This window comes from Taurulus bubalis, assembly GCF_910589615.1.
Source record: "Taurulus bubalis genome assembly, chromosome: 8".
NCBI classification, from domain to species: domain Eukaryota; kingdom Metazoa; phylum Chordata; class Actinopteri; order Perciformes; family Cottidae; genus Taurulus; species Taurulus bubalis.
The window spans coordinates 20,381,902-20,453,990 of record NC_136596.1 but is presented as its reverse complement, the minus strand read 5'-3'; the positions used below and the strand labels follow the sequence as shown (position 1 = coordinate 20,453,990).

General features: G+C 40.7%; 2 protein-coding genes across 2 annotated transcripts in view; both read right to left on the bottom strand.

Annotated features, from left to right (window-relative positions):
• The window catches only part of LOC306739729 (transmembrane protein 132D), a gene marked incomplete at both ends in the record, with an annotated part of 218,612 nt that extends 214,608 nt beyond the window's left edge, over positions 1 to 4,004 (bottom strand). Inside the window, one exon of the mRNA XM_079221772.1 lies at positions 3,923 to 4,004. Within this exon, the coding sequence (XP_079077898.1) occupies positions 3,923 to 4,004 (82 nt within the window). The remainder of the gene's footprint in view (positions 1 to 3,922) is intronic.
• A 33,703-nt stretch (positions 4,005 to 37,707) lies between these two features.
• aacs (acetoacetyl-CoA synthetase) lies at positions 37,708 to 69,511 on the bottom strand. The gene is made up of 18 exons (XM_079222723.1): positions 69,365 to 69,511; positions 68,494 to 68,597; positions 66,971 to 67,091; positions 65,915 to 66,028; positions 60,922 to 61,019; positions 59,771 to 59,885; positions 59,261 to 59,342; positions 58,970 to 59,123; positions 55,589 to 55,669; positions 54,727 to 54,851; positions 47,746 to 47,810; positions 45,792 to 45,914; positions 41,175 to 41,288; positions 40,223 to 40,348; positions 39,937 to 40,006; positions 39,257 to 39,315; positions 38,615 to 38,817; positions 37,708 to 38,491 (listed from the first exon to the last, which is right to left on the bottom strand). Exons 1-18 carry the CDS (start codon positions 69,501 to 69,503, stop codon positions 38,354 to 38,356), a joined length of 2,031 nt encoding a protein of 676 aa, XP_079078849.1. The 5' UTR covers positions 69,504 to 69,511; the 3' UTR covers positions 37,708 to 38,353.
• Positions 69,512 to 72,089: the final 2,578 nt, after the last annotated feature.

Here is a 72,089-nt window from a genome sequence, read left to right as displayed (position 1 = left end):
GCAATAGAGGGGGTTTCAGATCCAAGAGCACCTTGACAATAGTTTTTGAAACAAGGGAGAAGGTTTCTCTTCTACTTCCCCAAACAGGCAACCTTGCAGTCACACCGTAATATCCAGAACACACAAGACGCTTAAAAATCAATACTGCTAAAAGCTGAAAGTTGTGTGACCGAGGAAAGAGGCAAGGGAGCGATGACTGCCTCATGTTTGCTTCTTCCAGTCCATCCAATTTGTTTCCTTCCGCGTACCTATGACCCTCCGTGCTGCGTCTCTCTCTGCGCTCTATACCTTCTCTGCGTCACCCTGATAAAAAGGCCATGCAAATGTTCGCATGTGTGTCTGTGAGGCCCGAAAGAAAAGGCTCTACTCTGACAGAGTATGATTTTTCTAGCGTCATTGTGTTGAGGCACCGCACACACTCGCATCACGCTCCTTCTTGCCCCGCCCGTTCCCTCTTGCATTCACGGGAAGATGTTAAAAGTTCACACTTTCCATCTCTGAAATGTCCCCTGTCTGATTTTAAATCTTCTTTGTTGCTTATTTTTCCAGAGAATAAGCTCCCTCTGCGTGTGTGTGTGTGTGTGTGTGTGTGTGTGTGTGTGTGTGTGTACGTGTGTGTGTACGTGTGTGTGTGTGTGTGTGTGTGTGTGTGTGTGTGTGTGTGTGTGTGTGTGTGTGTGTGTGTGTGTGTGCGTGCCTGAGTGAGTCAGTGAACCAGTGAATGAAACCAACAATGTGACACAAAGAGCTGAGAGGGCAGTGTATAAAGGACAGGGTGGGAGACGACCAGTGTGTGTGTGTGTGTGCGTGTGTGTGTGTGTGTGTGTGTGTGTGTGTGTGTGTGTGTGTGTGTGTGTGTGTGTGTGTCTCTCTCTGGGCGATTTTACATCAGTAATTATTAATGCTCTCTATTGCATGAGTAATGGTGCATAGTGCTGACATCCTGCTACAGGTTAGCAGTGTAGTGCAAAAACGCGCTCAAGCACACAGACACACACAGTTTGAACGGTGCCATTTTTTTTCCCAGCGTTTGACACATAAAGTACGAGCTGCTGAACGATGAGGTAATCTATGAGAAATTAAACAAATGAAGCTTGTGCAACGACAGTGAAACTGTTGAGATGTCATATAGATCTTAAATACTAAGTGGAGCATTTTACAGGTTAAAAAATAAATAGTTCTCATAGTGGACAAACTATGTAAATCATATATATATGAAATAAGATAAGCTTAGTTTTAATAGCCAGCTATACACAAGTAGCAGTAAGCACCAACATGCTAATATAATAACTCATATAAAATGATGAATTATGCATGTGAACATGCATGCAAGGAGCGCACAGATATGCATTTATAAGGAAGTATCACCGCTGATTGATGATAAGGCACATAAAAGTGTGATATGATTAAATCAGTGGATTAGTCACATAGTAGCCCTAAAACATCCACAACGCTTGCAGCGAAAGTTTATAAACTGGGTGATACATTAAAAATATATATATATTTATGTGTTGACTTTTTGTTTAATTTGCATTAGTGTGTGTAAGAATTCCCAGGACACCCCACCCACAACAGACCTCCTGCTGAGAATAAAGAGCCAAGTCATGAACCCCCCATGGTGACGACTCAGCCTCTGAACCTTCTGAAGACCAAACTAATCGTTTGCCATCTTTCTGATGCTCTGCGTCTGAACAAACCAACAACGACAACCTGGAGACAACGTGCATGATGAAATACCAGAGTGATGCAATTACAATGAAATGAAGCGACATGAAATAGAAACGTCACTCAAGGAATAACGAGACAATCATATGTATATATATTTATATATTGGGACTACTGGGGAGATACTGTGGAGACAACACTTTGATTAGAGGTGCAGACATGTATGTATGTATGAACAAAAGTTGCCAGAAACAATACATCACATTGTAACTGAGCAAAATATGTTTTAAATGGTGGTGGGAGATAGAGAGAGAGAGAGAGAGAGAGAGAGAGAGAGAGAGAGAGAGAGAGAGAGAGAAAGAGAGAGAGAGAGAGAGAAAGAGCAAGGTTGGTGTTTTGCTATTTTAAACTGCCTTAGGTGGCCATCAAAGCATTAGAGCCAGAGCTCCCTAATGCTCACTGAAAACTGTTAAACCGGCCAATTCGGAATGGACCTTTCCCTATGAGAGAGAGAGAGAGAGAGAGAGAGAGAGAGAGAGAGAGAGAGAGAGAGAGAGAGAGGGTCAGGCTGATAAAAAAAACAAGAAAAACTATTGGCCACCCTAACTATCAAGGGAGCAACTAAACAGCAATCAAAGAACAATATGCACCGTCTGACAAAAAGGTAGAGACAAAGGAACAATCTGTCCTTTGTATTTCATCCCATGCGAAGAAGAGGAGAACAGCGGGAGTGAGGAGGAGAGCGAGAGAGGAAGGGTTTTGGTTCATTTCATCTAATGGGTACTCAGCCGGTTTGCCGGGCACAGCTGTTCGGTCTCCTGTCTGTGCGCCATGCGCCGCGGCCACTGCTACGCGCTCCGCAGCGCGCGCAACGCAGCGACTTTCTAACTGCTCGGTGGGCCGTGAGTGACCGGAGCTGATTAAAAACACGCACGCATGCAAAAGCACGCGCACAGGACACTAGACTCATGGGAGTGCGACGCTAATGCTGAAGGACTGCGTGTGGAAAACGGAGGCGTACTCAGAGGGCTCCAAATCCAAGATAGCTGTCAGCCTCCTTCGTTTTTTTTTTTGCTTCTTCTTCTTCTTCGTTTTTTTTTTATCTCCAGGGAATAAGTGGGTGGTGGTGTTGCCCGACCTGAATTCAGAATATATCAGCCGCGTTTTAGTGTTCTTGAGCAATACAGTGAATCGCATGCGCAGAGTGGAACACAATAATGCTGTGGCAGTTCAATTGTTTAGTTTTTTCCCCCAAAAGTCACGCGACACAAGTCATTCAAGCCCTTTAAAGACTTATTTAACGAATCGTGCATGTTATTGGTGGAATCTGTTTCTCTGTATAATGCCTACAATTTTGGAGACGAATACATTATCGAATCGTAATTTCACTTCTATCACTTCGCATTTGGTGATGCTGAATTCCTGAGCACATTTTGATAAGAGATGCGCGAGGACAGCCGATTTTCCTTCGATTAAAAAAAAGGACCTCGTCATATAAAAACGTTCAGACTCTCTTACACTCGTCTCTAAACCGGATCTCGCGTGCGTCAAGTCAGTCTGAACAAGCACAAGTTGTATTGTTATATCCAAGTGACAAACGCTGCCGCGAGGTCCGGTATGTCCTCTCGGAGAACTCAGACGGGCCGGTGAGCCGCCGGCCAGCCGGGGTTCCGTGTGGCTGAGATGGCACCGCTTAGTATGCGTCTGTCATTTGACGCTGCGACTCAGTCAATTACGCATTGTTCCACACACTCGCACTGATACAGGAGGTGTAACGATGAATAACTGCTAATCGATCGTCATTTTGGCCAAAAACGAAACTTATCTCAATGTCCGGAGTGTCTCCAGGTTGGCGGACATAACGTCACCACATGGCAAATACACATCATTTCGGAAAGGCAGCATGACTTCTAGTGTAACACTCTTTTAGTTATGAGTTGTCCCGTTGATCCACGGGATGATGGAGAGGTAAACTGGAGGTTTTTTTTGTTGGGGTTCCCTTCTTCGACCTCCCTGTCTAACATCACTCATCTCCAAAGCGCGCATTGACGCACCATGAAAGCCAAGGAAAAATAAACATTACATTAAATATGATCGTGCCTTTGGGACTACAATAAAAGTTGACACAAAAAAGGAAAACGAAAGTGAAACACACCGCAAGTGCCGGTGGCATTCCTGATTTCCAGCCCCCCAAAAATGAAAACGCCGATGTTTCAAACTGACAACAAGTTTTCCCGGCTGCATGTGCACCTCTTACCTTTCCACAGGAACAGAAGAAGCACCGTCTTCCAGAGGCGACATCCCACCCGCGCGCCTCCCCTTCTCCAGACAGTCTGCATCCCTCGTGTCGGTTAAAACAAAAAGAAGGGGAAAAAACTCCGCAACTGTTCACAAAACGGACAAAGGGGGATGTTTGAATCAGTTATCTCTTTCCCCCGGAGAGACCACTACCGCATCGGTGCCATCAATAATCTCTATTTGACCAAACATGCGCTCCGCGCAGATGAGGTTTGGAATAAACTATAAATCCTCCTGGACTCAGTCATAAAACAGAAACCCCCGATGGGCAATTCCGGTGCAGGCTGGTTTCTTTTTAATCCTCCTCTCAAAAAAAAAAAAAAAGTCTGCGGTGTGTCTCCTCCAAGACAGAGCCGATGAATGATCCCGTTTCCCCCGTAGAGAGCTGTTTCCTCCGGTGCGCTCCTCCACGTTATTTATCCAAACGGGACAGTTCAATGTCTCTCCCTTTGTCACACTTTTCGCTCTTCCAAAGTTTAAACCGACCAGCAGAGTTGACGAAGAACTCCCCCAACGACTGAAAAAGTCCACTCAAAAGGAGGGTTTGAAACAACTAAACCTAAAAAAAACTCTTGTCACTTAAGGCTCAAGTATTAAATACAATCCAAACACCGCAGCTCCGTCCGCTCTCTTTCTCCTTCCTCCCTCTATCTCTCCTCCGACTATCCTCCTCCTGCTCTGCATGTGTGTGCGACGGGTTCAACTTGAGAGGCTGTATACACTCGTCCGCGGGATGGAGGGAAGAGAGGAGCGAAGAGGAGGTCTGACGCTTCCACCAGCCGGCAGAGGAGGAAGAGGAGGACCAGTGGGGGCTGAGGAGGGTGGGGGGCGTGGGCGGGATCTGGGGATTTGAGTGACAGTTAAGCAGCCAATGGAGGGTGTGGGAATGCATTTGGGTTTTCTTTCATCATTTAAGATTTGTTAAAACAGTTCATTATTTATCATTTCATCATATTATTTATGTATTAATTAATTCAATGTTGTGGGGGGGAAAGACTCCATACCCCTACCAGAAGGAATATTAAAATATGTGTTGTTTTCTGTTTGTGTTTTTCAAAATAAAACATTGAAAAACAAACAAAAACACACAGAGACACGCACACACACAAATACAATAAAGAAAAAAGACAATATAAGACAATAATTGAAAGCATAATTCGGTTGGTAGAAAACATATTAAAGGGATGTTCCCGTATACACGGCAGCTTTTAAAGCCAAAACGACTCCAGCATAAGTTTAAAACCAGAAGACATCCCATATTAGAAGAGGCCCATTTCTCTGTGTGCTTTTTGTGTGCGCTGGTGTCAGTTGCGTGTGCGCGCGCTCGCATCCACGTGTTGTTTATCCTTTCATAGCCTCTCTCTGCATTATTCATATGACACACGCTACACCTGTTCTCTCTGTAATCGATAGACGCCACCATCGCAGGAGCTCTCGTGTTGGTGCGCGCGCACAAACACACCACATCCGCTTCCAGTGGCGTGTAACAACTTGTACTGCAAAATGTGATACACCAGCTCCCTTGTAATAAAACTCATTCACTTTCTATTGATAGGACGTGTGTGCGTGCGTGTGCGTGGGTGGATGGGGGGTGAACAAGCCAGAAGAGAGAGAACATGAAGGTCTTCTTTGAGTCCGAGGCGATGTTTCATAAGGCAGCGTACCTGGTTCCCTTTGTCAGCTAAATGTGTAAAAGCTAAAGAGATGACATTGTGACTTATTGAATTGCAAATCAGTCCGTCGGCGGAGGGATGGGAGGATTTCCGGAGACGTGAGCCTCGCTGTCTGTCTCCCTCTACAAGAAGCTGTGGAGGAGCGACAGCCCCCCCTAGTGGCACATTTAGAGAAGAGACACTAAGTGATGGCTTTCACAGAACAGCGCCCCTCTTCATCCCTCATCAGTCCTTAACTAGCAGGACATGTGATTGTCACTGAGGAAGGCCGACGCCTTGGTGCGCTCATCTCTGATGCATCCCACGTTATTCTTCCTTCTCTTCACTGTGATCCCATCGTGTGTGAACCTGACTCTGCATGCTCTTTTTTTCCCACCTGTCCTGTTTCCTTGTTCACTCACGTTCCCCAAACAATTTTTTTGGGCCTCCCGGTAACAAGCCGACTGCTTCGATAACGTCTGGGCCACCATCCCTCCACGTTATGGAGCATAACCAAATCAGTGCGTTTTTAGATATTATTCTAATTTCCACACAATAACTTTTCTTTGTGTTCTTCCTTCAGCCAGCCGAAGCATTCTCTGTGACTTAAGCTTGAAAGATCTTGTTTTTTTAACTAAATGTATCCTTCCCTCGGGCTGCAACCGAAGCAAGGCATTAGTTCAGCAAGCATGGTATAAAAAGTAATATTTGTATAAATACTGTGTCTGTATATCAATGAGGCCCCACTGGCTGTTTGGAGGAAATTTGACATAAAAAGAATTTCGGATAATTCCCCATAGGGACAAAAAACCAAGACTACATCTTTCAAAGTATGGGTGAAAACATGCTGCTGGTACCACTATAGTAAACTTGTTCATCGGGCATCTGTTCTAAACATGTTCATCTTATAGCCCCAAAAATACAATATGCCAACATCCAACTGTTTACCCAGGACAAACAGATATTGGGCAATTTGATTGCCAACTACTATTTTTCTTTTCTACTTTGAGGTTGTTTCACTTGTCATTATTAGAGGAAGGCTGGAGGCAGCAAATATTCATTATATCATAAAAAGGAAGGCATTCATCACAAAGATTGCAATGTCAGTAACTCTTCAAATTCAAAATACAACTAATGGTATGTGATAAATAGAGAATGATGTGCTTTCTAGAACTGGTTCTCCGTGTCTTATGGCTGCTGCTGTACATTAACTGCCACACTGACCCGTCCACCTGTTCTACTTTTGATTCAGTTATGTAATCATTCTGAAGAGGAACTATTCATAAGCACTACTCCTATGTTTCAGCTCAGTGTAAAAGCTGGAGGAAAGCATAAGGGTGGAGGAAAGCAAAGGAAGGTGGGGGAAGCCCAAACTCACTTTGATGCAACTTTTCATGAATCATTCTGCACACGTGCTAAAACACTGATAAAAAATCATAAAAATTTCAATATTTTATTTTAATATTTTATCTGTGTGTGGGTGGACCCATATTTCATCTCCTTAATGAGAACTCAAAGATAGTAATTCATTCAATTATTGCCACAGTCATGCAAAACATGTGTGATTTTTGTTTACTACAAAATCCTCTAGACTGCAAACAAAATATTATGCGCTATTATGAAACTAGAGTTCAGACAGATCTGCAAAGACAGACTGAAGGAACAACCGCTTTTTACTCCTCACCTTGCGACATGCTGACTTCTAGTCGGATGCACATTTCCTCCATGACCACAAACACATCACAACAAGTGGAAGCACCCCTCTCGCTCCCATCACCCCGTCTACTGCGGCGCTGCCCCCACCCTGAGGTGACGGTGGTCCTCGCTGCACCCGGCTCAGCTTCTCTCCCCGTGGCTTCTGCCCCGCAAGTCACATTGCATCTTCTGTCGCAGGCTGAAAACTCATCTTTTAAAAGAAAATACTGCATATCACTCTTGTCCTGCTGAAACACACTCTCTATCAACATGGATATATATGTATATATATTTCTCCTTAACACTTGTCTTAAAGCACAGGAACATTCCTTGCAAAATAATCTCAGAATTCAATTTCTTTCCATAAACCTTCGAGATAAGGTGATACGAATCATCAAAGGTTAACCTCCTTGGACCTTGAATTTGTTATAATCAAAGGGGGAAAATCCAGATGTGTTAAAGTATTTATTTGTGGGAGGAAGAAAAGCACAATTTTTCAAGCTCATTGGCCCAGAAATCTTTTCTAAAATACAATCCCAACTTGTCTACCATCTACAAGAAAACTTTGAGAACTTCTACCAAAGGAGCCAAGCCCAGTCAAGCTTCATTTTACACATGTCATTCGGTGTTCCACCAGAAGCACATCTGCAAAGCTTAGTCCAGCCCAAAAGGTCCAGGCCAAAGTGTATCACATTTTCAATTTCACAGTATTGTTTCACAAAAGGGCATGGCCACGTTACGTTTCCCAGCTGTCAGTGTAGCAGAAGTCTTATCCCTCTAATTCTTCAGTTAAAAGCATTTGAGATAGACAATATTCTCTCAGTTTTCACAGATTTTAATTGGTCTCCCTGGTCAACAGCATTTTAGGAGTTTTGGGCTGATTTCTATGCTTTTTATTAGCATAGGAAAGCAAGTATTCGGTGCTTGAGCCCCAACACCCATCAACAACCGTGAGGGTGTGACTATGTTGGCCAATATAAAAATATTGGTATGAAGCAGAAGAACGTTGGTTTCTCCATACGTGATGAGTAATGTTGAAAGTCTGCTGAATCTATTTGGAGATGGGTCAATTGAACCCAATTGTTCTACTTAAAACATTCAACTTGTAGTACAATTATCAAGACAGGAACGTTGCCAACGCCTAATACAAAACAAAAGGATTTACTCAGGGTGTAAGCAGGGTCTGTAAACTAATGGGAATTACATATGAAGCTTTTTTTTCAGCTGAAATGTCATGCCCAAAATAATTGCACTGGATCTTTAAGATGCCGGACATTGCAGTCTACTGCCATAAGCTGCCAAGTGGACTGTTTGATAGTGCTGCAAATGCTTACCGAGGGATTTTCTAAAACTCAGCAGTTTCCCCTACATCATCATACACATTTTCTATGGAAACAAAAACTGAAAGGTATTAATCATCACACATGTTATCTTTAGAGTCTGACAGATACAAATATGAAACATGAACAATGTATGAATGGAGGAATGAATGAATGTTTAACACTGGTTTAGCCCCAGCCATGTTGGTGTTACTGGTTTATTTGTTGATGAAAGAACACAGGAAAGAAAGAAAAAACTTCCAGGATGTATTTTCTCTTTTTAACTGTGCATATTATCGCTTTTTTTCCTACTATAAAATAGCACTTTGTGCTAACAGTATCTCTGCAAAGTTTTTTACATCAACTCATGGGAGTACGAGGACTTTGAGAGTGAGGAAGAGCTCCTGATGAAGAATTCTGCCCCCGGTTTTGGGGGCGCTGGGGCTCATCATGCTTTAAACATACATTAACATTTTGTTATATTGTTGTTCATATGGAAACTGGGTAACTTTGCATAAAAGCATCCACTATTTAACAACTTTGTCAGCCAAGTCCAAACCTTGTTACAGCAGTGCATTCATTAAATGATCCCGTTATGTATGGGTGTGATGAAGGGAAAGCCAAGATCATAATTAGCTCGCCTGTTAATGCCGATAATGGAGTCCAAGTAAGCATCATGAGGTCTAAACCTCCACTTTACTCGGAAAAGGGAATGTGTTGCTTTATGATTATCTCTGACTGAAGGTCAGTACTCAGCTATGCATGTGCCACTCCACCAGAGTGTACATGAAGTACATTTATTTCTAAGCGCTCACAAGTGCAAGGTGAAGTGGTCAGACTGAGAGAAGACACTCAAAGTGTGATCCTTATATACTGATCTTGGGTCGAAATGGTGTTTGTGTATATGAGCGCATGACAGAAAGAGTTTTTTTCTGCCGTAGTTGATACGACTCTCATCCTTGTATGTAGCCAGGAGAGCGATACAGATGGCGCTCTGCTCTCTCAGGGCAAATGACTCTTGTAGAAATTCTGGCGACACCTTGTTCAGACGGTATACTCCACTCGGAGGCTGGAGGAAGATGACCGCCACTGACAAACCTCTCTATGTACTTCTAATTCCCTCTCTCTCTCTCTCTCTCTCTCTCTCTCTCTCTCTCTCTCTCTCTCTCTCTCAATCTCTCTCTCTCTCTCTCTCTCTCTTTGTACTCCATGCTCCCTCTATCTCTCTCTCCCTCTCTCTAGTCAAAAACCAGGGCCATCTCTTTGCTCAGTGGAACAAACTAAATACATTAGAATCCAATTAAGTCTGGTAAAGAGAACTGCTCAGGCTTAGAGTGTGTGTGTGTGTGTGTGTGTGTGTCTGTGTGTGCGTGTTTGTAATCAAGTCTGTGTGTGTTGATCATATGTATGACAGCTTATGTCCAACCAATGTGAGGAAGGATTACTCTGGGGTTTTTATTTCTGTTTTGGGGGAGACAGCTTCTATGAAAACCATACACCGTACATGTACATATTTGTGTATGTGTGTGTCCATGTTTGTGTGCGCATGTGTTCATATATATGCGTGTCGCTATTATACAAGTTGTCATAGTGCAATAAGTCAGTGACATATAGGACATCTTTCTGTCTCACCCCAAGTGGTTTCTGTTGCCGTACAGCAAGACCACTGTCTGGCTCTGTAAATCAAAGTAGTGGTGTGTGTGTGTGTGTGTGTGTGTGTGTGTGTGTGTGTGTGTGTGTGTGTGTGTGTGTGTGTGTGTGTGTGTGTGTGTGTGTGTGTAAGGGAATCAATAACTCTGTGTTGCATTACGTACTGCCCTTGTTCAATTTTAAATTGGGGACAGACACAGAACTACGACCAACCACACACACACACACACACACACACACACACAGAGAGAGAGAGAGAGAGAGAGAGAGAGAGAGGGAGAGAGAAGACACAATATAGAAACTGAAACGCAGAGAGAAAGAAATTGACCACTTTTGAAGATATCACAGATGGACACACACATCTGGAGGGAGAACACTTTACTTAATACACACACTTTGTACAAATTGTCATGCACCATCCATAAACACAGGTGCATAAACACGGGTGCAGGCCTTTACAATGTTTAGTCTCACTGTTGCTTCAGACCGCGACAGACACACATCCAGACTATTTTTGGTATGTTCAGTCTGTTTCAGACATACTTGTGCACTGTCTTCATAAATGGCTTGCTGTGTTTGCTTTATGCCTTTTTGGAGAACAGCGGTCGAGATGGAAGTTGAATCTCCTTTGTGTATTTTTAGAAAATTTTGCAGACAAGCTGCGAATTTGGGCAGAAAAACCTTCGTTAGAAGTAAAACTCCTACCAATCAGTACCTCTTTATGCATGTAGAGTTATAGTCTTTTTCTTGAAATATATATATTTCAAGAATATATTGTTTTTAAACTGCATTTTTCTATTTGTACATGTCCTGCTGTTCAATGAACATTACAAATATATCAAAAGATCTTCTTGATACAGTCCGGCAGCCATCCGAGTAAAAGGTTAGATTTAAGTGTTGCAGCCATGATGACAGTGTGGTCCTCTTGTCTCTCCTGTACGGCGTCTGTCACCATGAACACGCACCAACAGCGGCCTGAGATCAATTACAGAGCAACTCGAGCCCCTCCCCGCTTCTACTCTCCCACTACAGAAGCAATTTACTCACCCACAGTAAATCAATGGAGACAACTGGGGCTAATTTAGACCATTTGATGTCAATTTGGCCTTGACCCCTCCCCGGCACACACACGCACGCTCACATGCACGCACGCACACAAACTCGCGTTTCACTTAATGACTAGCCGCACTGGAGTTTATTACGCAGAACCAAGAACCACCTCTCAGTCCCAGTGGCAAGCACACAGACACTCAAACTTATGAACATTCATGGATAAAAGCACTCCTTATTCTGTTTCATTCACGCCCTAACACACACGCACACACACACACATACACAATTGCAAGCCATAACTCGTAGCCCCACTGCCTGAGATTTCCATATTGGTTCTGTCAGTGACGATTTTGTTTACTGTGCCCTTTGGATGAAATAACAGCACTCGGCGCTATCAATTACTGTGAGAGAGGGAAAGAAGGGAGAAGGATGGAGGAGAGGAGGATGAAGAGGTAGGAAATGGGGAGAGTGTAGAAGATCAAGACACGATGAAGAGTAGGATGGGAAGTAAGGAGAAAGAATGAGAGGATGTGGACGGAAAGGAGGAAGGATATGGGGAGGAGGAAGACAGAAGAACAGAGTCAGAGTGAGAGATGGATTTATTTTTTGTGACCGAGCGAGGACTGTGAACCAAAGGTCCAGAAATCATTCAGTGGAGAAAAAGTTGCAGAAACAATCATCCATGCTCACTGTGCACTCTAAGCTCGGGACATTGCCAAAACTGAATAAGACTGACAGCAAGGCACAAAATGTGCTTTAAAAAAAATCTCACTTCTTTCCCAAGTTTCAGTTCAGTATTTGTCGGCAGACAACTATGCGTTAAACCTACAGTCCATCTATTAATTGCTGTTGTCTTCATTTTCCTAAAAGATGCGAAATGTTTTCTGATGGTCAACATGACTTCTTTACCTCAGCGATGTTTTAAACAATGGAGCCATTGCTCTACTTTCAGTGTCTGATACGTTTTTGTCCAAGGCAAGTTATAATAAATGCAATCGCAGACTCTGTAGGAGCGAAAGATAGATGGGATTCAAAAAAGTGCATCCCTCCTAAACAAACAACAGCGTGCCGAGTGCTACGGGACAAAGGTGGGTCTCCAGCCTCGGCCAGAAGATGGGCTGTGACTCTGCTGTCCTGACTTCAGTGGGGAGTTCACTCCACCACCGCGGGGCCGGGGCAGAGACCAACTTTGAATGAGATGACCTCTGGTTTCTTAGAGTGACGGAGCGGCCAATCATCCAAAAGAGAGAGGAGGGCAATGGTCATGCTGGAGTGTCACAAAATTCTCATTTAACATGTATACCAAAATACCTATGTTTGTGAATGAAGTTTCAATTTATATGAAAAAAAAGCCCTTTTAATCTCAGCCAACTCAGAGCTCTCAGTACAACCACAGACTGTCAATATCAGAACCACTTCCAAACAAATAAAACTCACACAAAAACAAACACCAGATTAAGATCCATGAACATATTCATCCTGCATACCCACCTAAGCGCTGCTAAGATCTCATGATAACCATTTTTACCACAACAAAACACAATATCAACACCAAGAAACTAAAGGAGCACACAGCTAATGGTGCATGCCCGCTTAGTGGTGCTAGGGATTTAGCCATTTCATGCTACCTGCACAAAGCTGAGACTCCATAGATTCCAATGGGATAAGTCTTATCACTCTACGAATGAAAACTAATGGAACTACCAGCCGAAAAATAGAACAAAAATAAACTTCACTGTGCCATGACCTTAAATGATGTCTTATCTTTACTGTTTTGTGGACAAAGGTTGTGTTTGAGGGCATATCAGCGCTGCTAATGGTAACTCCAATGAGGAGCTCTCATCCTAAAGGCATTGGCCTTCAATAGTCAAATAGACCGACAGTTAATGGTTTTCTTTGATTGGAAACATGTATGGAGGTCTGATTGATGGGTTTTTCAAAACAAAGTCAAAACCAGTTATATTTCGATAGGATTAATACCAATAGTGACATGCAAGTTAAATTAAATTAGTTTTACAGCTACCTGAGAAAATGTCAAATTGAGTAGATGGTACCAAAAGGTACCCAAATGGCCAATTTGCTTTGAATCACTTAAATAGCATCAGTATGTGTACAGGTAACATTGAGACGTTGGGACATGATTGCTCGAAGATTTGGGCTCCAAATGCATAACTCCGATGAAACATTCACTCTAAAAGTCTTAGGTGGATATTAACTCTTTAATTTATGTCATGTTCCATCCCCATTTACTCTGACCCAGTAACATATACTGTATACTGATGCTTACACTTCTTACACACTTTATTATGATACTAAGATTATTCAAGCAGGGGCCTTGAGTTTAAGAGGTCAAAGGTCTTGCAAAAACTCAGCTTTCCTCACTTACTCTTGCTGATTAGACCTCTGCTAAAGTTGAACATGGGTATAGCAGAAAGGAAATCCAGGCACTATTAAGAACAAGATACACAGAGGAAGGAAGGAAATCACAAAAAGTCTTTATTGTAGGGGCTCAATTATTAAAAAAACCAACATGTTTCGCCCACGATCAATCTTTGTTAGGGCACTTAATAAACACTTAACACTTGTGTGGCCTGACCTATAATTTAGCAGCAACCAAAGAGGGAACATCACATCACACAAATAGCAAAGATTATACAGAGAAAATAAATATGGGCTTTTTAATATTTTCTTCCTTGTTACTTCTTCTTCTTTGAAGTGCCTGTGTATTGCCCTCCTTTTTCTGCATTTTGGAAGATCACCCGACACGTTTTTGATCCGCGAATTAGTAACCTACACAGAGCAACCAGTGCTGTCGTCTTCATAGGCTGAGCAATGCTGGAAAATCAACAAGTCCTCCAAATCGAACCAAATCTTGCTTGGCAAAAACCAAGCCTCACCACGCCTTCAGAGTGAACTGATGAAAACCTGACTAACAAAGAGTAAGATTAAGCGGGATGCCAATCAGTCTTCGTCTGTACACTTCCACACAGTACTGTGAGGAGGACTAATGGAGCTGAAATGATTACAATCTGATTTATTCAACATGGGTGCGTACAGCATGTTAAGTGACTGAAGCGACCCATTGCACTACTTGACACCAAAGCCTTGACCTTTTACATGGAGGTCTCAAACCACCAGGCCGTCCCTCTAGCTTGAATGCCAGAGCAGTTCACACACACCATACTTTATGCATTTCTGTTGCTAGATTTTGACAGCACCACAGTGGCAGAGCAGCGCACCACTATGAGAAGCTTTTCACTACTTCAATGAGCAATCCCTCCAGATTTATGATATCGTTTTACAGATATCTTTCTGTGCTTAAAGTCTAAGAAAATGCTCACGGGCCCTGCTGTCAGCAAATGTTGATATTCCCCACGAACCCTGTGGCTGTTTGATTTCAATCTGTGTGTGCTTGTCTTTATGCCACTCTGACTGTCCGCCCAACTGTAGGTTACGCAGGCTTGAAGTGTGTACGTGTGCATGCATGTGGCCAGCCTTGGACAAGAGATTCAGCACAGAGTGTCAGGTTTCTGATGATTACTCAAGCAATCTTCATCAAACGTGTGGTCTCAGATGTGCTGACACTGACAGAGGGAGGGATATAAAGAGGAATTTACAGTGTGTGTCCTTCTCAAATCTTGTTTATTTGTTGGAATAACAGAAACCCTTTACATAATTAGTCATTTTAACATTGCTTTGCTTATCTGCAAATATACAAATCTTGTCAAACTTGATAAAAAATAAATTCCGAAGCATCATATTTAATTCTGCAATTGTCTGATACAACAACTAGGAGTAACTCAATATATATTCAACTTGTGTTCCTACTTTGCCCGTTATTCCTGCTGTCTGACTTCAACAAAAAACAGTTGAAGGCAGAGGCAAGGAGTTGTAATATGTCCCAAGCTTACCATATGTTTAACCTACAGTAAACACAAAACAATACATTACAAAAAAATAATTCAAATAATCTCTCTACAAAATACAGCATTCTATCTCAATGTAAAAATGGGTCAAAAAGGGTTGATTTTGCATTTTTTTTTTTAAAAATTCAAAATACTCTATAGACCTCTTTTTTTCAAAATTGGAGAAGATGTGTGTGGATTATTAGTTTAGTAAATACTTGTATTGAAGCTCACACTGGTCTGCACCTCAATGTGTGTATATTCTCAATATTAGAAATAGCTTTAGCTGCTTCTGGTGTCTGTAAAGAATATTGATGAATTAGCTTTGGACACGTCATGTGTGTCATTTCAAATAGGTTTCATGATAGTTGATTGACAGTTCTCTCCTTCACTGGAACACCAACATGAACTCTTCCCACATGTGACTGCACAAAGATGCCACACATTAAGTTGTCAGAGGGGTTTATTGACAATTTTACAACCGGCAAAATCAAGCCCGGCATTAGCAGAATCGTGCTTCATTGTATATCGACAGCATCATCTTAAATCCTCATTAATGCGCTTTGGGAGTTCCTTTCAGTCATGTAGTCGTCCAACTGTTTGCCGGTTGATTACAATGTATCAAAATGAACTTAAATTGATGCTCAAGTGGTTGTTTCTAGATTGGAATTGTATAGTGAGAGCTGAGATTGATGTCAGGCTGTGCACTGAAGATTTAAAGATTTTAGAGTTTTTCTACAGTAAAACAATATTGTTATAATGATAGCTTCCTCTGAGAGCTAATGATCAAGACTTTCTGATCATAAATGTACGCATTTGGGGGGGGGGGGGGGGGCACAAGCAAACAAATCAAATGACACATTTGAAGAGGGACTGAGAGACAAATAGAAAGAATGAGTCTGAGAGATATCACATAGTTCAGCATATCACAGATCTACACATTCAGCCAGAGCTCTTTTCTCTCTCACTCTCACACACACACACACACACACACACACACACACACACACACACACACACACACACACACACAATGTCCTGAGCTGGATAGCGATTCAAACCAACATCCAATTTGCAGGGCAGATTACCCAGGGGGCCTCGCTGTTTGCCACCTGAAAGGGAGTTGGAGGTGACTCATCAGGAAGATGCTAATACCCATTTTTACACTCACACGCGGCTTGGAAATATTAATTCTCGACAGAAGCCCGCTGCAACTAGCAACTTAATAACACTCATTTCACTGTGATTGTCCCCCACAGGAGCTCAAAAACACACTAACACACACACACGCTCAACTAAGATAATTTGGCCCCAACACACTGAATTAAGGATATTGTCATATTGGATAATTTCCCCTGCGTGAGTGAGAGTGTGTGTGTCCGGGTGTGTCCGGGTGTGTGGAAAACAAAGACAATTAGTAGCCGCAGCAACACAATGTTTTTCTAACAGATACGTTTGATTCAGGTCACATTTGACAGATTTAAGTTATAATTTCCTGCTCAATTATGTACATTTACTCACTCCAACACTGACAATAGATTAAATACTAAATTGCTGCAGCAATCACAGAATGATAATGTACCATAAAATTGAGAATCTCAATCAAAAGAATGAAAGACTTGTTGAGCGAACTTAGAAAAGGTTTAATTTGAAGTCATTTGAGGAAGATTGCAGGGAAATGGCTTTCTTGTGCGAAGTTCCAGCTCCAATTATTTAAATCTTTAATGACTAGTTTGAGTTAAATTCCATTTAAGTTCCATTTAGAGGATACTTTCCAAAACAAAATACGCTTTAAAATGTATCCTCTGACTGACTTTGAGATGAAATGTTGCAATTTATGTTTGTTATGTATTTATACTTCCTACTCGTTTCACACAGACACGCGCACAGTCCCAACAGACATCACTAGCCCACATAAAGCCGGTGCATTGCAATTACAGTAATATTAGATCAGGAGAGTTAAAGGATATGGGAAATATGAAATAGGCAAAAACCCTGAGGTCACCATTGCAGTATAGTTAAGGCCATCAGTGAATGTCCCAGGTGTCATTTTTCCCATTGCGTGGTTGCTGAACGTCAACTCAGACACCGTAAAGGAGAAAAACAGAAAAGGAGGAGTGGGGAAAAGAAAGAAAGTTGGCAAGGGCCCATGATGGACAATGACTGATAACCCTCAACATATATGTTGTTTTGGTTTAGTTTCCGTCTCTGATTCATTGTTTGGTCGAACTTGTGTTCTTTCTTGGTCAGCAACTATTGGCACCATGTTAGTAGCTGATATAGCCACAATAATTTGTGTTAATTAGTTTCTCTGGACCAAATAGCAAATCATCACATCTACTCTAAAGGTGTCATAACATAAATAAAACATTCAAAGTGTATATTAAAGATTCTGATCACAGTTATTTATTCATGAAAGTCTGACGCTTCCACCTCCTCAATAGGGAAAGGGCACACTACTTTCTGAACATTTCCTAAACCTAGCAAACCAACCACAGATCACAGCTGATACTGTGCAATTGTTGAAAGGAACTGTAAAATTATGAATGTTTTAACAAGCCTGTGCTGTTTTTCTTTTTTCTGCCATCAGTTTACTTCTGTGCTATAATGTCACTGCGTTTTCTTCGGTCTTCGTTTGGCCGCAGTTAGTCGAGCACATTGAACCATCACGAGATAGGGAAGGGTCAAGCTATTAAGTTTTGGTTCAGTGTTTTAGATAAAATTGTTTTGGATCCAAAAGAGGAAAGATAATACAAAAGAAGAAGCCAGAAAGAAGGAAAGGTAGGGTGAGATGTAAGGTCTATATATACAGACGTAGACAGGCAGATGGAAAGAAGAGCGAGCAAATACGAGCGTTAGCGATGGATGGATGCTGTGATAGCAGTGAAAGTGAGCAGGACAGGAGTTGTTTTGAGCTAGTTGTTTGGACAGATGGCTGTCTGTGTGCTAATTACAGACTGAGTGCTTGACACTGAACACAATCAAAGAGGAAACTAGCTTTATTTGTTCAGCTTCACCCACACAGGCACGCACACACACAAAAATCGAGACACTTTCATACACACAACAAACACTAATGAAAACAGTTTGCCAATGCCACGAAGAGGCACCGGCAAACAGATACAGAAACACAGCATTTGTACGCACAACAGGGCACAAATAGAGTCCTGCACAGCGGCAACTCTCCATGTATGCACAAATGCTAGAGGACAACTAGATCACACCGGCCTTCTCGAGTCATTTCTCCTGCAAAACTCAATGTCCATCCTTTTAAATAGACGCATAATTGACAAACTGGATTGCATCATGTCTGATGACTGTTCTCATAATCGTCTCTTTACTTCTGTAAATGCAGAGTCTACTATTTGTTTCAGCTACATTCTGGGAAAAAACAACTTGGCAACACTAGATGGCTTACTGAAAGGATCTGCTATTAATCCCGTAGTTCAGCACAGGCTGGATAAAAGGGTTATATGCGCTACAGAACTTTAGATTGTTGGTCAATTATCCAATGAGAGAGATGTGAGACATGATTTGCCAACCTCTAAAAATGTGCTGCACCTCCAAAACAGAAGCTTTAAAACAACACACAACAAAATGCCATACTAAAACATACTGAACACACATTTTGAGACTTCTTTAAACACCAGGACCATCATCAGCAAGTTAATAAACAGCAGTTTTGATGATCTATCAATTGCTGAAGTCATTAGTCAAGCAATGTGCCTCACTATTCAAACGTATCACCAGACTAAGCATCATGAAATAAACTGACACACATAACATGAATCATGGAATGTTTCTGGATCCCATTTGAACGTAAAGGGTGTGAAGAAAATGACAACATGCCACACTGACAGACAGATATGGCCCTTGGCATATTCAGTGTAATGCAAATGCTCGGGGTGCCATCTATTCTATAAATACTATTATTTTGAAATATTACAAAAAATCCCACAACATAAGTAACCTATTAGGCCATATTATCTATTATTATTAATATTATGTTACCTGCAGCATCACCCCGGCACTTCACACTAACAGCTAACAAATAACTAGAGTTGACATCAGTTATTCCCACCTCAAATTCTTTAAGGAAAGTTTGGGGAATAACCTACAACATCATTTTGAAATACAGTTTTGAAGTGTGATCTACATAGCTTAAATACATTAAGCGAAGCAGTTTCTGTGTGAGTGAATGAGCACGATTGGTGGTGGAAGGGGCACCAGCTAAAATCTTGCCTATTGGGCACCACATTCGTCAGGGCCGGTTCCTGCCGACAGAGCACAATGTTTGTTCTGTGCACAGTTTGATCATATTAAGCAATGTCCCCTCTGTGAAAGGTATAGCATCTCCTAAGATGTGTTACCAAATGTAACACTTGTCTTCCATATATTCTATCCCCCAAACCTAATAATAGAAATGCTCAATGTTTGAGTCAATCAATTTCAGCATAGCCTTACACATCCCTATCCATCCTGTTGAATCTTCTTAGCAGCGAATATATTCTCTAGAAATCGTTGAGTAGAAGACAATATTTAAACATGAATACATACACATTCAGCGTTTATTTACTCAAATGGCTGCTGAGCTGGCCCAAATGTAGACAGCTAGGCAAACTGATATATTTAAGGATGTATTGCCAAAGTACAGTATATACATAAAGGCTGGCAGGTATGGGAATCATGACTGCAAAGAAGATTCACCAAGAGCGACCTTAGGGCCGTTAACTATGCCACCCAGCGCTAAAAGTCGTAAATGATATGCATGTGTGCAAAATGTTATAGGACAGAAGAGCCCAAAACTATTTATTCAAGTAGCTACAAGTTAAAAGGGAACTTGACATGTATGCTTTCTGGGAAAGTGGTTTCAAAGTAAAGACACTTGATAGGTTTAAAGGACCCAAAATGTACAAACAGCTTCCTCTTTTTCATCCATATCTTTCCTCTTACTCTTCCCTCTATTTTGATCTCACTTCCTCTCTCCCCGCCTCCTCCCTTTCTTTTACCTCCTCCTATCCTTTCAAGGCCATGTGTAAGCTTGTTGAATTTGCAACCTACACAACGCATTCCCACATCCCTCCACGGCTCAGTCACCTCAAAAGCATGCTCATTATGAGAAAACATAACGAGCTGGGCCTTAACGAGCTTAACGAGCTGGGCCTTTACGAGGTGTTGGTGTCTGTCGTTGCCATGACGTCTGGTCACGCCTCGTCAGGCAGCCATACAATACAAGGTGCCAGACACCAGATGTTCTGTTGTTGTTTTCTTGTTTTGTTTTTCAATTGTAATTTAGATTTAGATTAATTATATGTTTAATTGGAAAAGTGAACGTATTCTTTAACAGATGTTCTTTGTTTTTTGTATCTATTGATTTTGCATTTTGTGGCATCTGTCTGGTTTATTTGATTGTAATGTGAAGTATCCAAATGGCTCTATCAGAATGTTTCTATTGGGTCTTAAAGGAAAAAAATAAAAAAGTTATTGCAACTCCAAAGGACTGTTTGCATAGGAGATTAATTACCGTGTTACCAGGAACTAGAGCGTCATTGCCAGATGATGATGTTACATAAATATCTTATTTGTCTTGGCTGCAAAAATGATGGGCTTCAATGATTCAAACCAGATTTAAATGTAAGATCTCATAGTCTCAAATATCAAGTCCCATGTCAGGTCCAAGTCATACATTTCTAAACTAAAACTTTCAAGTCAGAAGCAAATCTTTACTTTACTTCAAGACAGTTCAATTCAGTTCATTCCAGTTCAATCAGTGGCAGGCCGTCAGGGCCTGCTAAGCCTTCTCTGCTGGCCTAAACAGAATCACAAAGTTTAAATGTAGATTTTTTTTTATATATATATATTTTTTTTTTTTTATTATTTTTTCTAATTAAAAGTTATATCTATTTTAGAATGTAATTGTTTTTGTTACAAATACACAACATGTATTATAATTATGTTTCCCTATTAGCTTATTTTCTCATTGCACAACTCCTGTGTTCCTCTGTTGCTCACAAAAGCTACAAAGCGCATGCGCGGCTGCTTGTTAAGGGTCTGCTCACAATCACATTTCACCTCTGTTTCCCTATGGAATCGAGAGCCGGTTAAACTATATGACGGGGGCCTTCTAGCTGGTCATTCAGCATGACCATTAACGTGCGCTGTGATTGATCAATGGTACTGCGGCAGTAGGTGGCGGTAATGCACCTTTTGTTGGATAAATCCGCCTTTAAACCCAAAAAGATGAAGAAGATGAAGAAGCTTGAAGCGAGAAGCTACCTTAGATACATCCCAAGTCTCTAAATTGCAGCCCTGTTTCCCTCACTTGCGTCCTTCCCTTGCGTCTTAGTCCCTCCCACCAGGGATGCATGGAGAGACGCAAGGAAACCATGCGAGGAGAGAAGACACGAGGAGATATCATTTAAGAGACATGAGACGTCTTTTCCTCTGAAGCGTGAAGTGAAGCGATGTCGGTTTCTGATGACTACGGCCAACAGCTGACGTTGTTTGTGTCCATAAACATGATCATCGGAACAGAATTGTTTTCTGCTCCGGACAGTTTAAGCGAACATTCTAATACAAATCCACTTAAAATATTGATTAAAAATGATCGTATAATGTTTACAGTTGATTTAATAGTGTTAAACTAATACTAATAATAATAGTAAAAACGGTTAGCATTACTGTCAGAGTGTTGAGGCACTGTCAGATGTTTTCTCTGTCTGTTACCTGATAAACAAACTGCATTGAGTATTTATTCACAGTGTGTGGTATTTATACTGTTTTCTGTGTCCTGATTATACGCGCAGGATCGATTTCTACCGGCAGAATGCGTTGTATTTTTTATTTTTTTTTTAACGTCTGAATGTTTTGAAATTCTGATTGTCACATCATTATAAAATAATACCACAAAATGATTATGGTTTCTCTTCAACATTGGCATATTTTTCTAGGGTCAATGTTTCAGGTTAAACTTAAATTAAATAACCTATCAAACCAACAGTCAGGAACGATCAGCCTCACGTGACTGAATATAAAAAGACGATTCATGTTGTAAAAAGTGTTTTAACCAGATGGTGAATCGGAATACAAATCTAATATATAATTTGAGTTTAATCTGTGATCGACTCTGGTATGAAACTCCAGCGATCAGTCCGCTCAGCTGCAGCGTCCAATCAAATAACAGATGATTGTCGCGATCAGCTGTTAAACAGCAGCGTAGGTACAAAATCCATGGCCCGCCACTGAGTTCAATTCAGTTAAATTCAACTCAATTCAATACAACTCAATTAAACTTGGTTCAACTCGATTTGATTCAATTAAATTATCTGTCTCTCTCTCTTACTGAGAGAAATCTGTATTTGGCTCTTTTCTATGGCCTGCATAAAATAGTCCTACGCATACAAAGGTTATATTCCTCATGGACTCTGACAAAAAAGACTGGTTGCTCCCTCCTCCCTTTCAAAGACTGCAGTAATGTGTACCTCCGAGTGCAAAACCATGGTAACTTGTCAGATGGTGGCCCTCGGGTGAAACGCAAAAGGTTTTTCTGGTGCCAGTGTTTGGTTTAACCGTTCAAGTAAAAACACGGAGGTGCAACATGGAGGACTCCATGAAGGGGAGACATTAACAGCTGATTTCAGCAAACAAAAACATCAAGATTCTTTGTTTCAGGTGAAACCATAGATATAAATAGTATATTCCATTTGCACAAAATATTACACACTGGCTCTGTAATTTGTAGTGTTCAGCTTGTTTTGTCATTTTACATGAAGGCCAAAATTACAAGAACTGAAACTGTAACTAAGTTAAGATGTCTAAACATGAAGTTATGCTTTCTATGTTTGACCCGTCAGTGTCTCCAGTGGATGATCCTTTAGAAATACCTTGAAACATCAATTAAACACCATATTTCATAAGTGCTCCATTTCTGTTTCCTTCAATTCAATTCAGTTTATTTTATATAGCCCAACATTACAAATACAAGTTTGCCTCGGAGGGCTTTACAATCTGTACACATGACATCCCTGTCCCGGGACCTCACATCAGATCAGGAAAAACTCCCCCAATAAAGATAGTAAAAACCCTTTCACAGGGGAAAAAAAGGGGAAGAAACCTGAGGGAGAGCAACAGAAGAGGATCCCTCTCCCCGGATGTACAGAAGCAATAGATGTCATGTGGCCAGAATGAGTAACGGAGTTACAGCACATTCAATGAATGTGACAGAAATTATTCATATAATGAGTAGTAAGCAGGATCCATGATCCAGATAGCCACGATCCGTATTTCCTTCATTTCTTTATGACAGCAAGTCAAGGAAGTTGGTTGTGTTCAAAACTTTTCTGCCAACCCAGTCTTTTTGATTATTTGTTTTAGTTTATAGTGAATGTTTACTGGAGTAAGACAGACCGTTCTGTCACCGCTGACAAGGCTGCTAGCCTGGCTCCGACTGAGCCGGTAATCCTCCTGTAAGAGCTGTTAAACCACCACAGCTGCGGCAGGCAAGCTGCCACCTGAAGCCAACTGGACTGTATCATGCCACACGCATGGAAATCACACACACACACACACACACACACACACACACACACACACACACACACACACACATACAGGATCAGCCTCATGATACACATTTAACTGTGTGAGAGAGCGAAAGAGAAATAGAGCCGATCAGAGTTCACGGTTCATAGTTTTTGTTGTGTTTTATGTGATAAAAAAAAGAAAATCACCACGGAACACACTATCTCACCTAATTGTCAGTGAGTGTGTGCATGTGGGTGTCTGAGCGTGTGTGTGTGTGTGTGCGCGAGTGTGTGTGTACGTGGGCAGTTTAAAGAGACACAGAGAGAGAAAGCAAAAGCAAAATAAAGGGGCAGAGGGGTGAGATTAGGGGTATAAAGGTTTACCTGTTTATTTATTTATTTGTGTCAAACACACACACACACACACACACACACACACACACACACACACACACACACACACACACACACACACACACACTGGGATCCAGTCCAGGAGTGCCAGCTTGCTTTGAATAATAATCAGTGAATGATATTGTGTGAGTGTGTGTGTGCGTGTGTGTGTGTGTGTGTGTGTGTGTGTGTGTGTGTGTGTGTGTGTGTGTGTGTGTGTGTGTGTGTGTGTGTGATACAGAGAGAGAGAGAGAGAGAGAGAGAGAGAGAGAGAGAGAGAGAGAGAATGATGGTTACCGCCTCGTGTAATCCCACTCAACAGGAAACATACACTCCTGGGACGGGACATTTTGTCTGGTGTGTGTGTGTGTGTTGGTGTGTGTCAGCATGTGCCCTCCCTCCCAGTGAAGTGGGGACACAGAGGGTACTTGTGTTTATGAGTGAAGGAGGAATTAACGGCATAAATAAAAGGTTAGGTTTAGCAGACAACACACACAAACACATAACCTCTGCTTTTGGCACCTTTCGTCTTTTTATGTTTTATTGAAGCCAAACCTTTCTGCTTTGTGTCTTTTTATTATAATTACAAACTGTGCTGTGTGCTTTGCTACAAGCCAATTTTCACACTGGGGGGGAACAATATTGAGAACAAATACGGGTTGGTTGAGTATGAACTGGATGGTTCTGCAAGCACGAATAAACAAAACACTGACTCAGTTTGGAGCTTATGTATATGTTTTGTTAATCCAAATTATTTTGCAAATAAAATTGCTCAGTATGATTTGCATACAGGGGCCACACTGTTGGCTGGGTATAGTAGATTGTAACTTCCATATTTAAATGCATCAGTATAATCATCTTACATTTAAAGCTCCCTGCCAAAGTGTCTTCTAGTTTAAACAAGCAATATTATCGTATTTCCTTTTTTGAAGGCCCTTTAATAGCCTAAACAATGTTGTCACCTCGTCTAACATCTAAACAGCAGAGATAAACACACAAACATACAGAGAGGCCGTGTGAATGCAAGCATGCAGGAGACGAGTTCATCAGTCTTTGTTAGGAGACTTCTGCCAGCATTTGTGTCTCTGATTAGATGAGCGTATTTTCAGAGCTTGTTTGGAGCAGATCGCTAATTAGTTGATTAATGAGCTGGTGAGACGAGATTGGATAAATTGACAGCTGTATAATGTGTGATCATTTCATCAGCCAGCTCGGCGATCGCCCGGTTTGCTGTTTAGTGCAAGATCTTCACACTCTTCACACTGGTTTACTGAAAGCAACTGGCATCAGATAATTGAAGTAGAACTCAGGATTCTACTATCACATTGTTGCCTGAAAAACAAGCACTTTTTTTCACTGGTAGGCACTTAGTGGTACATTAAAAACAGTAAAATTAGGTTATAATAAATTAACAATAGGTTAACAATAAATTTAACAATTTCTGGTATTATGTATTTACATTCGGGACATGAAGCAGAAGACACAAGTAAGTAAGACATACAAAGGAAAACCACATGCAATCATCGGTTCGTCAACTTGTGAAGCCAGACTGCATTAGGCATCTTTTCTACAACCCTGTGATGCGATGACTCCTCTGAGCGTCACAATTTCACATACACAAAGTGCCCTTTGTTGCATTTCTGACACAGAGTAGCTACTTACGGTGTTTTCTGTCACTGTCATGTTGAACTCTGAGACCTGCACTACCCGCAGTGCACTTCTTGGGTGCAGCAGTGAAGCTGCTGAAATGGAGGGCAGACGGTACATGAGGCAGCAGAGATGAATCGCTATCAGATGATAATCAAACAGCAGTTGAATGCGGTAGTTAAATCTTATCTCTTGGCGGCTTTTGAGTGTTGACAGAGATAATAAAATACATTTTCCAATTTGATTGAAGAACATTAAACATGTCTTTGAGTGTGTATTGGATACTATGGGTCTATCTGCTGCTGCAAGAACGGGATCACCTGTTCAGGGCTTTGGGTCCTGCAAGGACATAGTCCGGCTCACACTGAATGAATAAGAAGAAATCAGTAGCTCATGTCAGACTACAGGCACTTCATTGCATTACACTTGTTACTGTTACGGCCAACATTGCATGCTGAAGACAAGGTGACGTGTATTGAATACCTGAACAGATTTATTGTTAATTGTATTAACAATACATCTGCACTAAATCTGCACTAAATCTGCACTAAAATGACAATTACCAAACCACCGTGTTTCACATTACAAACACTTACAAAAAGTAACATTTGCATTTTGGAACATAAATCAGAAAAGTCAACCACTCGGCATGCTGGAAAATGTGGGCCATCGCTACTCGTTTGGATCAGCTCCCGTTTGCCGTTTGTGTTCTTTTAAATCTAGCCAGTAAAATTGGCTGTTGGTCCATACGCCCAACCCACTGACTGCATATGTAATTATATTTTGTATGGATAATGGAGCCACGCAGGCACCTGGAATATGATTCTGTGTGGGCTATTATCATGCATTCCAGATCAAATGTGAAAACAACATTTATAATCTTTTATTAAATATATATAAATCGTAACGGTTCCTTATTGTATTAATACTAAAAGAATGATACTGCAGGCCATAATGACTGGACTTTCTCTGCCTGCCTGTGCATTTAAAAAATATGCAATTTAAGAGATGAGCATGCTTTAAAAAACATTGAATATCACTCTTTATAGTTTTCAGATGAATAGTAACAGCAGCAATTTGGTGACTCGATTAAAATAGAAGTATTTTAGCAATGGACATCTACTGTACGTCCCTGAAAAACTAATAAAACACATCATTCAGGACATCGGAGGCATGGGAACATCAGTGTTAAACATTACAATCCTAGAAAAACCTTTAACCCTTCTTGTATGCTCCTCCTGGCCCTCCTCCTTCTTTCCTTGCCCTTCTAGATCCAGCCTAGTCTCCTTTGCTATTTCTGAGACAATTAAAGTTGTTTCCGGATGGTCGAATGAAGTGGAGGGCCTTCAGTCTAATCCCAGAGAGAGGAGGCTAAGGATAAACTCACGGCAGGTCATGGAGGAAAAGAGGGGGAGATTTGTGAGGTATGTCTGAGAGAGGCATGTAGAGATAATGCAAATATATACATCACATAACATAGACAAATAAATAGGACTCTATTCTTAATGATCAATGTAGGAAGGTAGGATCCTCCGACATTGATCATTCATTATTTTATAATTATTTTAATCTGCATCTGCCTTCAGTTATGATAGAAAAACATGCTGAAGTTTAAAGAAATGCCTAAATCCATTCTGGAAATATTACAAAACTGAACTCTGAAAAATAATAACACAGTGTGAAGCACCGGTTAAAGACTTTACAGAAATGCATTTTCTTGTAATCCGAAGTGCAGCATGAGAGCTGCTGTCATATGCAGATGTGGTCCATTGCAAAGCTAGGGTCAGTGTGACCTTGTGTTCTGGTTCCCTGGGTTACATCAATCTCGTCACAAAATGTGGATACTTTACTTGTCGCATTTAGAATCACAATCACAATCAGAATCATTTATTGCCATGCATGTTTTCACATACAAGGAATTTGTCCTGGCGGGAGGTCCATAACATTTAACAATAAACAGAGTGCAAGAAATGGGAGCATGAATATGTCAAATGAAATCTACAACAGAATATAAAATTAAAATAAAGTGCACAGACAACAGATAGCAGTACTTTAAGGTGAAATGTAAGTGTAATGTGAATGTGACAAGTGAATTTACATCATGATTTAAAACAGACTCATATGAACAATTGCATTTATTTTTATGGTTGCTGAGCCAATATAAAAAGATAAGATGTCAATAATTGAGAATGATGATGGAGAACGTCAATGATTGAAGAAATGAACCTTGGGACTGGTCTAAGGGATCTGGCCATAGTCTGAAGATATCTCTCTAGGGCATGCCACCAAATGTAGTCAAATCTGTCTAGCCAATATACCTTCTTACTCGGTATATGCATGATATCTTTGTCCCAGTTTCTGTTGTCCTCTTGGTTTCAGAGAGAATGTTTGGAGGCAGTAGAGTTCACTCAGGCCTGTCTTCAGAGGGTCTAGAATCTCCATCAGAAAGGTTGGCCTGCAAAACTGGAATCTTGCAATAGAGTACAAAATTTAGTGGTGACAATGGTGTCATCGCTCGAACGCAGGCTCTGAATCGATACCAGAGCTGTCCTTAGCCAACTATTTGCTGAGCCTTTAATACGTTTCTGTCAGCAGCACACTTATTAGCATCAGTCAAGATATTAGAGGCCCATAAAAATTCTTCGGTTCCCCGGGAGAGACCGACTAAAACACTCCCAGGTGATGATTCTTTAGCCCTTTTTAATATTTCAGATGGAGATGCAATCGATCCACAATTCCATTCGGAGTGCTGAGGTGAGTATCTTCCCACACTGAGACCATGATGTGTTATATAAAGCAGATTAATATCGCTGCCGTATTCAGACTTCCAATAATGATTTCTCCACCTAATTTACAAAACCCTCCGCTACCTTAATATGTTGTGTCGCTACAGTGGCAAACACGTTGTGTGTCTGTCTGTGTGGTGCAGGTGAGGGTGAAGTATGGCAGTGTGCGTGGGAGGTAGTAAGGAAGACAGAAGTCATTTTATTCAATGTCGAACTCATCTGCACGTCAATAAGTCAGGTGATGATGGAAAAGGACAGATAAGCAGCTGAGAGTAAATTCACCACATGTACATTTTCATAAAAAAGAATACATAGAAGCACTGATTACATGCGTCAGTGGGTAACGTGTTTTTGTTGCTTTATCTGCATTTTTGCATGTTGGTCCAAGCAGAAGCAGGCATGTGAAAAATTGTGTTTCGCATTGGGGCTGTTGCAATTTCATGCAAATATGCACATCCTGTTCAACTCAGCATGTGGCCAAATGTGGATGCATCACGTGCACCGTGTTTGTGAACCATGAACAATGGCCACATAAGACACACTCACAGGCAGACAACAGCATAAACAAGAATACAAATGCATGCACCTTCATGCCACAACAGTTAACAGCTGTTTTACTTGATGCGGCTGTCTGTAATGTCTAAATTATATATAATAGTGGGACACAATAGCTGTGGTATGCTAATTTGGTCCAAGACAGCATTTCCTTATAGCCCAGACAAACGCAGTAGGAGCTTTAAGGATGCTGACTTTATCAAAAGAGCATTAAAAAGTGAGCAAGATCAGGAAGTAGTGTCACCTTCTGTAAATAGCCTGGAGTGACTTTAAGCTTGACTCAACAAACCAGACTGAGGACAGGCAAACACGGCAAAGGATAGAGTAGATGATGAGACCACAGCAGGAGAGAACCTGCCTGTGGTTCCACCCTGAATTAACAAACCGGGTGTGTGAATACACACTCGGTTCTATATGTGGTTATGCGCTTGTGAATGTACACAGCATGAGCAAATGTAGAGTGTGTACTGTATGTGTGTGTTTAGTCAGTGGGTCAATATCAAGAGTCAAGCTTTATCCCTGTGTAATCCAGCTACCTTGATAAAGGGGCTCATGTGTGTGTGTGTGTGTGTGTGTGTGTGTGTGTGTGTGTGTGTGTGTGTGTGTTTATCCCAGTGTAATCCACTGACCCTGATAAACAGAGATGGAAAGGGATATCTCACGTAGGTGTGTGTGTGTTGTAAATTCTTAATGAAAACAAATTTCCCACTTACTTCTCCTTGTGAATGTGGTTGCAATCAAGGACACGGGTCGATGCCGATGTGGGCCAGCAGACTAAACCGTGGGAAAACAGGATTCTCTGCATGCACTGCAATTTTAATAATTAACACATTCAGAAACTACTGAGAAATAAGACTTAAAGGGAGTTCATCTTGAAAGTCATCAGGGACGTGTTTTCTTTTTTACATCCTTGCTTGCTTTGTTTTGAATAGTTGTATGTAGATTAATAGGTAATACTAATATTTTGTTGTTGCTTTACCCCAATCTTGAGAGGTTAAGGTTATTGTTGGCATCTTCTTTTGGAGGGCAAAAGGCACGTACTATCCTGATCCATGCTGCTGCAGACATGAGATTTGATTTTTTTGTATTAGGACATTGCAAATTTCCATGATTATTAAGACGATTCACCACTTTTCCGAGGTAACTTTTGTTAGCAAAAGTATATTTCTCCCCAGGGAACTGTAGCTTTGCTGTAGTTCTTCCATCGTGAAGTCACTGGCAGCTTAGAAAGCTACACTTTCAAAGTTTTTTCTACAAACAGAGCCTTCTCTACTTCCCTACCACTCCCGTATCTGTCTTTTCCCATGCCATTCATTCATCCATCCATCCCCCTGTCTGTCGGTTTCCATCTGAACCCCTTGAATGGATCCAGCTGTATCCGACTGTCAATCAAATGTGAAATCTCAGAAGCAGTTGATCTGGTTTTGACAAAACTGGAAGGGCACCATATTATTTTGCTAAAACTCCAGGTGTGAAATATACTCAAAACACCTGGTGAGGTGCATACAGACACAGGTATATATTTGGATTGCACTGTAGTCGACATCTAACAGCTTTGTTGGGTTAACTTTAACACAAATAACTTCTCATCAAAGTAGTCGTCAAAAGTAGTCGTAAAAAGTTCATTTTCAGGTTTAAAGATCCGTCCTTAGACAGAACATATTTGTAGGAAAACGCACAAAATAAGATATTAAACAAACCGTTATATGATACACACAGAGTGAAGGTGTTTAGGCTCGTAAAACTGCCAAAATACATCCCACTCATAAAAAAAAAAAGAATCATTAACTAATCCCAATATGTGAGGAAAAGAAACTGTACTACGGCCTTCTCCAACACATTTGAACCAATCAGGCTATCACTTTACACTCAAACTGAGATCTGCTGTCACTTGTAAGAGCCAGGATTTTTTTAGGGAGTTAAACTGACGCACTTAGAAAGTCAACGATGTATTCAGAAGCCAGAAAGGAGACTTTACAAACACACACACACACACACACACACACACACACACACACACACAGTGCACTCAAAGAACAAAAATCAAGCTGTGGCTGTGAACAAGTGAACATCGGTTGCCTCGGCGAAGCAGGGAGCCACCTACAGCTGAACAATCCCACAGAAAAAGACCTGACGAGATTGACGGGTGGAATTGGAGAAAAATCAAAATGCTCATGGCGTTCAGCCCATATGGCTCATATTTGCGACTTCAAATATGATTCATCTCGTTCTCATTTCTCTCCCTTTCCTTTACATTCTCTTTATTTGGTTTGCCTTTTTGTCTCTCCTGCTCCATCTAAACCTGTCTCCAATTGTTTGTTTCACCGATAAAAATATCCTGCTTGATCTACTTCAAAATAAGGTGGCTTTTTGCAGCATATCACGATGAAGATCAAGCAAGACTAGTTAACCACTTAATTGTTGCACGTAACAAAAATATTTGCATTAAAGTCAACTTCATTTTATTAAATAAATGAAGAAAAGCTCTTTTTTTTGCAGTGAATAATAATCATGCTTCAAAAGGTGTTGCTAGAATAGACGAGTCCTTCCAACGATTTAGTCACTTAGTGGCATAATGTCACTTAATGATGAAGGAAATATCACACGATCATTGTTTGCTGTGTGGCTGTACCTCAGTGGATTGGCTAATATAACGTAAATACATATTTTTAAAGAAAGAAATGCACAATGTTTTGTGTTTCGAACAAATGCAGGTCAACTTAAAATGAGATATTTTCATGTGACGATACAAAAAAATTGATTTTGTTAATATCACAGATTTATTTATGCTGCGCAGCTTTTTTCATCCTTTTTCACACAGCTTTTCTGCTATTTCTCCTGATTTTCCCTCTTCCCTTCCTTGACTCCGACTCCCGCCGTCTCTCTCTCTCTCTCTCTCTCTCTCTCTCTCTCTCTCTCTCTCTCTCTCTCTCTCTCTCTCTCTCTCTGTTTGAGGAAATCAGACAGAAACATGGAGATGGAGAATTTAAGTACATCCGATGGTGCTGCGGTTTCCTCTGTCTAAAAGTGCAGAGTTGTGACTCAACCAAAGTATTTCTTGAAAAAAACTAAAAAGAGAGTATTATTTGAGTACCAATTTTAATTGATACCTAAAGTCAGAGGTAAACAAAGTCATCATGAAGACCTGATCAAAAGGGGCAGTCACGATGGTTCCTTTACATTCTGCACTGAACATAATTTATTTAATGGAACAAATTACAGAAGAAGATTGAAGATTGTTTCAGTTCTGGAAGTAGGTCAGATCTCTGGGAGGTTTTCATGCAGCCAAGCAAGTTGAAATGTGACTTATTTTATATCAGAGCACTAGGAACTGGTAATTTGCACAAAACACGACAGTAAGTGTGGAGTGGGTGGTACTAAAAGTGACAGAGAACAACTGCAGAAACCCCAGAATAATAACACTGTTTCACATTCAACGAGAATAACTAAAAGTAATGCAAGCTTCCTCCACTCGTCGCATCTTCAGAGAGCAGAATAGAAATTCTTGAAAACTGTAGTGAAGCGTCAGGAAGTCTGACAGCGTTCGCTTGAGAGCCCTTGAGGGGATACGCTGATGTTTTGTACTTAAATCGAATACTTTTCTCAGTCACTGTCAGGTGACGGTGAGAACACGTTATTGTTCAGATGCCCGAAATTTATTTCTAAATGAAACTAAAAGAACGTAGGAGGGTTTCACTTGTGCTTCCCCTCTTCACATGGTTGGTATTGAACTGACAGGGTCTCCTTTGCTTGACATTGGAGGAAAATTCAATTAAGTTAAGTTATCACTTCTTGGGATTCTTGCTTCTCATTCTGTGTGTATCAGTAAAATAATGGAATTCAAAACATTGTTGTGTTAATATGTTTGTTTTTTTGCTTAAACTTGGAGTACAAGGGCACAAAACAATCTGAGAATTAACTTGATCAGATCTCCATTCTTGGTTCTTCACACAGAGAGATGATTTTAGTGATGTGTGATAGTCTGCTTATCCAACTGTGCATAATGACAAGAACTAGGTTAAAATCCTTGTATTTCTGGACTAAATTCATAAAGACATGAATTTACAAAACAGTAGGTTCAAATGACACCTACCACCTTAACCGAATGCACGTCAGTTGAGACTCAGTTCTCATCCCCTCCGCTGTCATGTGGTTATAGATTCGTTGAATGATTCAGGAATGTTCCATCTGTCGCACGTATCCATGAGACACAGCAGGCATCACTCAATCAATACCTGCGTCTTCCTCTTGTCTTTTCTTTAACCTTTTCTTTGTCCCCTTTATATTTCACATTGAGGTTCTGAACAATGTGGCGCTGAAGATGGTTAAACCAAACATACTGTATGTGGAGTCTGGCCCATTTATTGAAATAAAATATAGATACAAAAATAGAAATAGACTACAGCCAAGTGCTTTGAGCTAAATGTTCATATCAAGAAATGCAGCCCGCTATGTTTTATTTATTTTGTCGCCATCTTAAAAGTGGACAGAGACTACTTGGCACCAACAATGAGAATAAGATCCGGCACATCCTGTCTCAACGCGATGCAGAAACATTGATCCACGCATTTGTTACCTCAAGACTGGATTACTGTAACTCCGTTTTATCAGGCTGCCCTGGTAAATCCCTTAAATCTCTCCAACTGATCCAGAATGCTGCAGCTCGTGTACTAACGAGGACGCGGAAGAGAGATCACATTACTCCTGTACTAGCTGTTCTCCACTGGCTTCCTGTAAGATCGAGAGTCATATTTAAAATCCTTCTCCTTACCTACAAAGCCTTAACTGGTGATGCACCATCATATCTTAAGGACCTTATAGTGCCATATTACCCCACGAGAGCATTACGCTCACTGAATGCAGGGTTACTTGTGGTTCCCAGAGTGTTAAAAAGTAGGTTGGGGGCTAGAGCTTTCAGTTATCGGGCTCCTCTTCTGTGGAATCAGCTTCCACTTTCAGTTTGGGGGACAGGCACGGTCACCTCATTTAAGAGTACACTTAAGACTTTCCTCTTTGATGGCGCGTATAGTTAGGGCTGTTTCAGGCTTATAGTTAGGGCTGGCTCAGGTTTGCCCTGGTCCAGCCCCTAGATATGCTGCTATAGGCCTAGACTGCTGGGGGGCATTTTAGGATACACTGAGCTCCTCCTTTCCTTCTCTTCCTCTTTTTGCTCCTCCTCTCCTCCTCTTCACCTCTTCTTTCTATCCTTCTGGATAAATGATTGTCTCTTCAATGCATATTACTAACTCTACTTTCTTTTTCCATGGATTCGGGGCTGCCTGGAACCAGGGGGAGGACGCCGGTCCTCCCCCTGGCCCTGCTGATACAACCATGGCCCTGCTGATGCAACTGGCCTGGAGCCGTCCTGCCAGCTGCCAGAATGAAACAGAGGCTTCTTTCCATTCCCGAGTTTTAAATATGACAGCGAGTGGGTGATGCACTTCATCTTCACTTCAAGATTAATCCGCTACAATTTTGTTCACAAGACTTGAGTGCAGAAGAGGTAAAGCACACGGAAGCACTTTATTAATGTTGTGATTCATCTTTCAGGAGAAAATCTCTTTGGGGGACCAATTTAGATGTAACAAGTCTCCTATGGGGGTGCCAGGGAGGGCTGAGCAGAATAATACATTCTACACATCTAGAGTGTTGGAGGGTTTCCAACTTCCGAGACAGGAGGAACTGAATCCCTCAGAGCTCAACGTGAGGCATGATTATTTTGTATATGCTTTACACTCTAGAAATGGCATGTAACTGATGCTTTTGGGAATCTTCATCCTATAACTATGGAAAATTATTTAAAAAACTATGCAATCACGGTGGTACATGTAATTGAACATTTGAACATTTGGGCTTTGGGGAATTGTGATGGGCATTTTTCACACATTTTTAATTGCATGATGAAGTCGCTACAGGTACTTTCTACATAATAAATTCACCTGTGGGGTGACAGAGTCAATTACCTTCCAATCCAGTCAGTTTATGCATTTAATGTTCCTTAGTATGGAAGAAAAACATTAAAATAAGCACTGCAGGTCAGTTTACAACATAATAACTGATGGGAAAAAACGTCCATCATTAGTCTGTGCAGTTCAATTTATATTTCAAATTGATTGCACCGAGAGTGAATTAGCCGTCAACCCCTGTAAGTACAGAGTGTACAGTCAAAACATTTTGTGGTTTTGATGTGCGACTACTGGGATGAATCACACAACAACAGACAGCCTCTCTGGGGGGACTGCATGGCACTTACTATTCATGTTCATCAGATGGTTATTATTTGTGAATTTGGTAAACACTTCAGCTTTTCATTTGACAACATTCCTACATTCAACCCACATCGCTAATTTCTGCAGCTCTCCCCTCTCTCTCCTCGCCCATCTCCTCTACAAACTGACAGCAAGCCAACAAAACATTTTCTCATGTTTGAATGACTGAAGGTAGAAATAAATAAAATACTTGCACACACTAGATTAGTGAGACTTTGTACACTGAGGAACTGGACCTTAACCAAGTCTCGCTTTTTCTATTTTAATATTTTCCTCGCGGTTACGTTTTGAAGTTTGGCTGACTGTCAGGTCTGAGCCTTCACACTTATAAAGGTTACAGGGGGTTTTAAAACTGCCAAGTTTATTCTCAAAGTAGGTGTCTGTCAAAATGACATGCTTTGATTCACTCACCAAAAGATATCACACACACACACACACGCACACACATACAGTCTCAAAGGGCATCACAGGCCCACATAAAGTCTGTGCATTGCAACTGCAGTACTACTTGTTATATATGAACTACTCAAACATAATTCATACTATGTTAACTGCTGCTTTTTTGTTTTGTTTGGGATGGTTTTGTATCAGAAGTAAATGAATGACTGACTCTGTACACTTTACAGTATATACTGTATATGTGCTCTGTCCAGGAAGCATGGAATAAAGGGTCTCCCAGTTTATCTTAAGAAAACCACGAGGATGCACATGGTGTGAATGTGCAGTGAGTATTAAAGGCTGAAGTTTTGGAAGACAAAATTGTTTGTTTGAGCTTTTGTTCTCAGACTGCATTCACTTTATTGGCTAGCTGACAGTAGGCAACCAGGAAACGCACCCATCTCGCTTAACACATGACTTCAGTGGCGTCTTGTGCAAATATCACCCTGAAAAGCTCCGACTGAACACAGCCACGGTGTGCAAATGAGATCAGGGCACATCTATTCATGACTCTGTCAACTTCCAACTTAAAGTAAACCCAAACAATGACCCTACTCATGATGATATGAAAAAGAGCAAATAATTGACGACAAAGACACGTGTCACATCTGATTCAATAGACTTTATCGCAACATTAAAATAGGTAAAGATTACACTTTAGATTCCCTAAAGGCAGACATGAAAGATTAAGTTATTTACATGTGACAGACCCAGCATAATTTTTGCCAACTCTGATAAGAACTGCCTAACCTGCATGCATACTACAGAAGGAAACAGTAGATCTGCCATTTTACCCAGATTTCATTACGACCACATACAATAGACAGTACTAAAGTGCTAAGTGAACAGTATGATCCCTGTCTCTAGAATAAAGAGCCTATGTAATTTTATATGCATCCTTGAGGCCTATATGAAAAAATGCCAATCAGTGGAATAGTGTGACACCATTGGAAAGAATGTCACCTGCATACTCATGCAATCATCAAAATGTTGCATCATAGAGCTGCAAGTGGTCAAAAAGACCACAGGGTACCTTTAAATAGGACACTAATGAAATCTGTGGATATGACATTAAAGATGAACTGCAGAATTTTCTAGTTGATTTATTTACATTCGTACCTTTGAATAAGTTTCAAAACATCCGGCAACAAGACTGAATTAAAAGTCAAATAAGAAAAAAAAAGAAATATGTTACCCCTGGATCAGTATAAAATGCTTCCTTCAAATATCAAATGCCCCCAACAGGAAATGAAACCCAATTGATGTTTTGCTATTGCACGCTAAGTCGTGCTACTGGTGACCAAAGCCACTGCAGTTCATCGTTAATAGCATGAATTCACCTTTAGGCTTTGACACACAGCCTGAGGACTTTTTGTATAAATAATTCACTTTCCCATGTACTAAGCAAAAACAGGCTGCACTGTAGTTATTAGGAAAACACATTGTTAGTTATGACAAACATGGAAAATAGATACGGAACAGATACATATAGGCGTTTGTGGTGAAATAAACCTTTTCTCACTTTCAGCTCACACTTGACCTTGGCTGACTTGACCTTGATGGGCCAATGGGACTTAAAAACATTCAGCTGTAGATCTTCATTAATACATGCTTTAATGTCTTGGGCGGAATGAAACAGAGTCAGTTGTTACAAGTCAAATCATTGATAGGATTTGAACATGTAAAACCCCAAAAATCAATAACTTTTTGAGGTTTGGAAAAGTTCAGAAAGTTGAATTTTATATGGAAACCTCTAGTTTATTGATTCAAACTACATCTCCTGACATGTTACGACCCTCCAAAATCTGAGACTCACTTTGGTCAGCAGGTTAGGGTCAGATACATAATTATAATGTTATCAGAATTTCACAGTCCAAAATATATATATTCATATATACATACATTTAATAAAGCAATACGCACCACATAACAATGATATGGTGATATGAGCTGAAGCTGAGGTGTTAATCCCAGGTGTTTGTGTGTTTATCTGCACACTTCCATGGATTTTCAGGCTGGGACCCACTCAGAAGCAACACTGGGGTTGAAGCAGGGGACACAGAGAGACGTGGCTCTTCACTGGCTGATAGCAATCACAAAGTGAAGCCAAAGCAAAGTGACGATAAATCTCACTTCTCGCTTATTGGTGGCTTCAGAGCAGGAGCTTATACACAAGTGGTGCTGTGCACATCATATTATATTGATGTGCACCGCATCCAAAGCTGAATACAGCATCCCACAGTTACATGAACATGGCTGACTAAGAGCAGCTGCTTTATCACTTGATTGAAAGCTAGCCAATGGAGCAGTACAGCTCTCATTTTGACATGTTATTTGTACAATTTCTGTTTTATTTTGACGTACCCTTTTTATCCCTTGTACAAAGCTCAAGGTGCCTCTGTAAACTATCCCAGTATATATTTCCTTGTCCCTGTAAATTTGAATTAAGTTCATTAAAAGCCATGTCTTTTGCAGATCCTCTCTCCAGCTCGGTGAAGCCTCGTCTTTAATAATTTTCCAGTTCAGGAATGTTCTTGTAGAGGTCCAGTGAATCAGGGTTGGAGAAAGCTCCTCTTTGTGCCACCTCCCGTCCAGCAATCACCTGCTTCACAGCCACCTCCACCTTCTTACCACTGATGGTGTACTGCAGAGGGATGAAGAAAAGGGCTGTCAATCAAGCCAGAACTGACTTTTACAGTTGTACCCATTGTGGCAGGATAATCTGACAGGTGTATTCATATATGAATGATATTCATATTTCTCTTACTGGAATGTCTCTGGTCTCCAGCAGCAGAGACGGGATGTGTTTGGCAGACAGAGCTTTCCTAATGGCTCCTTTTATCTTCGCCACCAACTCCGGACAGAAGGGCCGACCAGGTGCCATCTTTAAGAACAAAATAACTCGCTCTTCTCCATCGGCATTGTACTGAGGAACGCAAAGACTGTCTGTCACTTCCTCGAACGCCTCCACTGCAAAGAGGATAAGAACGGAAAGAGCAGAGCGGAAGACAAGGAGACAAAACAGAAATGAGGAGCGCAAATTGGAGGCAAGGAGAGAAAAGGTGAAGGGAGTGAGGGAGCAAAGGTTAGAACAGAGGAGAGAAGAGGAAAAGGTGGAGTGTTTTAAGAAGAAATGGGCGACAACAGAGAAAAACGTTTCACCATTACAAACTAAGCACAGACAACAGTCAACAATAATAATACATAATAAATTGTGCTTTTACTACATTGTGTTGAACAAATAATGACAAGTAAACAAAATTAGAAATGGGATGGAATATTTTTTGCCCACCCTCATAAAGAGGACTTAGTCTCAATCTGAAATGCTATTTTTTTCCACATCCTTTCATAATGTTATCCTTTCTTACACCCACACCCGGCACCTCCACCTGTAGCGTTTAAGACTCACCAATGTTGTAGATCTCTGAGCTGCCAAAACGGACTCCGTTGGGGTTCAATGTGCCGTCACTGCAGAACAAACACAAGTTCAAGATCCAAAACTCCAGGTTCTGTCTTTGAGAAGCTGTTCTTGCCACAAATGGAGGAAATAAAAAAAATCTACCAGCATACAGAAACTATTTATGTAAGCTTGTGATTCTTTATTCTTCATATATATAATATGGAAACTATATGTTTGTCAAATTATTTGTTTGCTTTCATGAATATTTCCATATGTTTTTAGTCTATCTCCATTTACCCGGAATTTAGAATTGTATCCTATTTTGGTGGGCTTTTTTACATTAAGGAATCTTACAATTTGCCATAAAGGAGCCTAAAGGTCAGGTGAGAAGGATTTAGAAGCATGCAGCAGTAAGGTTGCAGAGTTTGGAGAAGAACTATGGCAAACGCAAAAACACAATAACAATAATATCTAGGTCTAGAGTTTTGATTGTCTGTCTCTGGCCACAGTAGAAACATGGTCGATCAGCTCTGAAGAGGACCCGCTCCCTATGTAGATATAAACAGCTCATTAAGGTAAAAAAAAAAACACACTTAATGCTATTTTATATTTCTGCCAATAGATCTGCACCTTTAAGAGCTTATACAAGAAAAACAATGCTTTATTTCAAAACTTAGTTAATAGCTGACCTTCTGCCCAGCATGACGACGCCTCCTGTCTTTGGGTTGATTTTGCAGTAATCTCCATGAGCCCACACTCCTGGAGAGAAAGAATGTGGTCATAGAAAAACATACATAACAAACAAATGTTAAACCATTAAACCACAATTAAAAACATGCAATGAAAAAACTAAAACAGCTGATGAGAAAAGAAGTCGAGAATTGTATTTAGTATAATAATATAAAAGATGTTCTGGGTTCTTTGTATGTATACAGTTTGTAGGTTTGTATATGCATAAAATGTCTCTGTGCTTACCAGGATATGTCGAAAAGTACGCTTTGTGGTATTTGCTCCCGTTTTCGTCATTCCAGAAGTGTGTTGGCTGGCAGGGGATCGGTTTCAAGCAGACAAGCTCCCCGCTCTCTCCCCATACGGGCTTACCTGTCCACACACACATTTCACAAGAACAAAAAATAAAGTTACTGGCTCCGGAAACACACACGCACACACACAAATAAAAATAAAATCAACTGGTAATGTATCCCACACTCGGAGAACCTGATACACTTTATTGTGTGGTTTCACACAGACCTCACCTCCTCCCTTAGGAAGGTGTTAGAGGTTTAGAGAGCGACTAAAGTAATCCCAAACTCTTCCCGCAAAACTGCCTTTAAATTATCACTCAATCCACTCTCCTTTGAGGTGGTGGAGACACGGCAGTACAGCCTGCAGCTGGGATCGGGGGCTGGGGAACAAGGGACTAAAATCAATGAGAAAAACATACAGGGCTTTGAAGACTCACAGCGAGATAACAATCTCTCATTTTGGTTTGGATTGTTTATGAAAAATGTCCCCTAGGTTGATACCTGTATTTATTTATGGGAAAGTTCACTAATTACTCTCCTCAGCACTGGCTAGCTTTGAATGAATGCCAATGCATACTGGTACATCGACATATGGAAGTAACCAAGCATTACTACGATCTTGTTCCGTTAGCTACCAAGCAGCTTCAGAAGCAGATGGGAAGTTTGCTCAAGGGCATCTCAGCAGTTTGTAAACTGCTGTGCGATTAATTTTCCTCATTAACATTTTCCACTCCCTCCTAGGATTCAAACTAGCAACTTCCTTACCTCGTCTACATGACCCCTGCACTCTGTTGGCAATATACTGTAGAATGCTTAATACATCTATTAATAAGAGTTTTGGCTGAATGGAGAGAAAAAGCAACAGTATTACATTTATAAGCCACACACATAGACACACTCACCATCAAGGCTCCAGGCTTCCACAGCAATGCCGAGGTTTCTTGTTTGGATCTCACCCCGATACACTGGAACTGTTGGGTTCTGACCCATGAAACAGGACACTATGTCAGTGCCGCCTGAGAGATATGAGAAAAAAAACAGACACAGAGGGGATATTTAGTTGGTTGATAGTCTGAAATTAAACAACTCCACACCTTTAAAAACATGTTGGTCTCTTTCAGCGGATTGTTTTAAAGGTGGTGATGGTGAAACACTCTCATTCACACCTTTTCCAGCAGAAGCTGTTTACAAAAAGGTCCAGTCTAATGAAACAACTAATCACTACTTAACCAGCACTGAACTGCAGATGAAGTTAATTGGCTGGTGAAAACAACAAAACAAATATATATTGTGAACAGGCTGTATTCACATAGTACTTTTATCCAAAGTGCCTTACAATTTGCCTCTCATTCACCAATTCACACACAGACGGTAGTGAGATGCCATGCAAGGCCTAACACTCAGGAACAACTTGCCCTTACAAAGCCAGGGATTTAACCACCGATCCTTCAATTAATGGATGAAAACATATATTATCACATGCATTTTAAAGTCTGTAACCAGCAACTATTTGGCAAATTAGCTTGATAAATTACTTGATTGAATGATGAATCTATCTTCAAAAATAGAAATTGCTAATAATTTTCGCACTAATACGGTAAATATATGTTGGCTGTCGGGTTGTTTTGCACCATAGTGGCAAAAAAGGTCAATTCAATTTTAATAACGCTGAAGTTATAACAATCTACTTCCAAAGAAATCAGGTACAAATGTCATAGTTTGTTTATCAACATGTGGAATAAAGTACCTCTGTAAAGCATCGCAGGGACCACCTGAGACATTACTGACCTAACCTACCATTGCTTAGTATCGTTATCAATCCTACATTACGACAACACAAACTGGCAATGTTCGTGCCCTTTCCACCTCCACTGACCTATATAGGAGTTCTACACTGTTGCTGAACACACATATATATACACACAATCTCTCTCTCTCATCTCTCTCTCTCTCTCTCTCTCTCTCTCTCCTCCTCTTCTCTCTCTCTCTCTCTCTCTCTCTCTCTCTCTCTCCTCTCTCTCTCTCTCTCTCTCTCTCTCTCTCTCTCTCTCTCTCTCTCCCTCTCTCTCTCTCTCTCTCTCTCTCTCTCTCATCATATATTTGTCTCTTTCTACCTTCCAATCATCTACTATTTATGACACGTTCTATTCATCTCCCTTCCAACTGTTCCAACTCTACCTCCCCTTTTCGTTTCCTCTCTGTATCATAGACTCCATCCATCCATCTTGTTTGCTTCCTCCCAACAGCTCTCTGCCCTTCTACCGCTCCTGCTCGCTCGCTCGCTTACTTTTCTTTACACTTGTTCCCTCTTTTTGTCTCTCTCTCTCTCTCTCTCTCTCTGGCAGGTTCTTTATTGGGCTTTAATTGGCTCCCAGGAGGAGGTGGCACTTAAAGTGGGAAGAGACGCAATTATTTTATTATTACACTCATTTTAATGGGTGGGTTCCCACACACATACACACGTATATTTTAAGCCAAAAGCCACTGCAGCTTTCTTAGGAAGCCTTCCATCATCATCTATTTAGTGTGAGTGTATTGTGTGTGCATACACAAGAGGGGAACTTGTCACACTGATCTCATGTTTCTAACAGAACTGACTACTCTGAACAGTGAAGAAAAAGATTTTTTTGAACTCCCCACTTTGTGTGTATATATTTGTGTGCAAGAACATCCTCTGGCACAGTTTTGGGTCACACAAAGCCACCAACTGAGGCAGAAAAAACTACCAGTTAACCAACACATGGTTTCATAAATTCAAACAGAGGAATTCTTAAAAGAATACACACACTGAAAGTCACAGGAAGACTTTACAGACATAAATTCAATATTTGTGCAGACACACATGCAAACAAAGTAAATTCAACCCCGAAGAATAAATTAGAAACAAAGCTGAGGGGTATTCAACTTATTCTTCTCTTACTGAGAAGATGAGAGAAGGAAAGAGAGGAGAAGAGGAGAGAAGGAAAGAGAGGAGAAGAGGAGAGAAGGAAAGAGAGGAGAAGAAGAAAAAAAGAGTAGAGGAGTGACATATGGGCTGTCAGGCGGAGGTATATTAGGAAAGAGGAAATCCAGCAGTGAAAGTGTTAAAGTCCCCCAATGAGGCGCGACGGGGGTCTGACATCCCTGCTGACAGGATAACACACACACACCCTACATAAAAATGGCAAAAAAATGAACGCATCAACTCACACACGTTTGCAGACACAAACACACACACACACACACACACACACACACACACACCCACACACAGTCATGCAGGGTGAAAAAGGCAAAAGGGGCCTATCACATGACCACCAGTCAGTCCCATATGCTGTGATAAATCCTAAGCGCACACACACACACACACACACACAGTTGAACTCGGGGGGTCAAGGTTAGGCCGGTTGGCAGCCAACAGAGTTGGAGCCTGGTTGTTGCCCTTGGCGACCAGGAGGAAGCTGATGGGGCAGGACCTGCTGTTCTGAAGAGCATTCACACGGACACACGATCCATGATCACACACAGATCTAGTTTCGTAATTAAACAAATTACTCATTTTAAAAAGGATAATAACAACTTGGGCCTCAATTTTATAGTTTTGGAAATCCTTTCCATCATACGATACGTGATAATCGGTACTCAGGCTAACATGGCTAAAGCTTAACTTGTAGAAAAGAAAGGAGCTCGTCGCTTGTAGCCTTGTGACCACTGCTCGGAGTTGCGGGTCTCTCGCCATCCAAAAGCTGCGACAAGCTGTTTCTGTGTCCGGACCGTCGAGCCGGACAGCGTACCTATCTTCAGTCATCACCAGGTTGGCTACCGTCACACCGTGAAGCATACAACAGCAGATTCCACGATCGGCAGAACGTTCTCCTCCTGCTAATTGAGTGGAGTGCTAATGAGAGCGCGTCCGCTCAGGACCTCATTGAGCATGTCAATGTCTTGGAGCTACGGGCCGTGCACCTAGCGTTCAAGCATTGCCTGCCATACTTTTCGGTCGAACAACACCTCGAATGTGTTCCGCATAGACCATCAGGGGGGGACTAGGTCTGCAAAGCTGCTACAGGTGTCCCGTGCCCTTCTGACTTGGGCAGACCCTCGTCCGACTAGCCTTCGGGCGATGTATCGACCAGGAGAACGGAGCCAGGTCGCAGATTTCCTCTCCCATCACTAGCCTCCATCGGGGGAGTGGCGGCTTCATCCAGGAAGTGGTGCACAGCATCTGGGGTCTCTACAGCGGGGTAGAGGTTTTTCTCTTTGCTTCGGAGATGTCGACCCACTGCCCCCACTGGTTCTCCTAAAGGGAGAGGACCAGTCTCCTCACATGTGGCCAGAGGAGCAGCTTTTTGTCTGTTGTGATGGACCTAAGAAGGGCTGTGCGGTCATCCAGGATTTTCATAGAGCCGTAGTTACCTTCGTAACTTTCATTATACAGAAGTCTCCGAGGACATTATAATACTTCTCTCTTGATTTATTACCTCAGTAAACATGAGTTTATGGTCTCCATTGCCAGTTTCAAGTCTGCTTTAATACAGCATGATGGTAATTTTGTAAATTGTGGTCCCATTTAGAGTAAAATAGACAATTAAGCAGGATATGCTTGAGGGCGTGGCTACCTTTTAACTGACTGTACCTCTCAGCGATGATGCAAAGTGAAGATGATTGTCTGAAATCGCTGTTTTTAGTTAATTATAGAGTGAAATATTGAGTATTTACTATGTATGTATGTAGAGAATGAGTGAATGAGGAAGCGAAGACAAATTGGCCATTACTATTGAAATTACCACTTGATTTCTACAAAGGCTGTCAGCATAAGACACACAAGTGCAAAGTCTGGGCAGAGAAATGTTAAAACAAAAATTAATAACGAAGATACATAGAAGTAAATAAATTAGTCACTCGTACTCTCCCTCTTTTTGTCCACAGATTTGCCTTGTGGGTGACACTTCAGGGGACGCTCTTGAGTACCATCCTTCTGCCTGCATATCATTGTGTGCAAGTGTGTGTTTGTTTTGTGTATGTATGCATCCGTGGATGTATGCTTTACCCACCAGGGTTGTCATTCACAGTGGGTGCGTGGTGCATAGCTGCCGTAAGTCTGTGCATCTGTGACACCCCAAGCTGCTACTTAATGTGTGTGTGTGTGTGTGTGTGTGTCCATAATACGTCCGTCACCCAGGCTGTGCTAAATGTTAAACGTTTCAGGACTCACATAGAGAGACAGATAGCATTCTACTGTCCTGTCAACATAACAATGGGCTGAGAGGACCTGTGTTTGTGTGAGTGGTGTGGTGCTGTGGGTGGTGAAGAAAACGTACAGTTCTATGCAATTTATTTTCTTCGAATTTCCTTTGTATCCGTCAGTCCTTTTGTGTCGGATGCTTTGCTTCTATATTTTGCATTTGTATGTGTAACTGCCATTGTTAATGGAGTACACACGACCAGAATTTGGAAAAGCTGCTGCTATTTGTTCCCATTTATTTAGATTCTTCGAAAATAATGATAAAATGTGTCCCTGCAGAGTATGTGTCGGTAACCTGAGATGGAGCCCAGCAGCACGTTGCTCTTGATGCAGCGGTAGACGTAGTCGTAGCTCTGAGGTTTGAGAGGAGATCCAGTAGAAAGGATGGTGTGGAGAGACTGGAGGTTGTGCGTTTCCGCTGGGGAGAAGGAGATAGAGGAAAAAAAGATTAATCAAAAATAGTCTGTTTTTTTAATTCAGTTTTTATATAAAATAAAAAATACACACACACAATTTCAACATGTGCACAGCCGTGACTCCATGCAGCCCTCATGTTGTGTTGAAGCCACCCTGATGTGACACGGCACACAAGCTTGCATGTAATACCACAAACACACATAAGCGCACACACACACACACACCTTTAGTCTCCGTCCCCAAGGTCCATGCATGCATGCGCTCTGTCACACACATATGCCCAATCCACAAGCCAATGGCACCCTGCAAACTAATAAGCTTCCAGCAACCGACCCTCACCCCATAAACACACACACAGACACACACACATACACACAGTAGTGTTCACAGTTGGAACACCATGCCTCCAGGTGTCCGGTCCAAATGTCAGCCCAGGGAAAAGGGCCCCTCCGCTGGGGCAGCTAGTGAAGAAGCTCCCCCTACCCTTCCGAGCCCACTGGAGGCATGCTCACACACATACACTACTCTGCCCTCTTTCTCTAATAAGCATCCAAACATACACACACACAGTGCCAAATGGATCAAGTGGCTGGCTGACTGAAGGGGATGAAGCAGAGAGAGAGAGAGAGAGAGAGAGAGAGAAAGAGAAAGAGAGAGAGAGAGAGAGAGAGAGAGAGAGAGAGAGAGATATTTTGTTTTTCGTGCCTTTCTGTTTAGCCACAAATTGGGAATGTGTGTGGTTAATTTACAAGTTGCAGACAGACAGACACACAAAGCAGGCGCCATGAATAAAGATTTGTGGTGATTATAACAGCGAACTGGGAACTGAGACACACAGCAACTGTTTATGCAATAAACATTGGTTGTAAGTGCTAATTTAGGAGAGAAGAGGAGAGGAAAGGAGAGGAGAGGAATTGGGAAAGACAGAGAATGTAGAAAGTAAGGACAAGTAGGAAACAGCTAAGCCTTTTGAAATAGTTATAAGTGGTAATTTACATGAAGATGAGGAGAACAGGAGGATAATTTGAGAGTTTAGATGAAGGGATGACGAAGAGCACACAAAGAAGGTGAAAAATGGAAGAGCAAAAGGTTTGATAAATAATTATGCAAACCAAATGCCAGCTTATGTAATTCAATATAAGTGGTATTTCTGTGGTCTTTCACCCACAAAAAGAACTACTGCATTGTCATTGGTATGAACCAGGTATAAAAGTTGAAATATCACAATTTACATCAAATTGAGGACTGGAGCCTAACAATCTTTTTTAAGTGTGTGCTTTGTTCTATTACAATACCGTGTGTACCTTTGCAAACGAACATCACAAAGCAGCAATAATTTTAGCCTGCACTCTTAAAAGGCACATGTTTTTGTCACAGAAACAGCGAAGAGACAAACAGCCCATATGAAGGTTAGTAGGGAGGCTAATAAGCACTGGCACAACTCTGATTATGTGCAGAGACCTGGTTCTCTCTCTGGAGAGCAGTGACACTAAAAGCAATTAGTTGGTCCTATCCATGACTCCTCTGAATTATCACAACAGCACTTTTATCCATTCAATTCAGTGTCAAACACTAGAACACAGGGCAAACTGTTGATTTATGCAGTAACTGGCAAAAAGGACATTTAAAGTCAAACAGCATAATGATTATTATGTCCATCTGCTCTTATTGTTCTATTCTCATATATTATATGTGTGTGTGTGTGTGTGTGTGTGTGTGTGTGTGTGTGTGCATTTCTGCTTGTTATCCGTGTGCGTCCATGTGTGTCTCTGGATGTCTGTGTGCATGCTCATGTAGGTGTGTACACGTTTGTATCCAGGTCCACAACTCACCGGGTTTCAGGTTCCTCTCCTGCAGCACAGACAGCCACTTGGCCCCGGTACCTAAGATAGTGATGCTGGAGAAGAGAAAAAGATCGACAAAGCCAGAAGAAAAAGACGGAAATTACTTTTTAGAGCATACCAATATGAAGGATCAGCGAAGCATTCCTTTATATAAAAAAAAAAAAAAAAGCATTATTTTGGGGGGGAAATAATTTGTGTCAGAGTTGCCAACAATGACAAAAGCCCTCCTACATGCATGTACTATATTCTACATTGTGACAGCGGAAACTTTTTCACAGCAGAACCAAATTAGCAAACATGATGAATCATCCTCTCGGGTAGAAGGAATAGTATTGCCAAATTTCATGGCAATCTGGCCAGTCATTTTTTGAGATATCTTGCTAAACATATGGTAGATAAGTGGATGGACAGACAAGCTGACGGACTGTGTAAGTGACCAAAAGATCCTTTATCACCGCCTGGGCTTGGAATTCTAGATCGAGCCCATCAAAATAAAAACCCAACAATTGGCACCATGCTTCAGTCCCCAACTACGACGGTTGCACGGCACTGACCAAATACAGGTGGAACGATATGTCATCTGGCACTTACACACGGCTTTGGACGAGTAAACTGACTTCTGCACTGTGGCATAGGATGTGATGTCACATTAGAGCCCGATCCATTTTTGATAAATAGCTTCTATTGTTAAGTGTAAAAGTGGCAGTAAAATGTAAGAATCCGGAGACCAAATTCCCCCCTTAATAAACATATATGAACATGAGATTTTAGTTAGGTTGACAATACAAAAAGGTTGTATTGTAAAGTTGGGTAGTGGAGCGAGCTGAGACAGCAACTTGCCTGTATTGGCAGAGTAATAGTGAGAATGTAGAGTGTTATAAATGGTTCATACACTTGTATAAATATGATTGGATGACTCCTTTCAGCTGCTGAATGAGGCACTGGTGGGAAAGCATGGAATGACCTGAAGCAAGCATGACATCAATGCTCAGCCTGAACTGACTATGCTCCGTTTCTTGCCCTGAATCTATGCATGGCAAGGCATAATTTCAATGTCTGTGTGCTGCATGTGGAAAAAAAGAAAAAGAAAAGGCCAACAGTTGAAAAGCGTTTGCCCTTAATCCCATCTGCTCCAGTGGAGCTGCTCAGTCACTGGGTTGTACTGGGAAGCTCCCAGGAGAAGAGTGTCACTGTGCAAACGAAATGCAAGGTGATGCTGAAACAGAGCTTGTGTGCTCAGTCAAGCATTCATGGACAGATAAGAAAAATGAAGAAAAACAACTGATTGGGAATTAGCTTTCAACTGAACAAACAACAAAGAAAAGAGTCAAACACAATAATGGTCAGTCTAGCCTAAGAATACAATGTCTTCTTTGTAAATGTTCTACAAGGGATTAGTTCAGAGGAGACTGTATTGACAGGATGTTTGCACACAACAACCCTAAAATGCAATGATGTTGGACGGTTGCTTTCTTCTGTGTGAATGGAAGTCATCCTGACAGCTGACAACAGTTGGACAACGTGTGGAAAGCAAGAAGCGACAAAACGTCACTTCTGTGTTCCCCTGCAGTTTTAATTCTAAAACAAAGGGCCTTTTAAAGTCTGCCTCTGTCAATCGCTGTGTTTCTGTCTCCGTCTGTATCTTCTTGTCTTCTCTAGTTATTTTTGTTAACATCAAATGAATCAAACTGCCTCTTATCACGACGGTAACCATGTCTGTCAATCAAAAGAAAAAAGAAGAAAAAAAAAGAATTGGGCTGTGGGAGACAAAACGACGACGTCTGTTGCTTGACTGGTCAATAACCAGGAATTGGTTTGCACTGGAAGATTTGTTCTTACATGTTCAAATCGACTCGTGTTAATGGAGTTGTTGATGGGGTGAAGGAAGGAGCGGAGGGGTAGATCAGGTGAAAGGTCCAAAGAAGTAATATCTGAATGATTTGAATGGAACGTGCACAAGCCAAATGCATGCGCACACACGCCTCCTCCATGCTGCCTCTGCATGCCTCACACGTTGTTTCCATTGTGCCTGCTTAAATGTCATATCTTGAAATCCTATCTCATAAAATATGTACGATCTAATTCGTATCACTGTAACTTCACATCTCGATGTATTGAAAGACTGTTAATGGACACTGTGGACTAACCAGACGTGAATGTCTGTGTTTTGGCTAATCCAGAAAATAAGATGTGACAAATGTATGTACTTTATCACATTGATGGAAACAATCAGCATCCCGAACAGCATCCCGTCATGCCTTCTTACCATATTAGATACATTTTTGTTTCAATGGGGGGGAAAAAAGATCAGATACAAAAAAGGTACTCAAATCCATGAAATTACCAATTTCTCAATTTGCTTGAAAATCCACAGTACTTAGCAATTGAGTTTATCAGTTAAAATGTCTATCAGATCTATTTCTAAATGCTTTACTTTTACGCATCTAATTCCTTCATCTTCAAAAGTAAGGGTATGAGATTGTACAGTGTACAGTAAACACATTGTTATTTAAGACAGTGTATACACACACACACGGTATGTGAATATTTGGTAAGGCTAGATAATTATGGTCTACTCCTGTTCTCCACATTACAGCCATCAGATAAGGCAAATGACACAAACAAAAACAAAAAAATTCATCATCTGCCCGCACACACAGTCCATCTCCACCAGTTCTGACCCTCCCTCCTCCATCTGGAGTTGTTTCATTGCCGGCTACCATGGAAAGGGTCAGTCTATTCTGATTGGAGGCAGGTGGCCAGGTCTGGCTGCTAATTGGGTGTTTAGGATGGAGGGCAGAGGAGTAGCTGTGACTCTCCGTTTGTGAATGTCTGCCTGTGTTAATGCATGTGTGTCTGTTTCACAGGAGGCATGTTGCTAGAAGCTACTGAGCCAATAAGAGACACTTGAAGCCAATCGGACACGAGAGCGCCTCGGAGCAGCCACAGCGTTAATGTGTCTCTGTGCGCGTGTGCATGTTTTCTAGACTACTCTCACACTTATCCTCCACCCTGGAAAGAATTGGAATATAAAAATGGACCTTTGCTCTCCTCTCAAGTGTCAGGAGCCACGAGGAACAATTTGAAACCACTGTGTGATGGTGTAACTGTTATAAATTAAGCTTCTCTTCAGTTGTTAACTGTGAGCATGAATGCTAACAAACGCAAACTCGATATTAAAAGTGCCAGTTCATTGCCATTAATACAAGATGACTTGTTCAATATGACAGACAGCCTGCATATCTTGTCAACAATATTTTGTGTTTTTAAATTAAACGTATTTCTTATGACCCCTTCCCCTCACAAGCAGGACGCTGGTACTGAGCCCCCTCCAGGAATGCAATTTCATTTCATCTCTATGAGTTTCTGAAATAAATGACTTTTCCATCAGCACTTCCCTCTTTCTGTGATCCAGTACTGTGAAGCTCTTTCTGTTTTGTTCTATAAAGCATTCTCCTTGTGTGCTACAATCTAACCCGGTGGCAGCCAATCACAAAGGCAGAGCAGAAAATGGATGCAGAAATGTTTTTGTTCTACAGTCAGTCAATATGCTGCATGTAGCACTTTCAAAAAAAATATGGACGTTGTTTAGTTTGTGAATAAATAATCTTTGTAAAGGCTTTGATGAAGAGTTGAGTCTACAGTTTCCAACATTCAGACGCAGCGAGAAGACAAGAGGTTATTTCAAAGATTATGCCCACATTTCTAAAACTGTAACTGAGCAGGCGAGATGCAATCTGCTAAACCATATCTGTAGTCATCGCCTCCAAATAGGAGAACTTGTTGCATTGGCAAGGGACAACATTTCTATAGTTGGTGCAAAAGTACAGCAGGGATCTTTTTTCTGACATCGCAGCTCAACACACGTCGGACAAAAGTTGGAAGAGGCAAGAAGATCCTCGGTGGAAACAGAGGAGCCTCCAAAGTCCTGTTAATACTTGGAACCTGTCACAGGTATAAATGTTGTAACCTTTTGCTTGCTTTATCCAGGAATGCTGCTGCTTTAGTTTTCACTATGGCCCCCTCAATAAATCTCTCTCGCCGACATGACACAGGCAGTGAGATAACTTGTGAAGATCGCAGCCTCCGTCTATAGTATATTTAGTGAACATTACATCCATGTTACTGGTAAAAACATGAAGTATGACATCTTGTTTCATACATTTGATGACTTATTTTCTCTAATTAAAAAAGGTATATCTGGAAATAACATTCTACATAAAGAACCTATCCAGTGGCTCACATTGGTTTGTCTCTCTCAAGCAGATGTTGTGAAGCACAGAAAACTACTGCAGAACTAACAATAAAACACAGGTCTTTTGGGACTCTCCTCGTGCTTGAGCCTCCCCTCACCTTTTCCTTTTTCTCAAAAGGCAGCAGATCTGCAATAATCCATTACAGCAAACAGAAAGTGTGTTGTGCAAAATTACAGTGCCACTACTTCCTCAATATTGAAAGTGCAATCTTTCAAAAACAATCTGTAAAGAGATTTAAACCTGGAAATGTCAATTGTTAAGAGTGATGCAGCAGCAAAAGTAGTTATTACTATTCCACAACTAACCGACAAAAGTCACATTTGCAGAGGATGCCTCAATGTGAGTTTAAGACTCTCCAAGGCTCTGACAGATTTAGTCCCGATTAAAATGTCCGACGTCAATTCAAAAGATGAGGGTGTAAAAAATGTCACGTCAGCCTCTCCCAGAGGGTTTTTCGGCGTAGCGTTAGGATCTGGAAAATGTGTCGGAGGTGGCAACATCAGCACTTAATTGGTTAAAAAAATCTTCGCACAGTTTAAAAGGTTCCATGTGTTTTGTCACACTGACAGGCGCACAGTGAATTCCTCTAAGTGGATAATATCGCCAACACTATTCTAACCTTGTTCACTCCATTTTCCTCATTTAAATTATTTCTGGGCAAACAAGCCTTGAGGTTGAAAGACTTCAGTATAACATTTATGTCAGTAAAATGCAATCCAAACAATACTGTTGCTGTTAATCAACCATACAGCATTAGAAATTAGCACACGCCTACTCTAATAGTTATTTTACCAGGGTGCCAATCATATGAAGATCATAATATGTTGTTAATTCAAATGGCTAGTAAAGCTGTGAAAGAAGCTAGTTTTGAATCTACAACCTGATCCTGTTCTGAGTTTCTGCAGTAGAAGTACTTTTACTTGGCATTTTGGCTCTATAATTCCCACTACTCCCCATCTGTGTCATTTTTTCCTCCCCATAACTCCCTTCCTTGCTGAAGGCAATATGCGATTTCTGCTGCACTAAAGATGTGTCTGAGGTATCACTGCCTTAAAACTGCCTCCCACTTTTGCTGACCACAGTGCATTGTTTTCATTCGTTAACCACAGGCTGACCGAGTTGCTCCAGTGGCAAGGTTGCTCAAAGCACATCCGTTTCAGTTTTATTGCAGCCATTAGGGGTGAGAGATTTCCTTACATTCGGAAAATGACAAATTTCTTTGCGGATGATACAAATTTATTTCGTTACAGCAATGTTTTTAAAATATCCATAAAATGTATCTCATCGGTCCTTTGTAATAAATTATGCCTCTTCAAAAAGACAAAGTTCTCTTCTCCCTGCTACTTTTTGGTTGGGGAATACATGTACAATAAATTGCTTAGGTGTAAATATGGCATGAAATTTTGCTCTAAAATTAACAATATGAATGGAATAAATATAATGCAACATAAGGGATTAATCTCAAATAAATAATAAAGGAAAATAATTGACTGTCTCGGGGCAGAGATCTAATACGTACCACTACATCGTCCTCAGATGTACACAGAAGTAAACAATGGAACACATTTAATTTGAACCAATTAATGGCCTGCCTGCAAACATACAGTTACACAATATTTTATTTAACCTCTTTGCCATTGCAGCATCCAAAAGACAATAGAAGAGCAATACTGTGTTTTAGCATCTGCTGCTTATGGTGGTGAAAGTGGTGGAGGGTTATAGTTATGGTGTGAACAATCTCTGGACTCGATGGTAAACTTTAGCTTTCAGCCGTCTCGGGTGTCTTGTAGTTTGACCCGGGTCATCCAAATTTACAGCGTCACCATCAATCTCAATAACGACGCGCTCAAGGGATGGCTGACCTGCTGACTTCAGGTCGCCTGTTCAGCTGAGTACAACACATAAGTGCAATTTCAGGGTGACAGCGAGGCAGCTTTGCTAATCAATAAGGAAGTTGGAGTGTTTTCTATGTTTGAACTTTGAGACGGATTTATTTTTCAAAGTTATGCAAGACTGCGACTAGAATTACGTTTTGTCAAAATCTCAATACATTTACTACATACAGTAGAGTAAAACATGGCGGCATGACATGAAAGCCTATTCTTATTTTCCATTGGGTTCATTTCCAACTATACACCCAATAACCTTACTTATCTATGGCATAACATGTAACAAAGATATTATCTTCTTTGTCCACTTTATACACCATCTCCCATCTTTACTTTATGTTTTCTATACAACCAAGACATCTCTTTCCCTCCTTTCTTCTCTCACCTTAAACAAGGAGTAATAAATTAGTCAGTAAATAAAGAATGTTCATTGTATGATCGCTTGCTGAGGGTTGATGTACATTATAAACAGCCAAAATCTTTATTCATGGGTCTACTCTTGTGTGCACAAGTTGTCAATTAGGCAAACACACAATCAATTCTGTGGTTGAAAAGAAAACCTCCAAGGAAAACCTTACCCTTTGCCCGTGCTCTTTCTCACTCTGTGCATCCGAATCCCTCTTTCTCCTTTGATTGGCTGGTTTTTGTCTGTACTTTCTAGGTCCCTCTCTCTGCTCATCATTCCACAACATTTTTATTGAGTTTTATTAATTTGTATTATATTAAAAAGGAAAAATCCGAGAAAGCAAAAAACAGTCATCCTTGCCTTTTATGTGCATGTGCATGTGCGTGCGCGTGTGTGTATGTGTGTGTGGCTAACTTACCCCAGCTGGTCTGTGAGGTTCCACAGTACATTGGGTGTGGGCATTAGTGGAGAACCGTCATACAAAACCACAGAGGCTCCCACTGCCAGAGCAGACACCAGCCAGTTCCACATCATCCAGCCGGTCTAATCAGACACACAGACGACACACACACACACACACACACACACACACACACACACACACACACACACACACACACACACACACGACACACACGTAAGTTTATCTGGCATAAACACTCCTCTCTCATCAACATGGATAAATGGATGGGAAAAATTGAAAACGAATGCAGACTGTGAGTTATGTATCTGTGGTTCACATAATTGTGTTTCTCTTTTTTCTGCATGCTGAGCTCCTGCTATGGCATCATCCCTGATACGTTCTCATATTGATTGTAACATTAGCTCTCCAGACTTTGCTGAGAAAATAGAGTATACACTGTACAGTATACACTTATACAACAACAATCAGTGAAACAATTAGTCAGTTAACCAACAAGCTGATTATCAGAATTCTTTCTTAATTTGTCAATCAATGAATCATTGAGGTCATGTATCAAGGAAAAAGGCCAAATATGACCTGGATGCCACTTCTGAAATGTGCAGACTTGCAGCAGCTTTCTTTTTTATATGATTGAAAATCTAATATTGGTAGAGATGCACCGATTGATCCACTGCCGATCAAAACCTGCAAGTCGATCTCACATAAAACAATGTTCCTCTGTGTTCATCATCAAAAGGAGCAAGAATCTGAAAATGATGCACAGCACTGACCTTCAGCACTCAATGCTGCTCATTAGACAATATATGTATGGTACCATGAGCACGTCACTTTTATTGTAAATAGATTGCGGACCTACCGTGGTGTAGTAAATGATGACATCACTGCTGGTCATATTGCCATGGAGAATGTGTTCTTTCAAGTGTTGGATGAGCGTGCCCTACAGAATCCAACAGACAGAAAGATAATGAATCGTTTCAGGTTTTCGGTCATACATTAATTCATGACTGGCATTTGATGATTGCTACCCCTGTCTGCATATTGTTTATCAAGAAAGGTAACAGTGCTGATAGGTTACACATACATTTGACATAAAGAATGCCAAAGACACCTGCTTATTAGAGGCTGTAATTAAAATACTAAATGTTAAAATTATATCAACTACTGCAGTTCCCGTTTCCTGCTCACAGCGTTGTCAAAAGCTATTCATCGCTCGTTGACTGCAGGGAAGCGAAGAGTTGGGCCGTAAATATACCCAGCACCCAACAGCAGTCAATGAGCCACGGCCTTTAGAGGTTTGCTGCGGACGCATGCTCCACCAAGTGAGCAGAGCCCTGAAGCCCCGCCCCCGCTGCTGAACAGACGGCTGTTGCTTTTTTATTGATATTGAACATGTCCAAATTGCACCAACTTTACACTGCATGTCCTTGGTTCCCCAGCAATACACCCACCAAGTGTGAAGTACATCAGATAAGCGGTTCTCGAGAAATGCAAAGGACACACACATACACATGCAGAAAGACATTTCTCGATTTTTGGAAAGATGATACTCCTACAGCACCACCTATTAGCCAAATGGGACCAAGTTTGTCATGGTCACTCAGACATATCTAGACGTCCACCAAATGTGGTTACAATAGCACAAAGCGTTCAGGGGACATCTTGTAATATAAGCCTGGCCCACAACATTTGAGTGAACTTTAAATGGCCAGCAAAAGCAAAACTAAAGGAAACATAAGTAACTTTTTCTGTTCTGGACCAAATCTGGTGAGGAATCCTTGGACTTTGCTGGAGTAGCAGGGGAAAACGATTTGGACACAATTTAAAATAGTGGAATTTAGATCTAGACGTAGCGTGGCTTGTATGGATAGATCCATCTGGACCCACAGAATCCAGGAGAAAACATAGTCATGTTCCTGGGACTTATGGTTGAACAGTTACACACCCAAAATGTAAAGTGCGTTGTTATAGCTCCCCCATCTGGCCAAATTACACCAAGTTTGACACGTCCTTGGGTCCAGCAATACACTCAGCAAGTGTGTAGAGATATGAAAATGACATACACACATGCATATAGCCAGACAGAGATTCTTTGCTTTATAATTATATTTTTTATTTTATAAACGCAATTCTCAGTGGTGCAAACAAATAATTCCACTAAAACTAATAATTCTTTTGACAAAAAGGGCAAATTGTGTTGAGTGGAATTTTCCTACAGTCACCACCCTATCACAGTTGTATATGTTTGCATTACTGAGTATTAACTGTAGTGTGTGTGTGTGTGTGTGTGTGTGTGACCGTTTCATATGTACATTTCTGTTCGCATAAACAGTTGTTCCATGTAGGCATGTACAGTATGTGAATGTGCATGTGAGTGTGCATGCGAGTGTATAGTCTTTGGCAGGACTCCGCTGTCATACCCGTCCTTCGGTGCGTGCCATCTTGCTACTGACGGCATGCTAACAGACATGTAACAAAGCAGAAAGCGCAACAGTGCCGGGGCTAATTGGCGGAGCTGGAGAGGACTGCCAGCGTCGCAATATGAAATGTTTTCACCAACGCGGTAGGGTCCAATTATCAGCGGCATGGGGAAGGAGAAGGGGGCACAAAGGAAAGAGACAGAGAGGATACAATAATAGAAAGAAAAAAAGCTTGAGAGGGAAGAAGAAGTAAATCAGGGGAGGAACAAAAAGCTAACGACTCAGGAGGGCTAAGTGGAAGAAAATGCGAAAATGCATGCAAGTTAAGGATAGAAAAGCCAATGTGAAAGACGGCGGGAGTGTATCAAAGAGGGAGAGAGAGAACATTTTGTGAAAATGTGTGAATGCATTTTTTCAAGTGTGTTAATCCATTCTGCATGATGAGTGTCTCAGGCTTCAAATTGCAGTGGTCCTTTAGACACTCTCTTCACTCAGAAGAGGAATGTAGCGGGAAAACGTGATATTCATGCTCCGGAGAGCAGGTAACCTTTGAAAGATCTGGGGATGGAGGTTTGTTGCCATCTTGTGGTGGAAAATGTAATGTAAACTAATAAATAACACACAAGCACACAGTTACTTATACTGTGAAGCTCGCCAAGAGTGACTCATGTTTTGTTTTAATTTGATTAATAAGAATCATTTTTCTAAAAAAAAAAAAAAAAAGTATTGAAAGATATAAGTATGTAATCTCAAAGCATGACAGAAGACACCCACGGTTGTCACTACGTCATTAACACTTTTTCAGAAGTGGTTTTGCTCTTTATGTGCCAACCAAGCTTGTGCACCATAACTAGATCTCGTTGACAGCTATAGTACTGTGAGAGTGGGACCTTCCATTAGCCTTTACAATTTAGGAATCATATTTTTGTGCGCAAAGGCTCCAGACAAGTTACTAAAGATGTTAAACCTTTGCTCTTAAAGCAACAGTTGTAAACTTTAATAAAAAATGACTTTTTGTCATGTTTGCTCAAACTGCCACTATATTCTGTCAGCAGCACATGAGACAGATAATCTGCCTGGTTTGAGTTCCTTAGCAGACAGCTGGATACTTCGTGGAATCACATATCACACAAAAATACATCTTTTCAGGCTTGTGAGTCCTGTGAGGAGCTACGGCAGCTAAGGCGTTGTTAGTGTAGATGCTGCAATTCCATCAGTTATGTCAGAAATTGAGATGGATAGATATTTTACTGTATGTTTAGCTGCACAATGAGAAACGTTGTGACGCGGTCGGCGTGTTGAAAACAGTGAAGCCGAAACCGAGCACCTCCTCCCAGCCGGATAAACCATGGGTTGTGATCAAAAGCTCCAGAACAGCTAATAAATAAAAAAGCTAATAAATGGGTCTTTTGGGGAGATTTTTCCAAATTCAGAATTTTGGTATCACTCAATTTTGACTACTTTCCTCTCCTCCTTCTTTTTTATCATCATTCGTCTTCTTGAAAACGCAGGTCTTCTTGAACTGTACATGTGGGCCAACCCAGGAGAGCTCTCTCTCTCTGTGTGTGTGTGTGTGTGTGTGTGTGTGTGTGTGTGTGTGTGTGTGTGTGTGTGTGTGTGTGCGTGCGTGTGCGTGTGCGTGTGCGTGTGTGTGACAGCTGCGAACCATATAACCATTGTGGAGTAGTAACAAAAAATGTGCAACAAAAATGGCAACAGAAGTGCCACTTTGATGCCATTTTAGTGTCCGCTCACCAAAGAGAGGGAGAGTGATCCATATTTATGATTTGGGGATGATGGAAGCCAATGTTTTTTCTTACCCCAGCAGAGTGGACCATGCATTTCGGAGCTCCTGTGGTGCCAGAAGAGTACATGATGAACAGGGGATGGTTGAATGGAAGCTGCTCAAACTCCAGCTGAGGAAACTGGCCAGCTTCACCATGACCAGATGCCAAGAAATCATCTATAAATACACTGCAGACAAAAATGGAGAGAAAGAAAATGAGTCAAGGTCAAAGTAAAGTAATGAAAGAAAAGATTGATACAATATATGGGTGAGAGTATATCTCAGACTTGCTCTCAGTCTACCAAAAGTATCTGTACACACACACCTGTTGGGTATCTTGGAGAGGTCGGTCTCTTGTTTGGAGCGAGCGTAGGGAATCACCACTACTCTCTTCAGGTCAGGCAGACCTACAGCGAGACAGAGAGAGTCTGATGCTTCACACTATAACCTTATGAAAAGCAAAGACGGTTCGCAGAGGAATCCCAGCGTTATTTCATGAACACGTTTTGGTTCTTTACGGAGGAAGATGTTTTGAGGGGCTCAAAGATGCTTTGTAATTCAGATGAAGAAATCTTACTTCATACTTGACATCTATCAAGCATCAGTTGTGCACTAATTCTTCCAAAAGTTTAATTTGGAACACTTGTAAAAACCCAGTTGAGCTACATTATTGTACTCAACTGGTATTACCCTTTAATGGCTCATTGTACGTGTTCTAAGTTTTAATCGCCGAATGTAATCTCTGTGGAGCCCCTTTAGCAGGTTTTACCGCCAGCTTGTTGAAGAAGCCAATATATGTTTGGGAGTTTCTATAATGAATTGATGGTAGTCCAACCTTTGACAACACTGATGAGCTTTTCCATGTGGTCATGTGTTTTGCCGTTGTAAACAACTGCCGCAACAGAGAAGATCAGCTTGGGCTGGATTTGAGAAAATCTATCAAGGACCCCCTGAGACAAAAAAAAAAAAAAAGAGAGAGAAGATTAAAACCAAAAAGGAGAACACTGGAGTAAGCAGACAGGAAATGCACAGCAAAATAAAATCCTTAATTTACTGCAGTAAGAGCAGGAAACGTGCACCCTGAAATGAACAATGTAATCTTGTGTTCAACACATTTCTCGTGAAGTAAAGTTAACACGTCACAAAACAGGAGCATATTCGTGGAAGCTGAGAATGAAGTAAGCAAAGGCTGAGCACAATGTGATTCAGACGGAGGAGATAAGCTCAAAACAAATGTATGTAATGAAGATTCTGCACAATAACATATACCTGTATCCTGTACTTTGGTAAGTTACTAAGGAGTAAACAGGACAAAATATATATGGTCAATCAAATAACTTCCTTCTAGGGCTGAAGACATATTTGTATTCCAAGTGTAGTTCTCTGATCTGCCAGATGTGGCAGTAGCACACCAGAAATAAGAAGCAGAGAGCAAGATGACAAAAAGACCATTGAGGAAGAAGTTGCTGGAGGACGAAGTGAACTACACTCTTACTCACTCACACACGATTCAATTCAGTTTATTTTGTATTGCCCAAAATCACAAATTTAGCCATACGATACGTTGCCGGACAGGTCTGCTTCTCTATTTCCTCTTAATGTGTAGGTGTGTTTGCATATGCAAGTCCTTTAAGAATTGATAAAAGACCATTAACTGTAGATGGATGCACTAGCTCTATGATTAGGAGACAAAAAATGCTGCTGTGACACTAGTACTCAGAAAGCACACTTGTATAGTGAAGTGTGCTTGAGAGTCTACAAAAAGACATGTGCTATGACTAGAAAAGCAGGTTTTTGATTGGTTGAGTACATAAAATAAACATGAGGATAATGTTTTCAAATCCCCCTCCGGTTGCATTATCAAATCTAGCTTTAATGACCAAAACAATGAGAAAATAAAAAGTGTTGATGATACTATGGAATAAAAAACTCAAACATATATAAATGAAGACATACAAGCTCCAAACAGTATAATATAGTCCTTACGTTGACTCCAAAGTCGACCGACGTGGAGCTCCAAATGGCTCCAATGCTGGCTGCTGCCAACATGGCCTCCACAGCATGGATACCATTGGGCAGGTAGCCTGAAGGGAGAGAGGAGGAAAGCAGTACGTTTAAGCAGCAACCCATATGATAGATGTAACCTTAAGTGGCTATAGATGTATGTAGACTTTAAAAAGAGAGTATTAAGATGTCTTCAGCTAAACATGCAAAACTACACAAATATAAATATATGTTTATATCAACGAAATGTGCATATATGTGTCATTGGCTTTCTCAGACTAGTACTGTGGATTTACAGGAAAATGCTTGCCCCACAGCACAGAATTAATTGTATTTCATTAATTATTCAATGTTGTTGCCCAGACCACACATCATGTGACGTTTGAGATACAATATGGCATAGAGAAATCCTTCTACTCGTAAAGTACAAAAATATAGTACATTATAGTAAAAGCAAAGTCATTAAATCAGAAATATCAGGAAGTATTCTGTTCTTTGTTAGATTCTAATTCATCAAGGTGACGTGTTATCCAGCAGCAGTAAAGTGAGTGCAATTGGATTTGTTACGTAGTCTCTGCCTTATAACTGCCGAACACAACACAGTCGGTCATCTCACTGAGAGAATCGTAGAAGACGACAAAGAAAAACAATCCGGATAAGAGGAGAGAGAAAAATGAGTATGGAAAAAGAGACAGAGAGTTGGAGAGAGGTGACAACCAGGTCATAGTATCAACCAGGGCAGGAGAATATTTAATTCTTTACAAGCAGGGCTGAGATCTGCTGGGATATACTGCTTGAACAATAAAGGGGCCCTATATGGACAAGCGCAACATGGAAAATGAAGAATACTGATTAGGGGGTACACAATATTGAAATTCTTAACATTATCTGATAACCATTAATTGCTAAAGGGCCAGTGTGAAGAATTCAGTGGCACTTACAGCAATACAGCTGCAGATTGCATCCAACTGAACTGAAAACCCCTCTGCTCATTGCTCACCCCTCCATTTCCAAGTTAAGAGCTGAGGACTCCGTGGATATGAAAGGGCTGACTCTAAGGTAACGAAAACATGATTCTTAGTTTCATACAATATTAAAAACATAGCTAATGGATCCCCTTCAATCCAACACACTGGCTCTTTAATTTCAGTCAGTACCAATTAAGACAATTTTCATCTCACTGCAATACTATCATGCCGCTACTATCTACTGGGTTTACTTAAATACTGGATTTACTATATAATCAATCTGATAAACCTGATGTCAATGCAGCACTTCAGTCATAGCTATGGTTGAACTAAAATACTAAAAGAAAACAATTGATTGGCCAGACTCAACACAGGAGCTCTCATGTTACACTGGGCTGTTGTTGATAACAAGTATCTTATCTAACACGATAAGCAGCAGGTAGTTCCAGCAGAGCCCTCTGACTTCCTGTCACTTCCTATGAATCACAACTATTCTGGAGTTTATCAGTTGCTCTGCTGACTCCTGCTTACCACAACCAGGAAACAGATTTTTGCTACATCACATCTGATAGATCACCATCCCGCTATTCTGGTTCTACAGACGCTCTCGTAAATCTACTTCCTCTCTCAATGGACCAGCATAACTAGCGTCATGGATCATAATCTTACTACAAAACCTTGCTTGACTGTCTTCGTTGCTACTTTTATGAATCACCGTCTCACTGTGCTGTAACAACACTGCTCACGCGGCAAAGCAACACATTGCTGCTCCTTTCTGTTAATCATGCATACTGCGAGAAACCTTTTCAGGTTTGTTGATAACCACTGAATGAAGGTCAACTTGCCCTTAGGGCTGATAATGGGCATAATAAATGGCAGTATAAGAGTGCTATTGTTCGAACATGTGGTTACTGTTTCCTTAACCAACCAATTCATGAAACAGAAACTACTTTCAAGGAGTCAAAAGTATCACGAGATACAGAAAAAAAAATAACATCTTTGTTGGATTCTTCCCATTAAAATAGATGTTTTAGCCCTGTGGGATGAGCAGTAATTGTATATGAATGTGACCTGTGGACCACTGGTTTGAAATAAGATGAGAAAAACTAGTTTGACTTGAATCTTTCCCGGACCATTTCTGGGAACAGACCCTGGAGGAAGGCACTTAACCCATGGGAGGCTACCCTGTGGTAAACCAGGCAGTTTAAATGGTAAGGAAATTAATAAAGCTGCAGCAGAAAGGCTTTTTAAAAAGGTGCCCTGTGGAGTTTTCTTATAAACAAGCAAATGTATGTTTACATTGAGTGTTACCCACCAACACACATGTTTATCCTTGAATGCTTTATCTTCCTCATGAAACAGTTGCTAAGTTGTCTTTTCATTATTATTATTAAATCGTGAATTGTTTACATCCATGTTTACTTAAGAGCAGTTTTCTTCTTCACTGCTCTTGCGGACATTTGTTGACACAGTATGACCACCGAGTTGCGTTGGCAATACTGCGAGAATTAAGCAAAGGAATTAGAAAAGAAGACATTAAACAAGTGTTTTAACCATAGTAGAGTGTTGGCGAGTAGCATCCCATTCCACAACCACTCAAGGAAGTGTGCGCTACAGCAAAGTGTGTCCTGCTGGTTAACAATCTTAGTTGTTAATTTAGTTTCAGCTCATTTTGCTTAAATGTACAAGGGTGTAATTTCTATGAATTAAACCATTTTTAATTGTTTAAAACATCTTATTTCAAGTGATAGTTCTATGCTATGTTTTTGTTTCCTATTATTCCACAGTAAAAGACTGTGTTTGCAGTGTGTGTTTTTCATGACAAAGGATCCTGGATGAACAGTGGCGTGAAGGCTGGATACAAGCTTCAGAACACGGTGGAGGGGGATGTTGAAGATGTTAGGACCAAGGGCAACAGCTATGGAACTAAAGTGCACGAACGTGTGTGTGTGTGTGTGTGTGTGTGTGTGTGTGTGTGTGTGTGTGTGTGTGTGTGTGTGTGTGTGTGTGTGAGATGTTTTACTGCTATGAAGCTTGGTTGGCTTCATCAGCTAAGTGCTTATATATCTCCTGGATTACAGACACTGACAAGGTATTTTAGTTACAACCTAGGGACAAGGACATCTCTGTCCTAACACACACACACACACACACACACACACACACACACACACACACACACACACACACACACTCCTGTGAGGAATGTAATGGGGAAAGGAGGCATAAGGAAACTGAAATATCTCGCTCTCTGTAGCTCCCTCTCCCTATCTGTCTCCCCCTCTAGTTGTTCTAATGAGATTCCCACAGAGCTAAAGTCATTTAGCTAATGGATTGCCCTACCACAATATCCATCTTTCCTCTGAGCACACACAAACACACAAAATGTATACACCCCGGTTGTTTCTGGACAGCCAAGCTCAATATGAGCTCGTTAACAGCAGCCAACTACTTGTGTCACACTGCTTTTTTTTTAAATATGTCAGAATAGAGTCCTAGGGTTGGTCAGAAGTATTTGAGAATTTCGTCCTATCATACCTTCATTGTCATCGTCATATGTTCTTTACCTCAGCAACTTTTTTTTTTCATATCAACAAGCATTTTCTGTAACCAACGTTCTTGTTCTCTGCCATCTTTATCCAGACAAATTGTTTGTAACAAAAGCGACCAGAAGCAGTTTCACGGAATGAAAGGTTCCGACATCAGAAAGGTTCCGGCATTCTAACATTTGACAACCTCTATGTAACTGAAGCCCCCGATGCCAACACAGCCCAAACAGATCGATACACAGTGCGGTGTGAACAGAGAATGAAACAGAGACAGTGATGGATGAGACACGTTTGCTGGAAGAATTATTTCAGTGAGATGAATACTTATATATATATATATATATATATATATATATATATATATATATATATATATATATATATATATATGTGTGTGTGTGTGTGTATGTATGTATATATATATATATATATATATATATATATATATATATATATATATATATATATATATATATATATATATATATATATATATATATATATATATATATATATATATATATATATGTATATATATATATATATGTATGTATGTATGTATGTATATATATATATATATATATATATATATATATATATATATATATATATATATATATATATATACATATACATATACATACATATATACATACATACATACATATATATATATATATATACACACGCAGTATAAATGTGGGTAGATCTGAATATTACCATCAGAATGGATTCATGCTCACACTAAATGTCTTCCAAAATGTAATGAACAGCAAATTGTGGAGACCTCTGACAACCATAATTTTGACCAAGACTCTTTCTATTAGCTGAGTAAAACAAACTACTACTATACACCTGTCTGGTCTGCTCAACAAATGGTTCAGTTCAGAAGTCTGACATGCTTTTGTTTAGTGACCCAAAAGAAACTAAACCACAGATAGCAGAGCAGATTTAACAGATCAGTTTGCTCCAAAAGTGAAAGAGATAAGCTTAAGCATCTGACACTTGTGTGTTTTCGAAAAGATTAATTCTGGTTTGGTAAATGTAAATAACATGCATTGAAGCTGCAGCAGCGCTGCTTACTTTGGTATGAATGTGCAAATCTGAATCAATGTACTCTCCAGTGAGGAGTTGCAGAAAAACAGGAAAATCAGCCGGTCCACCTTATACAAATATGAACTTTGAAAAAACTAAATGGAGACTTTCAGAAAAAGCTGCAACTTGTGCCAAGATAGCGAGCCCTCCTTACCTGTGAGTATAATGTAACTTGTTGCAACAAGTTTCAAATCAGAAATAAGTAAGAAGAAAGGAGGGGATGAAAACATTGGAAGACAAAGTAAGAAGGAAAGCAAATAATCTATCTACCAGCTAATTCTGGTCGGTAATCAACCATCACTTGGCTGATAGTGAAGGTTCTATAACATGTTGATGCCATTAGGGTATAAATTAGGGACTCACCTACGACCCTGTCTCCAGTCTGTAGGCCCATCTTCCTCATGGCTGCAGCAAACAATGCTACATCACGCCTCAGCTCGCCAAACGTCACCTTCACAATCTCATCATTTGCCTCCGCTGGTAGACACAAAAAGAAAGTGAGACACATACACAGGAGGTAAATATGCATTTCATGTATTTCATGAAAACCCTTGTAAAAGCTACAGACACGTCCACATATTTTGATTGGTTTAAATATTTAGGCTGTGTGCTTTGTAAATATTGTATGGGTTTGATATGAATGGCAATAAAACCCCTGAAATTAAAATCCAAAGCAGAGAAAAAGAAAAACAAGAAGACATAAATAGAGAATGATAGTGTGATAGGACAGAGCCAGACAGGAACAGTCCTCTTTGTCCCTCTAAGTAATCGTTTCCTGACATTCACAGAGGCTCCACAACATTGTGACCAATGGGCCTTCTCATAATTACATTACAGCTCCTGCAGAAGGTTGTGTACGTGTGCACGTGTGTGCATAAGCCAACCCCACCCTCATATGCAGGGCAATAACGAAGTACCTATCCATTAGTATGTGACAGCTCTGAGAGATAGAGGAGGGAGCAGCAGGTAATTTATTAACGGAGTGACGTACGCAGCCGTGCGCTCACCGCTGCATCGATTCAGCGATCAAATGCTACCTCAACGCTGTGACTTTCTTTCTGCTTAGTTCCTTTGAGATTGAAAATCGCAAAGATATAATAAAAGAACATGCAAACTCAGGAGAGAAACGCCACAATCCCTCACAAATAAACTGGGAGGGAGAAACCCAGATCTTGTTAACAAAATAGCCATGAGAAGAGCTGCAAAAACATCAGTCTGCAGAAACTGGATTTAAAAGTGTGTTTTATGAGGGGAAATAAAACCAAAAGAAGTCTTTGTTTGGTGATTTTTTTTTTGTGCTTTATCCCTTGGTTGGTGATTTGATTCATACTAAAGATCAATATAGCAAGAATGCTAAGTGCAGCACTGTCTGTGTCACGTATATGACACAGTTTTTAAATCAGCATTTGCTCTACTTACTTGCAGCATAGAGAGCTACTTTGTCCTGGTCTGCATGTTTGAGCAAGTTCTCTGCGTAGTTGAGCCGAGCTCCTTTAAACCACTCTGGAACATCCGAGATCCGTTTGGATAAATCCACCACCTGGTACACACCCATAGAAAACACACACACACACACACACACACACACACACACACACACACACACACACACACACACACACACACACACACACACACACAGAGAGAGAGTTGACAGAGGAGACCATGCATGGTGCTTTAGCTGGCAGAGACTTTAGTACACAACATGTGATGTGTCATCCATGTGTACAAATGGTGTGTGTCAACAACATGGTACAGCTACTCAACCCCACACACCATGTATTACCTTACACTCACACACATCCGCGTTAGCTTAATCATGAAAACTAAGCAACATTAGACAGTAAATGCAATAATAAAACACAAAAATTAAGATTATTTAAAAATATGTGAAATGTCCTTTTTCCAACTGGCCCTTTAATGCAGCCTTGTTAAAAGTGCAAAAGTGCAATTATAATGTCAACAATGCCATTATAAGCCATATAGTCTTTGAGTTCAGAGTGGGAAATGTTCACAGACTATCAGCAAGAAGAAATGTGCCACATGTACATTTAAGATGCATTTTATGGCAGCTGTTGAATTCAGAATTTTTCGTCGAAAGTTGAGAGTGGTTTATGAATGAACTATGCATCCTCTTCTCATTCAGGAAGAATCATATCAGATATTTGCCTTTCCATAGAAAATAATGAAGAAAGACTTCTCACCATAGCACAACAATGAAGTTATTTACTCATATTTACACTTTAATGGGCCTCATACACTATTTTCTTTCTTAAATCTCTGCACAGACGGTCTGATTGAAAATGTAAAAAAAAATTGCTTTCATAGGTTGGATGCGCGCAGTGGATACACAACCTTTCGTAGTGTCTCATTCTTTCATGAAACCAGAAACACTGCCAGCTCTCACGAGAACCTGTCGCTCCAGAAAGCTCAAAGATTGGTATTTTGCTACACAAATTATATTCGTGCTGCAAATCATGTGTGCCACAAATAGCAATCAGTTTCACCCCATTGCCTATCATCAAATATCAATCAAATTAACCTGGTATTAAAACATTTTTTTTAAACTAGCTACAATCATAATAATAACTTGTGCATTATGATACACTTTGTAAGTTATAAAACGTTGAATAGCTCCATCATTTGCTTTACACTGCAACATAAAGGGGTTAGTTTGAGTGATGAAAGGAGGTAATGTACTAAAGAACCACAAGAATGCAGTTGAAAATTACCACACAAAAAAAAGAAAATGTTTGCTGGTCATTCATTTAATAGTTATGGTGAGTTTCTCTACTACTACTACTACTGCCAGCCATTTCAAACCCCCAAAAATGTATTTGTTGGAAATATTATATTAAAAAAATTCAGAGAGTGGCTGTTAATTTGTAGGCTAAAATCCAAACCATTCTCCTTCAGGATATACCAGCAGATGTTGGACTCACCTCTTCATATGGCTTGGAGCCGACTACACCGCAAAAGCGCCACACTTCTGCCCAGAAATCTGAATAACTGTCCACCGACCACTGGTACAGCTCGTTGTAGTTGACTAGAGGACAGAGAATTGACGATTACTACAGATTTATAACAAACAATTAGTTTACAGGTGTGACTATCAGCTCAAGCATATGAGGTCAAGTTGATACAGATGGCTAAATATATTTAGTTTTTTAAATAATAATAAGTCAGACATTAGTACATAGAAAGCAAAACAGGAAGAGATGCATCTTGCAACCCTTGGGATATCCTGACTACCAAATGTGGCACATACATACTGAACACTTAGAATAAATATGCCTGGTTAAAAGAAGAGATATTTTTGGTTAATTGAAAGACCTAAAGAATGAAAAGTGATTATTTAAAATTTCACACATGCCCTTAACCCTTTTCCTTCTTACCGACAGACCAGGTTTTCCAACATTCCTCCAGAGAAACTCTCGCTCTCTCAATTTAAAAAAAACAGGAATGGCGGGGTACATGTGGTAATTCTTAATACTCGTATTAGTCTCAACCTGCAGACATGTGTTAAAATGCGGATTCGTTGTCTCTTCAGTAAGACAAATGGTTGCACACCGAAGCTAGCTTGAAGCAATGCACACTGCAGAGCAGCTTTATGTAGCAGAGGGAGACACTGTTACAGTGTTTCTATTCAACTTACGAGCCTCGCTTGCTCAATAAAATCAGACTTGTAAGTTTGAATTCACCTAACTTCTCTCTCTTTCTCTCGTTCTCTCTCGCTCTCTCTCTCTCTCTCTCTCTGTCTCTCTCTGGGTCCTCGTCTGTCTTCCGCCATCCTCCTCACTCGTCTCCACTCACCGAGATTAGCTCCGTAGTCCCCGTTGACCTGTATCCTGAACTTGTCCATCTGCGTGTTCCTCTTGGAGTCCGGGTACCACAACACCTTGCTCTCCACGTCCATAATTTGCTCGCTCTTCCCTTCCGTGTCTTTAGACATCTTTGCCTTTCGTCCTTTTCGTCCGCTGATACACGCTGGTTAACGCTCGGGGCCTCGCTAAAGCTAGCTGTCCCTGAGCTCAGGGCTCGTGTTGAGGTTAAATTAGATCACCGGCTGGCTGCTTAGTTTGAATGGCTGGGGAATTACAGCGCGCGACAGTTCTCAAGGCGCTCTGTCAAAGGCGAGCGTGGTGCTGCCTGGGAAAACTGACAGACCACGCCCTGGCGTCATGACGTAGCAGCGCGCGCTGGGTTCAAGAACGCCAAGTGTTCAATAACTAACGTTGCACAAACAAAAATATGTCAAATTATTTGTATTTATGTCTATGTTTTTACACTAATGTACTAATACTTGGCCAATGCCACTGATTATGATTCTGAATAGTTCCCTAAGTGAGAATACAAGTATTATTTAATCTGAAGATTGTTACCGAGCATACTAGTGGTTACAGTGTGTACATTATACTATCAATATGTCAACCCCTCATCTTGATCTGATATGCGAGATTAAGTGAATATTTTAGGTGATTACATTTGTTTTATTGCTTGAGACCAATGATATGGAAAAGCTTGCACTCGACAAAGCATAATTTGATAATTGTTTCACATTTCCACTGTTTATCAAATATAAGACACCCAGAAAATAAAAATGAATTACAGAATTGAAAGTAAAATACCATAGGTGTGTATTCAAATCATTGGGACAGACAAACGTGTTTCCTGCCAACATATCATTATAAATAGTTGTACTTAATGACTTCATATTTCCACCATTTCATATAGTCAAACTTTAGAAAGAAAGTGTGTATATTTTGGAAGAAGAGTGTTGTGAAAGGGTGAAATGTGCGACATTTGCTCAGGAACTTTCCCCTATTGAGTCATCTCTCATTGAATCTCTCTTGAAATATAAAACCTTATACTGGCCATACTGATTTTTTTTTTGTTTAACTCAATATACTGTACACATATTATTCACTCGCAATTACTTTTTGTGTATTTTAAAATGATTTTATCACGACGCTCAAAGACCTTTGCGGCACACCGTAGAAGTCTTGAACATCACCCACACGTGTACGCGCAGTAGAATTGAACAGACGAGTCTCGTGCACGCGGGAAACTTGCCTGTCAAAATGAAGGATTTTGATTGGTCATCGGCGAACTGGTTCCACATCAGCCGACGGATCGGTCTATGTGAGAGGCGTATCATCACCGTTGGACTGGCCCTTCGTGTGGGCAATGGCAAGCTGGATCGGAGGCTTCAAAGGAGGCATATAAGCCAATCAGAGAGCAATAAGGCAGGAGCATTTAGGGGTGTGCCCAATCAATGAAGGGGAAGAACGATCCTCCTCACCGTCTGGTGATGCCGTTTCAACTTTGATGCAATGATCCCAACCCTTTTTTTTGGTTAAGCCATGTTCTGTCTTGTCTAGTTTGTATTTATGTATCCCCATAATTATCTTACTCTAGGCAATTTCCCAATAAGGAAACGAAAGTCTTGGCACACTTTTTTTAAACAAAATTAAAATTTGTGAAAATAAGTATTCCAGTCTTGCTCAGGCACCATGCCAGTCCAAGTGGCCTGCATCGTTCAGTCATCAACCAAGTGCATTTGGGAATGCATCCATTGAATGCAGGCTAACCTAAAATGCCACATGTACATAAAAGCATAAGTGAAGGCTTTTGTGAAAGCATAAAAAATATACTTTAAAAAATATCCATTAAGCTAACTGGATTGCTAGATCATATTTGCTGATCTCAGCAATTTAAATCTGTAGTAGTTGCTTCAAAGACACACAAAAACAATGAACATAATAATGCTCAATGCAAGTTTACATTTCATTTACAGGTCACGGACCCAGAGTCCAGATTGCAAAAAACGGTGGCCTCGTATCTCAGTCCACCATGAAATCCAAGCAAATATGTGGGTCAGATAAACACTGTGAAATCCCACTGTGTCTCCTGAGTTTTGCTGAATCATTCTAATATAGTACATTCACCTTGAAACCACACATGTTTTGACTATGCTTTTATCAAAGGGGCTGTGGTAAGACCTTGATTAAAGTGTTATAGCCAACACATATAAGGATGTAGAATATGATGATAACACTGGGTGGGTGTGATTATTTCCATTATGTTGCCCAAACATACAAATTAACTGAATCTATGGCTGCTGCACTGTCAGGACCATTTAGAAAGGTTCAAATGAATGTTAACAAATAAATAAGGGAAGCAGCTATTGCTCATGTACCACAAATGCTGGCATGGCAAACAGTATACATTTTGCAGCTCTTACCAACAAAGTGCATGATGTATCTTACAACATCCCTTTTCTGTAAATCGCAGTACACTCTGATAAGTAAGTGGTGTGTTTTACAGTGACTGTGTTGAATTCAATCAATATGAATAGCAATGCATTGTATGCCAAAAGCAGTGCATTGAATTGTTCTAGTTGCAACAGTAAGCTAAAGCTTGCATAGACATCACAGGTAAGTCATTTGAAAGCTTGTTTTAAAATAAAAACTTCCCCACAAACTAATATTGGTTTGGGTGTCACCTCTTTGCCTAATTACGCATTAAATGTTCCCCT

Excerpts from the sequence above, each read along its gene's own strand:
- aacs (XM_079222723.1), bottom strand. The coding sequence starts at position 69,503 with ATGTCTAAAGACACGGAAGGGAAGAGCGAGCAAATTATGGACGTGGAG. Across the intron at positions 47,811-54,726 it reads AACCTCACAGACCAGCTGGG|CATCACTATCTTAGGTACCG; the intron begins GTAAGTTAGCCA and ends TCTCTTCTCCAG. Across the intron at positions 38,492-38,614 it reads TGGAGACCAGAGACATTCCA|TACACCATCAGTGGTAAGAA; the intron begins GTAAGAGAAATA and ends ATCCCTCTGCAG.